The sequence below is a fragment of the Cyprinus carpio genome, chromosome B24 (assembly GCF_018340385.1).
Source record: "Cyprinus carpio isolate SPL01 chromosome B24, ASM1834038v1, whole genome shotgun sequence".
NCBI classification, from domain to species: Eukaryota; Metazoa; Chordata; class Actinopteri; order Cypriniformes; family Cyprinidae; genus Cyprinus; species Cyprinus carpio.
This window is the reverse complement of record NC_056620.1, coordinates 19,080,823-19,152,587: the sequence shown is the minus strand read 5'-3', so window position 1 is coordinate 19,152,587 and position 71,765 is coordinate 19,080,823. Positions and strand designations below refer to the sequence as shown.

At 35.6% G+C, this 71,765-nt stretch overlaps 8 protein-coding genes and 1 long non-coding RNA gene across 14 annotated transcripts in view; 5 read left to right on the top strand and 4 right to left on the bottom strand.

The window, feature by feature from the left end:
• Positions 1-2,995, top strand: part of LOC109050005 (RNA-binding Raly-like protein) — a 121,729-nt gene extending 118,734 nt beyond the window's left edge. For 4 of the 6 annotated variants that reach the window (XM_042752472.1, XM_042752469.1, XM_042752471.1 and 1 more), the window contains 3 exons: positions 899-1,068; positions 1,868-1,902; positions 2,054-2,995. In XM_042752472.1, coding sequence (XP_042608406.1) covers positions 899-1,068; positions 1,868-1,900 — 203 coding nt within the window. In that variant the 3' untranslated portion in view covers positions 1,901-1,902; positions 2,054-2,995. Of the gene's footprint in view, positions 1-898; positions 1,069-1,867; positions 1,903-2,020 lie in introns of all 6 variants that reach the window. The other 2 variants (XM_042752467.1, XM_042752468.1) reach the window with 2 other exon arrangements.
• Positions 2,996-13,541: 10,546 nt separating this feature from the next.
• On the bottom strand, positions 13,542-14,273 carry LOC122142243. Its single transcript, XR_006158469.1, has 2 exons — positions 14,185-14,273; positions 13,542-13,945 (listed from the first exon to the last, which is right to left on the bottom strand). It is a non-coding gene; the product is annotated as an uncharacterized LOC122142243 (long non-coding RNA).
• Positions 14,274-14,308: 35 nt separating this feature from the next.
• Positions 14,309-14,798, bottom strand: LOC122142242 (ribosomal biogenesis factor-like; the record flags this gene model as incomplete). The annotated part of the gene is made up of 1 exon (XM_042752168.1): positions 14,309-14,798. A coding segment is annotated over exon 1 (201 nt), but the record flags the coding sequence as incomplete, so codon positions are not given.
• An 871-nt stretch (positions 14,799-15,669) lies between these two features.
• ca2 (carbonic anhydrase II) lies at positions 15,670-21,228 on the top strand. Its single transcript, XM_042752128.1, has 7 exons — positions 15,670-16,058; positions 17,099-17,296; positions 18,028-18,146; positions 18,238-18,330; positions 19,173-19,235; positions 19,338-19,493; positions 20,525-21,228. Exons 1-7 carry the CDS (start codon positions 16,025-16,027, stop codon positions 20,642-20,644), a joined length of 783 nt encoding a protein of 260 aa, XP_042608062.1. The 5' UTR covers positions 15,670-16,024; the 3' UTR covers positions 20,645-21,228.
• Positions 21,229-38,717: 17,489 nt separating this feature from the next.
• Positions 38,718-41,786, top strand: rdh12l (retinol dehydrogenase 12, like). Its single transcript, XM_042752118.1, has 7 exons — positions 38,718-38,862; positions 39,186-39,298; positions 39,385-39,540; positions 39,618-39,722; positions 39,812-40,021; positions 40,777-40,969; positions 41,281-41,786. Exons 1-7 carry the CDS (start codon positions 38,849-38,851, stop codon positions 41,381-41,383), a joined length of 894 nt encoding a protein of 297 aa, XP_042608052.1. The 5' UTR covers positions 38,718-38,848; the 3' UTR covers positions 41,384-41,786.
• A 2,067-nt stretch (positions 41,787-43,853) lies between these two features.
• On the top strand, positions 43,854-49,481 carry ptchd3a (patched domain containing 3a). The gene is made up of 4 exons (XM_042752119.1): positions 43,854-44,848; positions 46,199-46,320; positions 46,888-47,033; positions 47,124-49,481. The coding sequence occupies exons 1-4, from the start codon at positions 44,117-44,119 to the stop codon at positions 49,070-49,072; spliced, it is 2,949 nt and encodes a 982-aa protein (XP_042608053.1). The 5' UTR covers positions 43,854-44,116; the 3' UTR covers positions 49,073-49,481.
• Positions 49,482-50,145: 664 nt separating this feature from the next.
• On the bottom strand, positions 50,146-57,600 carry LOC109103871 (hybrid PKS-NRPS synthetase pynA-like). The gene is given in 6 exon segments (XM_042751658.1): positions 50,146-55,902; positions 55,988-56,169; positions 56,253-56,456; positions 56,544-56,704; positions 56,794-56,947; positions 57,037-57,600. Coding segments are annotated over 6 exon segments (6,258 nt in total). The 5' UTR covers positions 57,086-57,600; the 3' UTR covers positions 50,146-50,394.
• Positions 57,601-57,732: 132 nt separating this feature from the next.
• yme1l1a (YME1-like 1a) lies at positions 57,733-66,020 on the bottom strand. The gene is given in 19 exon segments (XM_042751659.1): positions 57,733-58,754; positions 58,829-58,915; positions 59,446-59,519; positions 59,604-59,730; positions 60,142-60,293; positions 60,398-60,553; positions 60,633-60,745; positions 61,769-61,831; positions 61,918-62,050; positions 62,140-62,292; positions 62,379-62,552; positions 62,765-62,872; positions 62,978-63,111; positions 63,113-63,123; positions 63,252-63,361; positions 63,791-63,892; positions 64,287-64,470; positions 64,934-65,065; positions 65,710-66,020. Coding segments are annotated over 19 exon segments (2,190 nt in total). The 5' UTR covers positions 65,743-66,020; the 3' UTR covers positions 57,733-58,610.
• Positions 66,021-67,429: 1,409 nt separating this feature from the next.
• LOC109103870 (eukaryotic translation initiation factor 1b) lies at positions 67,430-68,900 on the top strand. The gene is made up of 4 exons (XM_019117215.2): positions 67,430-67,642; positions 68,109-68,272; positions 68,358-68,459; positions 68,582-68,900. The coding sequence occupies exons 1-4, from the start codon at positions 67,612-67,614 to the stop codon at positions 68,624-68,626; spliced, it is 342 nt and encodes a 113-aa protein (XP_018972760.1). The 5' UTR covers positions 67,430-67,611; the 3' UTR covers positions 68,627-68,900.
• The last annotated feature ends 2,865 nt before the right edge of the window (positions 68,901-71,765 follow it).

The following is a 71,765-nucleotide window of genomic DNA, read 5'->3' as shown; positions in this document are numbered from 1 at the left end:
TTTTAAAATGTATTAAATATGATGTAGAGCTTTGAGCATAAAACTAAGCATTTAAATATCATAATAGTAATAATAGTAAGACATAACTTGAACCTATTTATATATATTTTATGTAAGTTGTCTGCTATACTATTATAAAGATCACATTGGTTTACATTATAAAAATTATTTAATAAAAATTGTATAATCAATATTTACTCTGTAAATTAGAAAAATAGACTGAAATAATATTTATTGTAAAACATTCTCCAATAATCTGTTTAAATTACAAATCTGAAAAAAAAAATGTACAGTGTACTTTTTGACCATATAAATATTAGCATTTGCTCCACAGTGCATATTTTGAATAAGTTTGAATAAAACCGAGGTGTTTTTTTCCTCCTCAAGTATTCTTATTGTATGATACTACATACTGTATATGAGCCATAAAACCTGATATAAAAAACAATAAACCCAACAAAATTATAAAAAACAATGCATTTTTATAAAATTCATATAATATATAACATCATGTTATATATATATATATATTCTGACTATTATTTCATGTAAGGCTTTAAATGATTAATACATCATGTTTGCATATAATATTCTGCCTAACTTTTTACATATTTCTTTGAATGACAAATTTTAAACATTTTTGAGTGAAAACATTTTAATTTTTGCCTTTACATTTAGTCATTTAGCACATGCTTTTATCCAAGGTGAATTAAAAATGAGGACAATGGAAGTAATCAAAAACAACAAAAGAGCAATGATATGCAAGTGCAAATCTTTTTTTTTGCTATCTATCAAGCGCCATTCAAATTTTAGTTGAAAAAAATCCTTTTGCTCCGAGTATGACCGATATTTGTGATATAAGCCATAATCTTCTCATATCTCTGTGTCGTCCCTTCAGAGCCTCATAGGAAATATGAGGACAACTGTGACTCTTTGCACGAGGGGTCGATATCAGAGATGGCAGACAACTCTGGAGAGGAGGGAGGGGAAGGACAGCTGGACGCGGAGGCGGGAGAAATGACGGATGGTGGCGAGGATGACTATGATGAGGAAGGCAGCACTGATCTGGTACGTTGGCCCCCCGCGGGCCTCACTGGCAGCAGTGGTTCTGAAAAGCCCTGTCGAAGCTAATTCTGCAGATTTATTCATGGTTGCAGACATGAGAGACGCAGGGCTGGGAGAGCAGAAGCTGACAGGGTTCCGCTGGGCTGCTTCCTGCTCTTTTAACCCTCACCTGTCACGCTCTGTAATTAAAACCGAGTCAGAACCTCTGGAGACACTGGGGTCCAGCAGCACTGCAACCAACAGCAAAGTCAAATTAAGATTTAGGATGTGCTTCCCACTGAGGAGACAGGCTGACTGTATTTTAATGAGCTCCTGCGTTGGTTAAACTGGAGGGAAACGTCGAGGCGAAATCCCACCGGAAAGATTCCCAACAGTGTTACAGACATTTCAGGTCAGAGCGTGACCTCCAACACAGCTGGGTTTGGTAGATACCCAAACAATACAGATAAAAATTGGCTAGACTTTTTAAAAGAACCACTAGAGAAGTGATTTTGGACTCTGAATATGTTGGTACAAAAGGGAACTTGAGGTCACAGGATTGTTTATATATTATGATGAATGTAAGTATTGAGCGAGTAAATCTCAGGGTCATTTGCGATCATAAGCTGCTCTTTCTCAGTAGATGAATGGCTAGACTATCTTTGTATTTGGCTTTGTGTTCGAAAGAATTCAGTTAGTGAGACTATAACTGCTCATAACAGTTTATTAAAATTGGGTCTATAAAAGTGCATTTCTAATTTGAAAGATCAGATTTTGCTGAGCTGTTCTGTATTCCTAAACTGATTTCTTTTTTTTGTTTCAGATGGAGAATCATGTGTCTGATATTGACAACTGAAGGTGAGTTTATTGTGCCCTCTGTATTTTATTACATAGATGTATTTAAATGATTTAATACAGTGTATATTCTTACTTTAATAAATGCATTTATTTAACGAATGAATCATATTGATCACAGATACAAATAATTGCAATACAGTCTTGTTTGTAGAGTTCTACATCCAGTGAAGAAATCAACTCTGCATCGAACAGAAGACATGAAACTCTGTGAAGACGGACATCTCTTCTCAAAAAGGCCATGAAGGCTCTCGATTGGCTGATTAGATGCAGAGCAAATATTTTGACAAGTTTAGCATCTGCTAGTCACTTCCGCTGTTTTTTATTTAATAGCATCTGGCACATTCAATCATCTATGATTTGCATATCTCCAGTAAAAGGCAAAGAAGTTCACATCTAATTTTGAAGTTCCTCATGCATAGACTAAAGTTAGTTTTTTCCCTCAAGGATAATTTTCCTTAAGCAAAGATGAAAGGTTTTTACAGTCTGTGTGTGGAAAATGCGCCTTAAATGTCAGAAATGTAACATGGCATTTTTGAAACCTTCAGTATTAACAGAGAACTTATTTAAATAATTCTAGAATTTGAAAGATTTTAAAATATGAGGTCTGACAATGAACGCGTTTCATTAGAAGCCAAACCTTTTTTTGTGTCTGCTTGTTTTTGATTACTTGATAACATGTTTTTGTGTGTATGTGTGTGTATAAAATCTGATTGTGTAATTGTACTCATGGATCAAAATACATATAATTTTCCCAGACCAAATCAAGTCAAATAACTAGTCAAGTACTTGGTTTAATGAACACATTTTAGCTCCATACTGCAAAATAAGTTTCATCAGACTTCTTAAACTTGGACACTTCTGGATGACTGAAATATTGAAACTAAAAAATGAATTGTCTTAATGTGTCATAATTTGTAATGATACTGTAAAGATGATATTGTCACTGTATTTGGTTTTTATCATGCATATGTGTGTGAAACGGAGCGACATGTGATAGTCACTGTTTCTGTTCTTTATGATGTCATTCAGTATGGAGTGTGTTATAATGAACTATTTTTGTATGGCAGATTTACAGAAAAAGCTTCAGAATATTCATATTCGTTCTGCTGACATTTTCATTCTGCTACTGTACATAATTTGTTTGTTTAATTCAGAATGTGGAAAGATGTGTATAGCATAAAAAAAAAAAGAAAAAATGGATCCATTAGAAAAATTTGATTCTTCTTTTCTATATTTTGAAATTAGTGTCATGTTTGAGAGAAAAGTTATTATACACGGTTTAGGTCGCTGGTCTCATAACAGCTCAGCTCAGAGACCTAGTAATATTACTTCATATTGTATAGAAATGTAAACTATTTGTAAAGATATTTTTATGATTGGCATGTTATTATTTTAATGTATTTTCAGTTGTTGTCTGGCTATAGGCTTTGTGGTTTAGGAAAAGACCGCCATTACAATCACTATATAAAAATTGTGGGGAAAAAAAAAATCCCCTATATTTATTGTGAAGCAGAACCGAAAGCAATATTTCAAATTCAGCCTAAAAGGCATTGGCTTTAAATGAATGGTTAAACTTAAAAAAAAAAAGTACATTTCCATCCAAGAAATAGATAAGTTTGTTTCTTCATCAGAACAGATTTGGAGAAATTTAGCATCACATCACTTGCTCATCATTGGATCCTCTGCAGTGAATGGGTGCCATCAAAATAAAAACTGATAAAAACGTTACAATAATCCACACGACTCCAGTCCTTCAATTAATGTCTAATAACATAAAAAGCTGCATGTTTGTAAGAAACTAAAACATCAAGGGGTTTTAATTTTAAAATGCTGCTTACAGCCAAAATACAAGTCCATAATCTATAATAACCCTCCTCCAGTGAGGAAGTCCATTCTCTGTTGTCCTCTCACAAATCCACCATCATGTTTGTAAATGATGCTTGATCTGTGCATTTTTCTCTCCTGAATCAGACAAGACGACTTTTTCACTGCAAAAAGCAATATTATGGATAGAGGACTCTTATTTTAGCTGAAAACAATGGTTTGAATTTAAAAACGTCTTGATTGTTTCTTACAAACACTCATTCTGACGGCACCCATTCACTGCAGAGGATCCATTGATGAGTAATGCAAAATTCCTCCCCATCTGTTCCGATGAAGAAACAAACACATCTACATATTGGATGCCCTAAGGGTGAGTACGTTTTCAGCAAATTTTCTTTTTTGTGTGAACTGTTCCTTTAAGAATAAAATATTTACTAGTGGTCACAAGGTTATTCATGTGGCACATTCAAACACTACAATGCATATTAAAATATTTATCAGCCTCAAAATACCACTTCTGAGTAACATTAAGCCTATAAAATATTCTTAACAGCAGGCAGAGAAAGCTGGCCAGGTTTTGTGTGTATGTGAGGTTGTGGGGGAGGAATCGCAGCACCTGTCCTGGGTTTGGATGCACCTGAGTGCAGCTGTAGCAGATGGTGAATCAAACACACTCAATTTATCAACATCAAAACCAAATGTCTGGGTTAATTAGGGCCACTGGCCACTTCACATGGAATCAGTTCATTGTTTTAACTTCTTCCAGATCTCATTTCAGGAATATTCATGAGACAAAATGAAAGAAGCTGTTAAGAAAGCACTAATTTGATTGATTAATTATATTAATATAAATGGAGAAAATGACCGAATAACCATTATGTCGTCATACTGACTTATGACAGCCATATTTGCATTTATTTTCATTGAAATCTCAAGAAAAAATGGATAGCAACATTTTAATATGCAGTGACTTTATCTGTCATAACGACATTGCATGACATTTGTTGTTTACAAAATACTTTTCAGAATCCAATCATCAGGATTTTATACATGGATGCATTATGAATGAGGAAAAACATTTGCATTTGGATGGATTCCAGCTGAATTACCATTCCCCAAATAAGGCTAAAAAAATTATACAGGTTTCAAATTTCATATCGGCTTCTAGGAATACGCCAAATAGTCAAATTTTTTCATTACTCAGTATTGGCCTAATTTATTTTACAGTCAGCTGTTACTATAACCCTGCAAAAAAATATCTTAAAGTTAAAGTGGTTTTGCAGCATGATAAATACTCATCTCCCAGCTCACTGCACAAATCTTCATTAACATTTATATTATATTAGCTCAGTGCTGGATATGGACTTTTTTTCACTGGCCTCATTTGAAAAATATTCAAATGATGTTGGTTGTTATGACAATAATCTGTGCAACGTTTTCTAATGACTTGCACTGCTGTAAAAAAAATAAATAAAAAAATAAATATATATAAAATGGAAAGAGTTTTGATAGGTCATCTAGAGTTGACTGACATAATACTATTACATTTATTCTTAGTTATGAGTAATAACATTTCATAAATTATCTTTGCTCGCTTGATAGCAGGTTAGGTATGATTAATGGGATAGATAAACAAGTCAAGATCATCTCCTGATCCAAACCTTTTTCCATCGTGAAAAATAAAATACATATTCTTAGTACACTGAAAAAAAAAAAGAGTGTAGAAACAACTTTCACTCAAAAATTGCTAGTAAAATTTACAATAACAAAGACAAGTAACATGTAAATGTGAAATTTTCATGTTTAAGAAAAACTGAAAGGGTGTTTTCTTGTAAAATGTATTCCAATTATCTGTTTTATTTAAAAAGTCAAAAAAAATAAAAAATGAATTGCAACACCACATTAATACGTTACAGTATTTTAAATGTCTGTTACCATTACTTTAACTTTTGATTTTAATAAAGTATACTAAAGTAAACTGATTTTTCAAAGCTGGAAATACAATTATTATTAGATTAGAGTATGTTTTACAAGAAAATACTATTTAAGTCTTTCTACATAATTTCATGTTTAAGTCCAATGTTACTTGCCATTTTTTGTAATTTGTGAAAAATAGCCATTTCTATTTGAAAATTTACTACACCATTTTTCCAGTGTATTAATAAACTGTTCATTGTTGGTTCATCTAATGTTACTTTCGCCTGCTGTTACATTGTAAAGTGACCAGTTTGAGTTTACAGAAAGGTGCTATATAAAATAAACTTATTATTACTATTAGTAACAGACAGAACCTTTAAAGTTTCATTACAGCGAACTGAGATTAAAGTGAACTGAGACTGCATTTTAATGCCGAAGAATCTCTGATTTCTTGTTATTCCATGCATCTCTTTCATTTTTAAGTCTTGCCACTCACCAGCTAAATCTCCATTCATTTAGATTTATTAATGCAACTCTAAGTCATTAAGAGTCTTCAGGCTGAGTAGTTTAATTACTGTCATCTGAGGAACAAAAGCTGTTGACCCAGCTGTTCAGAAGCTCAGGTGGAAGGAATGGAAAATGGATTTTTTTTTTTTTTTTTTTTTGGATCCAGTGCAGATTCAGAGAGAAAATTGCATATTGATTTCCTTCAACTCTGTTGGAGTGGAAAGGCTTCCATGTCCTCATCAGCTCCTGATGTCAGGGATCTGAATGTCTCTCTGTAGACTGATGTTCCTTGAGTTTTGATCGAACGGACTGAACTGCCTCTGATGGGCAATGACTTGAAGAGGTCACGCGCCAGCAGCGCTCAATAATTACTATCTGCTATGATTTGAGATTTATGAGTTTCAGACATCGCAGATGTGTGCTGTCAGTCCTCTGCTGATAAGACATTACTCCATTTTAGGGCATATGACCCTTGTACACTCAATAATAATAATAGTTATTTTCATTTTAAAAAAAAATATTAACTATAAAACTTTTTATTTTTAAAAAACAAATTATCTTTGTATAAATTGTTTTAATTATTTTAAGAATAAAAATTATTTAATGCCAACATTAATTTAGTTACCAAATAGTATATTTTAAATTCTATGAATTTTGTTTTGTAAAAGCTCATATTTTTATTTGATTAACTAAATTTCTTATAAATATATACACCATTTTAAAAATATTTAGTCCAGACTGATGGAAGTTTGTCATACAAATTATGTCTTAATATTCTATATAATTTAGAATATGGCTTGAGCCCCTCAAAGAAGTCATAAAATGATGTATGGAATCATAATAATTACATGTACAAAGCCTTTAATTTATATATATATAAATAAATGAAGATTTTTTTAAATGTTTAAGTAACCACAAATGTGAGAAGTTTGGCAATTAGTTTGGAGAAATTTAGCATTATATCACTTGCTCACCAATGGATCCTCTGCAGTGAATGGGTGCCGTCAGAATGAGAGATCAAACAGCTGATAAAAACATCACAATAATCCACAAGTAATCCACACCACTCCAATCCATCAATTAACATCTTGTGCAGTGAAAAACTGTATGTTTGCAGGTAAATTAAAAAAGCAGCGCAAAAAATAAAAAGAGAGATTGTTTCCATAAAAAGCTACAGTTGAACACCAAATTTAGCTAGCTGCTACTGGAGCGAAAAAGACTATTCAGGTTGTGTGAGATGAAACTCAATAGACTGAAAATTAGCTGGAGTAATTCCTTCTCCAAAAGTTCACCACTCTGAAAGTCACTAGATAATAATGACTGAAGGCTACGGCAGTGAAAGGGCAGGAGGGGAATCTTAGAGTCAATCCCGTTCCAGAGCTGATACCAGGATCAGACTTTCCTCTGTCTGTCTTCAGGTCATGCACCCAGCAGAAAGACTTCTCAAGGGTCTTTATGCAATCAGAGAGACTTTATGTAATCAATACTGGTGAAGGGAAATGGACTGAGCATGAAGTAGCTGGTGTAGAGGAAGAAACGGCTGGAATAATGCGGCAGCAGCCAGTGGGCAGCACAACTCCCTGTGATTATTCTCAACAAGACTCATATGAAAGCATACAAGAATATACTTACAGCTGTCCTGATCTATGATTACTCACTCCTCTGATTCCTGGTCAAATCAGCATTGATGTGCCCCCGTCCGACACAAATCCACATCAGGCTTTGTCAGAAATGTCCATTTTCTGTCGAGCTGTGCAAGTAAAGCAAAAAATATCAGACAGTTGACAGTAGCCATTGACTTCCATAGTTTGGAACCAAATATGAAAGTCAATGCCTGTTTGGTTACTAGCATTCTTCAAAATATCTTCTTTGTGTTCAGCATAAGCAAAAAACTCATACAGGTTTGGAAGCAGCAGAGGATGAGTAAATGATGGCAGAATTTTCATTTTTCTTAGTTTAATGAATGCATGCTTAAGGTTTTCAATTCTTCAGACATATCTTTCGTCAAAATGCAATAACTTAGTCCTCGAGTGAAATGACTTTTGCTTTTGGTTTCCCATCCACTCTCAGCTAAAAACTCATTTAGGATTAATAAAAATCAGAATGAAAATAATTAATTGAGTTCAGAAGAGGTCTCTCCAGTTATTCAGGCTCTTATGAAAGCAGTATATACAATCTAATTAGTGGTATGATCAAGTCTAAGATAATTTGCATTAAACATTACAGATTTTTCTTTAGAAGTCCAAGAAGACGCTTCCATACAGTACAGGTTATAATTCATCTTTAAAAACCGCAGGAGAACATGTAGTTCTCACTTACTGAAGGTCAGCCAAGGTTTAGATTAATGCCGCTTTTCTTTACGAGCTCTGGAGCAGCTAAATCAATTTGAGTCTTAATGTGAAAAAAAGCAGCACCTTTTTTCATCTTGGTGGCATTCAGGGCATAACGAGATGTGATGTGAGGACGTAGGGTTAATCACCAGATTGTCTATAATTATGAATGTCTGCGGTGAGCAGTGAGTCATTGGTGTGTGAAACGAGCTCCGCTCAGACCTTTAAGAGCCTGAAATGCACACACACTGAGCAGCTCAACCTCGGGCTTCTCAAACAATCTCTAATTGGCCGGTTAAACGACTCGCACTGTGTACTTTTGGAAATTTTTGTATCGTAAATACGGGGAAAGCCCATGTGCATGTTTTTACAGTAGCCTAAATTGTGCCATATTGGAGAACAACAGAGACACTGAAATTGAGAAAATCTATGTTATTATAGTTTCAGTCTCAGACCCCAGATTTTCACACCGCTAAATGCCACGTAAAACAAAACAAATGGTGGTTGGTTGCTGTACATAGCCTACTGGTCAGAGAGTATATTCCTGTATAAGGGATTCTTGTCAAAATAAACTGCAAAATGGAGCACACTCATAATGAGAATATCTGTCGGTATGTGCAAGCCTTCAGTGTCCACTGCAGCAGAACTGAGCGAATGCTTTCAAATGCTTTGCTACAGACTTTTGTCAGATGCCATCTTGAATTCAATGGGATAGTTCACCCAAAAAAAAAAAATTCTGTCATTCTCTCATGTCGTTTCAAACCCGTCAGACCTTCATTCACCTTTGGAACACAAATTAAGCTATTTTTGATGAAATCGGAAAGCTCTCTGACCCTGCATAGACAGCAAATGTAGGACCATGATCAAGGCACAGAAAACATATCGTTAAAATAGCCTAAAAATTACAGCTGAACAATTGATGTCACATGGACTGTTTTACCGATGTTCTTAATGCATTTCTGTGCCTTGATCATGGTAGTACCCTTGCTGTCTATGAAGGGTCAGAAAGCTCTCGGATTTCATCAAAAATATCTTAATTTGTGTTCTGAAGATAAATAAAGGTCTTACGGGTTTGGAATGACATGAGAGTGGGTAATTAATGAAAGAATTGTATTTTTTGGGTGGCCTATCCCTTTAACACAGCTGAAAACAATGCTGTGAGGGATAACTTACAATGTTTATAAAGTCCTAGATCATGTAATTTTCATAACTCAACTTTTTTGTGGAAAGTTTTGTCAGCTGAACTTTCGGCATGTTGTTAAACAACAAACTCCACTGAACCCACTGTACTTCTATTCCTCAAAGCCTCATTTTCATTTCTGTCAAAAATTAAATATGGTGCTACCCTGACTATGGGAAGCGAGTAGCAGGGGATTGTAGGACTGACAGCAGAACGGAGCAACCCTAAGAGTGTCAAAAGGTTGAGAAAGTTTGCTCTGAGGGGAAGGCACTGTCATACTGTAAGCATTTCCAAAGCAGCCAAAAAGCCAAAAGTGCTAGAGTTTCCAGTGAATTCATTGCTTAAATCATATTATTGACACTTGGTGCTTCTTCAACAACTTAAGTTGTTGACTTTTATTTCTCAACTTCTTTCCATCATATGTAACATTAAGGGGCTGTTCATATAGAAAATGCTGTGTTGCCTCCATTTATTCCCAGTGTAAACGTGTTAAAGTGAAGTGTTTGACCATTATGTTCACAACTCACATTTTTTTGCAGCGTCTCCTGCAAAACCATGAAGACTTTCTAAAAACATGGTGCTTGAGTTAAAAGTACTTCATATCCCATACCATGCAGTTTCGTATTCCACTGCCTTTGGTAAAAAAAAAAATATTTTGTGACTGGTCACAAATTTTGCACGCCTCTTAAAAATGCAATACTCACGCATAAGACACTGAAAAACACATATAACTGTCTAGTGTATGTTTACATTTGTTTATGTTTTTACATTTTTTTACAGTGTTTACATTTACATTTACATTTAAAACAGTGCAGCAGAACACATTCTGAATTATCCAAAATTATGATCATCTAAACAGAGCCAAATATTAATAATATTTGACTACGATTTATACAAATTACTATTATGTCTCATAGTGATTTCCACCACAATTACACAATTTTTCCCCAAAAGTTACAACTTGTCTACCAAAGAGACGAAATACTGAAAATTTACCCCCTCGAGCTGCTATCTTACAAGTAGCTGGATAACAACTGATCCGAGATAAATACAAGCATTTATATCAGGTATCCTACTTTCAATCTGCTACACCAGAACCAGACATGTATCTCATTGCCAATGCAGGGCACTGCAAAGAGCTACTGAGGAATTAACATTGATTGACTCTTTATCCAGCTCAGGTTTCTAGGGGACTGCATCAATACCAGCTCGAACTCACGGTTTGTGGCTGATCTGACCTGTTTTGAAGAACTCTAGGAGGTTTTGCAGACAGCAACAACAGCGGTGCATGGAATTCTAAGTGCTTTCCATCAGACAGTATCAGTAATGCTGAAATTACCAGAGAGACCTAGATGATGCTGAGCTTCACCACACTAATGCAGAGCCAAATTGCTGACAGCTGCCTTCAGTTAGGAAAGTCTACTTGTAAAGATCCATTTATTTTCCCATATAGAACCCTTTCCCACATAAACAGGCGTCTGGAAATGACATCATCTGTGGGTATGTGACAAATAAACACAAGACTGAGCCAAAGAACAGTCTAAGGTGGCACATTAGTTCTGTGAAGAGTGTGTGCGTGTTTGAGTGTGTTAGACTAGAGTTCTATGCTGTGCAAGATTGTGCAGAGCTCCAAATCTCAAAGCATCATGAAGATCAGAAGTAGAATGCTTGACAGCTGTGGAGAAGCCATTTGTGTGTGGATTTTCCCCTCACCTCACACACTCCTCCTCTCCTGACCCTCGGAGCAAACCCCCATTTCCTGTTTGAGGAAGATATTCTCTACAAAACCTCTTTTTTTTGCGCATAAAAAAAAAACATTTTTTTCTGCAGAACAGACTTTGAAAAAGATGAACAACATGTATTGAAGAGATGCTGCTGATTTAGCAGTCGAATTATATATTTATGCTTTTGACTGCCTTATGAAAGACCCCCAACTGTTCCAAGAGACAACATAAACAGCTGCTGAAAAAGCCGAGCACAAAATATAGATCCTAGCACATAAAAAATGCTATTTCACAACATTCTCAATTTTGAGTGATGCGAGACATATATTGACAGCCAAATTTGCACAAATCTCTTAGTGCCTGCAGACTTTTATTATTCATGAAAATGTCAAAAATAGCCTTTTTGGAAGGAAAAATATTTTACTTTAAAAAAAAGAGAGAGACAACAGTGTGCTTTGCATGTTATTGAGCTTACTTTATGGCTTAAAGAGATAGTTCACCCAAAAATGAAAATTCGGTCATTAATTACTCACTCTCATGTTGTTCCAAACCTATAAGACCTTCGTTCGCTTTCTGACCCTCCATAGACAGCAAGGGTACTACCACGATCAAGAAACGTAGCATGGACATCAGTAAAGTAATCCATGTGACATCAGGGGTTCAACCGTAATTTTAAAAAGTATTCTCGTAGCTTAGTAAAATTATGGTTGAACCCCTTATGTCACATGGACTACTTTAACGAAGTCCTTGCTACATTTCTGAACCTTGATTGTGGTAGTACCCTTGCTGTCTATGGGAGGGTCAGAGAGCTCTCGGGATGCATCAAAAATATCTTAATTTGTCTTACGGGTTTGGAACAACACGAGGGTGAGTAATTAATGACAAAATTTGCATTTTTGGGTGAACTAACCCTTTAAGGTATTTCACTACTGGGGATAATTATGTTACACAATGAGAGAGCAACTTATTATTTTCATCCTTCTTTAAGGTTTGATATATTCATGCATTCAAGTCTTCGGTTAAAAGCTCGATGGCAGATTGAATGAATCTCAACACCCACAAATGTTCTGCTTAGTCCCTGATACTGTCAGGATGGTATATACGCGCCAGTGAACTCTCATACCACTCTCAGACTAGACTCCAAAGGGGGGTTTTGCAGTGAAGAACCATTTTGTGTTCCCAAAGAACAGTTCATAAAAGAACCATTTTTTTTTCTTCTTGTAAAAATATTACATCATCTAAATAACCTTTTTCCACTATAGAGAACCTTGTTGTTCCATGGATGTTAATGGTTCTTCATAGAGAACCATAAAAAACTTTTTTTTAAGAGTGTATTATAGGAAGGTTTTATTTTTATTTTTTATTTAAATAAAAAACACTGGGCTTGCTGTTAATGTAGTGCTATTATTATAAATGTCTGGCCTCTAGTGGTCTTGAGCTGTTATCACAACACATAGGAAATAAAGAAGGAACGTTCACATTAAAAGAACATAAAAACTTAAAATATGCACTGATTGGTGTATTGGTCTAATTGGTGAGCATACTCTTTTATGCTCACCAATTTATCTGATTACAATACAATACAAACAGTAATATTGTGTAATATTATTACACTACAAAATAACTTATCTATTTTCCATAAGCTGAATTCTAAGAAGCTATTACTCCAGTTTTTTTGATGAATAGAAAGTTTACAACAGCATTTATTTAAAACAGAAATCAGTATAGATTACACACATATATAGTCACTTTTGATCAATTTGATCCATCTTTTCTAAAAGTATTCATTTCTTTTTTTTATGTACTAATTCATATAATCTACTCGCATACACAAATGTCTCATTCATCATTCATGTTCACTTTTCTGTGATCATAAACCAGCACAAAGGACTCAAAATAAATTTTGCATACAGGAATTGAAGTAGAACTTTGCTCTAAAATAAAAATGAATTCACTTCTATTTGAATCATATGGGTTTGGAACAACACATGAATGAGTAAACTACACATTTTTTATTTGTGCCTGAACTACCAACTTGTGTTTCCAAAAACCTACCTCTTTCCACTGGGTCACAAGTTCAAACATTGATCCGAACAATATATAAAGCCTGCTACAGCTGACTCAATACAACAGAAGCACAACTCATTACAAAACAGCTCTGATCGAATTCAGTCTTTAATGACTTTGTTCTTTATGCTTCAGCAAGCATAGACAATATTCCAATCCAAAAAAAATCAGTGCTATAGGAAAACTTACTAATGTATTTTTGGACATTAAGCTTGTGTGATCAGCATGCACTGCTGCAAAGTGCATTTACAAAACCAGTCCTACGAGGGCACTAGAAATAATGCAAAAAAAAAAATTACCTACACAGGGATATTCATGTAATAAATAATATAGCTGATCAGCAGTTATTATGAACTGTTTTTGTTTGAGAATTTTGGTATGACGTGTCTGTGATTAGTCCATGTTCAGCATGTTAAAATGGGCTTCTACAGTTGAGAGAAAAGCTGGGCAGCATTATCCACATTGACAGCTTCCCGTGGAGCTTCTCTGACCACCTGAAACACACAGTTTACATGTGACGTGACGGTCAACATTACAGCACAAAAAAATATTTGGACACACGAGGCATGAAATGTCATTGCATTTGATAACAAAACATGACAGTGGCATTCAGAGACAAAGCACAAAAACACTTCATGCAAAACATTTTATAAGAAGTCAAGTTGCAGAATGTATTTGGACATTGCTTACCATTTAAAGCTGCAAATAAGAGAATAAAACAGGAAAAACTGACCTTCTGTGCTTTTTTGGGTTCACTGGATGTTGATTTTGATATACTTTTGACATCTCTCTACATCTCTGAAAACATCATATAAAATCTCCACACTTTCACATCTCAAAAAGTTTATCATCTGTAAGAATAACAACGACTTGTTTATATTCCAAATCTCTAACACTGTGTGCAGTCCTAATGGCGCGTTACTGATGTAAACAAAACTTGAACTCACGTGTTTCAAAGAGGTCTTGACGGGTTTCGCTTTGGTCTTGGGTTTTGACTGTTTGTTCGCAACCTGAAATACATTCTGTTGCTTTTTACCTCTCTGTTTGTTTTTGGCCATTTCCCCAGTAGACTTTCTAATGAGAACTCAACTCAAGCCGCAATGTGGACGTCTAAAGTAACGTTAAACGACTGATCTAAAGGCAGACAGAGAACAGTATGTGGCTATATCACGCTTAGATGACACTCGATTCCAAACTAAACGTGTCAAACAACACAAATACAACTACATGTAAAAACGTCGCATCAAAGCGTAGTTTTAACTAACAACATGCTGTGACTGTGCTTTTTCTTCACTGTGCAGTTGAATCCGCGCCATCTAGTGGTGTGGAGAGTACGCGAAACGTTAAATAAGGTCACGACAACTGATCCAGGCACGACTGACTGTATTAAAAAAAAGGGAAGAAAAAAAAAATGTTGGAACAACGTATTTTGCACTTTATTTGTCAATTCAACTCTATAATTAGTAAAACTATACACACACACATATATGTATTGCCTATACAAAATGTATACATTTATATTAGGTTTACACATATACTTACAAAATAAATCTGAAAGCTACATTGGCCCTTCTTTATTTGTGAATTTAAACATGCATTTACTCATTTTTTTTTTGTTCATTTTGCGGTCAATATTAGTTTCAACACTCGACCACCAGATGGCAATCAATCACTTTATATTGCAAGTTCAGATTCAAGTACATTGAGCTTCACAAATTCAGAACACATATAAAAATAAAGAATCAAAAAAAATATCAAAAGAAATTACAAGAAATATCTAAAAAAAAAAAAAAAAAAAAAAAAACACTAAAATTTGGTTTCAGTATCGGCAGAAATTATAAGCTATATGTATCCTGCAATGTTTATATTAAAATCTACAAAGTTTTTTTATTTTTATTTTATACCCTATTATTTATTTTTGAGCCAATAATAATTAGTAAACATAATAATTATAATAGGCTAGTAATAATAATAATAACATGACACAGATTGCTCTGGCTAGTGTATCTATTGGTGATATACACATGGGCATATTAAAAGATTATGTTCATAGTACTACATTCATTATGAGTAAGGTAGCCCGTTTAAAAAAAAAAAAACATATTTCCATATATATATGCTCATATATATATATGTCTTCAGTTATGGGCTCGTTCTTTGTAAAGCGTCAAATGCCAGCTAAGCAGAGTGTTGCGCAAATCCGCCATTCATTCGCTGTGCTAGTGATGAATCATTACAGCACTCATTGTCATTATTACTAGCCTTTGTCACTCTACGTCAACAGAACCAGCGCGCCACAAGTATCTGATTACGCAATCACAGAATGGAAAAAATGCAAGAATGTAGCAGCAGATCATAGAAGAGGAATCCCGCATTCCGAGAGAGACACGGATTGAGAGCGCGCGGTATCGATCGATCTCTCTGTAGCTCCTCCTGCTGCTGATCACACCTAATGTACGGTCATGTGGGCGAACAGCGTCCAGAAAGCCGCTATATAAACCTCCAGCTCATCTGTCCGAGGACACTGACACTGCTTCAGGACGCTTGGAGACTCTTGCGGCGCAGCTGTCATAATGTCCAACGAATGGGGATACGCAGACCATAACGGTAAGACCCCCCATGTAATAATGCTTTGAATAATTCATACGTGTTTTCATAGCATATGTCAATATGAAATCTATCACAGATTCTCTTTTTTCCCCATCATTATCTGCATTTGCCCTCTTTGCAACTAAGACATGTTCACCTTGGCTACTGCAAAGTCAGCACCATCAGTGACAAGTGCAAAATGTACAGATTTTACAAATGTTATGTGCATAACTATGCATTTGAATTTGTATTTTTGTGTCAACTGTATGTACTTTTTTCTTCACACGAATGTGGATTTTTATTTCATACCAAACGCAGAAAATACCTTAATTTAATTAATTAAAATGCATTTTTCATTCCATTAAAATGCACATATAATAATAATAATTACTATTATTCCAAAGATATAATTAAATATAATTCCTTTTTTGTACATTTTGTTTGAACATAAATACATTATTATTATTATTATTAAAGGCAATGATGTAAGGACATTTTTTGTTCTTCGCACAATTGTGGATTTTTATTTGATTCTAAATACAGATAATACCATGGACACTGCAGTTCAAATGCATGTTTTAAATGCACATAAATATATTTTATATTATTGTTATTATTATAGTTATTAAAGGCAGAGATGTAAGGATAATTTTTCTTCTTTAAATAACTGTGGATTTTTATTTAATCCCAAATGCAGAAAATACCTTAGACGCTGCAAATCAAATGTTTTTTTTTTAAATTTATTAATGTAATTAATTAACTATTTAAAATATAGGCTACCATTAGTTTGTGTGTGTGTGTGTGTGTGTGTGTGTGTGTGTGTGTGTGTGTGTGTGTGTGTGTGTGTGTGTGTGTGTGTACATTTAGTCTCAGATGCATTTTTTTTTAACATAAAGGCATATATAATATTTGTATTTTATTTTATTTTGCTTTAAAGGCAAGGATGTAGCTACTGTCAAATGTGCAGAAAGTGGTCTTTAAAATACAATTTTATGTGCTGTAAATGCTTTTTGTCCCAGATGCATATTGTTTAACCTTTGCATCACCTTCCACTGCAGGACCTGAGAAATGGTGTGAAAACTTCCCCATTGCTAATGGACCTCGCCAGTCTCCAATAGACATTCAACACAGTGGAGCATCTTATGATGAATCACTGAAACCGCTTAATCTGCAGTACGACCCCTCCACTTCACTGGACATCCTGAATAATGGACACTCCTTCCAAGTGACCTTCGCCGATGATGACGACAGCTCAAGTTTGTGACCTCCATTTTCATTTTTTATAATCAACTAAGCTAGGTCTATTCCTGTATTAATCATTAGCTTTACTTAGGCAGAGGGTTCTAGAAACGACTGCAGTGTTAACCTAGATAATATGTAGAAGGTAAAGTTATATAATAATGAGGCTGCGTCTGACGCTAATGCAATCCCGCAGTATTACTGCTGAATATAGCTGCATACTACAGAACATGCTCTTTCAGGAAGCACTGGAAAGCATTTCAAAAGTTGGCTTTTGCTCTAACTACATAGTTAAACATTAATTTACAGTAGTATGCTGTACTAGAGTGTTTAAAAGCCTTTAAATAGATTGTTTGCACACTATTTTTATAGGTTGTTTATTTATAGGTTATAGTTTATTTTATTGCATGTCTAAGCAGGTGTAAAGCCTAAAATTAAATGAATGTGTGAAAATACAAGTGTAACACCTCTTTGACCCTTTAGCAATATCGTCCTCCAGTGACACAGCTACTTTTGCTTAGAATTATGGGAAATCACACACGTGTTCACACAAATAATTGCACTGAAGCTGCTAAGCAGTTAATGGTTTAAGTGCCATTCATGTGAACTTTAGCAGAATCAGTAGATGGAACCTGTGTAGCAAGTTTTACCATGTTTAGCCTGTTTAACAATTGTTAACTACTATATAGAGTATGTAACAGACTTTGACATCACATTTATCATTTTTTTCTGTGTTTGCCCACATTAGCTCTGACGGAAGGCCCGATCTCAGGCAAATACAGACTCAAGCAGTTCCACTTCCACTGGGGAGCCAGCGACGACAAGGGCTCCGAGCACACAGTCGATGGGAAATGCTACCCAGCTGAGGTATCAATCTCTGAGCATACTGGGGAAATGAAGATGTGAGATGATATATTTTATAATTAAGTATTAATGTTCCTAATAATCTCATCTTTAGCTCCATCTGGTCCACTGGAACACAGAATATCCCAGTTTTGGGGAAGCAGCCAGTAAGCCTGATGGTCTTGCTGTGGTTGGAGTTTTTCTAGAGGTCTGTGTGCGGTTGTACAGTTTTAGAGTCTATTTACTAACCACATCGTCAGCAAACACTGGGACGAATTCACTAAAATTATAATTAGAATTAAAATTTACTTTTTTAGGGCCTACAGTTTTAGAGCCTATTTTCTAACCACTTTGTCAGCAAACATATTTACAAATTTGCTAAATAGATGCATCACGTTTGCTTATGACGTTTATGCGCAAAAAAAAAAAAAATATATATATATTTATATATATATATATATATATATCACAATCTTTTAAAATCAGCATTAATATATATATATATATATATATATTGCCTTAGTCACAATCTTTTAAGATCAGCATTAGGCTTTCATTTTTAGGGCCTATTCACTAACCACTTTATCAGCAACACAGAGATTAATTCATCACTTTTGCTTATTATATTTTTGCAAAATAATAAAATAAAATAAAATCAAAATTGGGTTGAAGAAAAATGTAAATTTAGTCTTACATTTTTATATTTATAAATAATATAAAATAAAATGCAAAGTAAAATTAAATAAAATGTTGTGCCTTAGTCATATTTATCCCGCAATTTTTTAGTTTAGGATAAAAATAAAAAATTGTTGAGATTAATTCACTAAATAGTATAGTTTTGCAAAATATTAAAATTTAATTAAATGAAATATTGTGCCTTAGTCACATTCTTCCCACTAATTTTCAAAATTGTGTTGAAGAAAAATGTAAATTTAATTTAAGTCTTATATTTAGTCTTATATTTCTAAATAAAATATTGTGCTTTAGTTATATTTATCCCACATTTTTTTAGTTTAGGATAAAAATTTAAAATTGTTGTTTTCTCATCAGATTGGTGAAGACAATCCTAATCTTCAGAAGCTTCTGGATGCTATGGATGCAATCAAGTGCAAGGCATGTCTACCAATTCGGTTATGTTTTGTTGTCAGTTTTACTTCATGCTAAATATTGAAATCATTTCTGCTTCATGGTCCATTTGTGCATGTTATCTTGCAGGGAACGCAGACCTCCTTCACAAACTTTGACCCAACCGTCCTGCTCCCAGAGTCTCTGGATTACTGGACGTACCTGGGGTCTCTGACCACCCCTCCTCTCCACGAGAGTGTCACATGGATCGTCTGCAAGCAGTCAATCAGCATCAGCTCAGAGCAGGTCCTGCTTATGACACAATTTATACCAGTAATACAAGCATAGATGTGGAATTTACAAGTCACATGCTTAATAGTGAAGTGTGGCATCTCGCATAATATAGATTTGGATGTGCATCTTATTAAGAACACCTTGCTGACTCAACTAAAAAACACAGGCTTGTTCATTTGAACAGGATTAAGATCACAAATTATGTCTATAAAATACAAATTTGTATAACCTCCTTAGGTTGTGTAATTAATGTGAATGAATGAAAATATATCTATATAAAAACTGTATTAATATACTGCAATCACTACTTAAAACACTATGTGAGCAACCCCAAAGCATACAGTCTAGCAAAAAAACATTGAATTATGATTGACATTATTATTTGTTTATTTAGTCTTTAGGCCTTCCGCTTTCAATCTTGCCCTCATGTGAAAATTAACACGACCCCGTCGAATGTTTACATCACGACTTTGGTTCAAGGCTGGTAATGTGTACATAACCTCAGGTGGCATGCCTCATTTCCTAGCTGCTTGTTCAATTGTTGACTTCATGAATACAAAATAACTTAACATGATATTCTGTTCAAAATGTAAGAATGAATGAAAATGAGTTTGCTTAGAACAGTTAATGTTTAACCAGTTTGCAGAACTATAAGCTTTTCCACAATACAAGTCAAATGACCATCATTTATACAGCTTTATACAGTACAGATCGATACAAAGCAGCAAAGCTGTAAATACAGTAATTAACAGGAAAATGTTAATGATTCAAATTCTGCTGTAAAGAAAATCTTAATCTTATTCAGCTCAAGTCAGTTCAGTGTTGATTCAGATCAGTTCATTCATTCACTGTGTAGTTCTTCATTTGTGAAACAAGTGAAATTCAGTGATAAGCAGCTCTACAGAATGTTATTATTCAGCTTGAGTCAGTTCAACGTTGATTCAGTTCAGTTCTGCTCAAATCAGTTTAGTGTCAGTTCTTTTAAATAAACAGTAACAGATGCTGAAAACTCAGTATTTGTCTTTCATTCTCTTTCTCTACAGATGACGAAATTCCGGTCTCTGCTTTTTACAGCAGAGGATGAGGAGGCCTGCTGCATGGTGAACAACTATCGCCCCCCTCAGCCTCTGAAAGATCGCGAGGTCCGTGCATCTTTCAAATGAAGGACCCCCCCACCCCCCCGGACCTCTCTCTCTTCCTCCCCTTCCTTCCCTTCTTTAGCATGATATGCAAACGCGGAGCCCCTGGGTCAAGGGCCCCAAAGCACCTTCACCCTCCATGCAGTGATGCTGTGCAACCTGCCAGCTGTCCAGCAGACCAGATGTGCTGTTTGGAGAGTAAAGAGGCTATGCAGGGAATCATGTGTTTGTACTGTACTCTTTCTATCTTTCTCCTTCTTCATTCATTAGTGCAAATGCTTGAATTATTTGGATTTAGAATATGGTGCCAATTTTGTATGATGCTCTGATTTACATGTGATGCATAGACAGACAAGAGGAGTAATTTAACATAGGGTATTTAATATGTAAATGGAGTATTTAAGCATATTCGTATTGCTGTAGAGCAGAGATGCCCAAATCTGGACAAACTTGGCCCGTGATGACCTTTGATTTGGCCTGTCATATTATATTTACATTTATGCATTTGGCAGATGCTTTTATCCAAAACGACTTATATTGCATTGATGGTATACATTTTTTTTAGTTCATGCATTCCCTTTTGCACTGAAAAAAAAAAGTAAAATGTAAAAAAAAAAAAACCTAAACAAAACAACTGAATTTGATTAAAAATAAATCAAACATTTAAAAATGTAATTTTTTTTGTAAATTAAATGAACTGTAATATAATATACACTACAAAAAGTAGATTTTTATCAAACAAATGATTGCTTATATTAATGAAATTAATCATTAAAATATTTTAAACAAAACAAGATGAAATAAAAAATATATATATTATCAGAGTACAGAAAATACTATTCATTTTGTTTCTACTACAACATTTGAAATCTAATTCAGTGTGTTACTTGCCATTTATTCCAATTATTTGTGAAATTTACTAGCAATATCTGAGCATTTCTATACGTTTCTACACCAATTTTATTAGATTTTTTTTTCTTTCAGAGTAGATGGATACAATGCAACATTTAGTTTAGGATAACAGCCCTCAATCAAGTTTGATTTCTGGTCCTATGTATTAAAGTTTGAGCACCTCTGCTCTATAGATTAGACCAGCATCTCAGATTAAAATGCAAAGATATGGCAGATTGGCAGATTCCCGAACAGATGCCATCTGTGCTGCTGTCCTTCCCTGCCAGGCTGTAATCTCTGGCTGTCTCAGCAGTGCTGCAGCTTAATGAAACCCAATGCACACTGCTATCAGGCTGCAAGATCTAGAAAATCCCCTATGGTAAATGAACACACATAGCAAAACATCCATGTCGGCACGCAGGTAAATAACGCACAAAATCTAGCACGTACTGTACAATCAGAGCAGTTTTGATTTGAAGTATTTGTACCTCAGATATAATCGCATTTTCCTGTGTGTGTTTCTGAAAGATGTCATTTATAGCAATTGATATGCACAAGATTTCAGTTTAAAAGCAGTAGCAATAATTGCATGAAATGCCTATAATTCCTTAATGTGCGGTTTCTTGTTCTATGCTTTAATCTTGGACTTTGAGTAATTAGTCTCTTCAGCTGTATTGCAAAGCGATGCACAAGCAACACATTGAGTCTTAATAGAAGCCAAAATGCCAGTAGACAAATCTTGCAGGTTAAGCAAGGAGGTCAACATCAGCTCTTCTAAAGCCCTGGGACCAGGGTTTATGTCTTAAGTTATGTGTTTGTAAAGTCAGCAGGTTTGAAATATATTGTGTAATGTGATATTGAATGTACTTTACTTGAATATGAGGGCTTTGTTAAGCAATATTGTTCAGCCATACTCTGTTATTTTCAAAAAGGATATTTTAAGTAAAGATATTTTATGCTTATTCTGTGTTGTGTTTTTGTGTTGATTTACTAATGCCCTATTTGAATGGTATCTGATTTAATGTGGGAACACGATGTAATTACAGCAATTAAAGGTGCTAGGCAGTGATTTTATTGCCATCTATTTAATATGTATGTATGTTTTCTCCATCCATCCTAGCTGAATTACTTTTTCAAGAATGAGTATAACTTAATTCCAAACAAGTCATATATATTTACCTGCGAAGGGTCAAGCTTGTGTGTTCTCATCCAATAGTGTCAGCACAGTTAGATTGCTAATGTTTTCTGAATATTAACTGGCCCAAAAGTTGAGAATCTGTGAATATATTGCTATTTTTGACTGTAAAACATAAAGCACCAGCTTACAGATAGTTTAATACTCACTTGCTTTGATAGAGGCTACAACTTGAATAAAACCATCACTCCTGTTCATAATTTCTCTGTAAAACAACTGCATCAAACTTTTATTGCGCTTCTGAGACATTGACCTTTTTTATCTGATAAGCTAATGATTAGCAGCTGTCCTGAGTTACCGCTATAGTTTATAGGTGTTGTAAGTGATTTATTTTGGGAATATCACAATAAAAGTCAGATATCTGTAATAAGTCTCCGCATGGCAGCCCCAGGCTATGTAAACAGTAGAAAAGGAACCTGAAGAACAGTCTACACATTTTTAACCAATCACAAATCATTTTACATGATCGGCAACATCAGATTTCCTGCATGGTTATTATCTTTAAAACTAAAACTATTAAAAACATTTTTATTAATTGAAATATATAAATTGTCACGCCCCTGGACTGTTTTTGTTGTGGTTTCTTCCCCATGTGTTCCGTGTCCTGTTATACTGATGATCATTTCATGCACCTGTATTCCCCTGAGTATTAAAATTGATTGTGTGTCTCCTTTTTTTTAATTATTATCTCGTTTGTTCCTCACACCACACTCCTCACAGTAGTGACGTGACATAAATATATGAAAAATTAAACTAAATGAAAATTAGGAATGCAAACATGGCACTACATGAAAGAAATAAAAATAATATGCATTACTAATATGAAAAAAGAATAAAAACAATAATTTATAAATGATACTAAAATAAGGAAATACTAAAATAATACAAAAATAACTAGTTTCTCACATATTTGTTTTGAAGGCCCAAGATCTGAAGAATCTTGGAGAGATCTGGATCATTACAGCGCCTTTAATGATTTAATGACATTGTTTCACTTCAAGTGGATCATGAAGCCATTAATAAAACCTAATATGCCATTCCGTCCTCTAGGCTTATCCACCATTACAGACATGTATATTAGCACAGTCAGGGCTGTTTTGTGGTTAAAATCAGTGGGAGTCAGAGGACTCTTCGCCTCACAAGCTGTATGGCATCATAATTCAATCTCATTTACATAATCATTGATTTACCTGACGTCAAAGTTCACAGCGAGAGCCGAGGAACAGGATTATGCTAATGACGTCACTATGACACACACCGCCTTCATGCAAGGCGACATACCCGAGCTCCCAGAAATCGATGAGTTACATAAAAACACTGTCTGGTGATATAAATCAGAGCGAATAAGAGTATAAATCTCTCACTCATACACATGCCAACAAGCAGCTAATCTCTACTGCAGTAAATCCCAAAGAGCATCCTGGCATGTACACAGCAGTGCGGCATGAAACATGACCTACAGTCAAGGACACACACACACACACAGTTTCCGCAGGCTTTCATGCTAATGCGATTCGGGGAGAGCAGGCGTATCGTCGCACATTAAGAATGATATAAATAAAGACGTAGTTGCAAATATACACATGCCTTTCATGAGTTATTGTTGCACTTAATAGAATCTCGCTGTGTGTAGTTAATGTGTACTGTGATGCTTAAATGTAAATCCTCTTAATTGAGCAAGAGTCCTGCTGTGTGAACACATACACTGCTTTTATAGCTCTCTATACTGTAAATTGCTCAATAAAGCTGTCATGGAGAGCTTGGGAATATTTGCTCTCTGGGGTTCACATGGCACTTGGCCACAAGGTCCGAGGACACAGTGAAGGCCAAACTAGCAGGTCTACTGAAATTTTAATGTGCACTGCGAAACCACTATTCTGAATCAGTATCTAAGCTTTGTTTTCATGTAACAATATCTATTTATATCTATTGTGTTTTTACATCCATAAAAGAAATATGTTTACATGATTTTCAAAGAGTATGTTTTTTGCTCTTATTATATTATATTATATTATATTATATTATATTATATTATATTATATTATATTATATTATATTATATTATATTATATTATATTATATTATATTATATTATATTATATTATATTATATTATATTTAATTTATCAGGGTATAGACAGATGTAATATAATGTATGTAAATATCTTGTTTTGGTCTCATTTACTATGGATAAGAATTTACACATTGGCATGAAAATGTCTGTTCAGCATATCAACAATACTGCTTCTGAATGCATTGGACCTCAAAAATAGCAGCCTGCAAGCAGGGGATTTTTCACTGAAGGTGTTATCCGAGGGAAATGTTTTTCTCAATAACTTGTGGTATAGGATATCTTAACAGATTTGATTACCAGATAACTATTAATGATGTACATCTTCTAAAAATGCCATATAACTTTCCATTATCTATAGAAAGATCTACTTCGATCAGCCTATACTTGGCATCTTTAAGGTCAAATAAACCTACATACAAAGGATAGGAACTTCACACCTCACACTTCTCTCACACCTTGTGTGCTTTCAGTTGTGTAGGCATTATTAAAAAAAGCAAACAGTTTCCATAAACCCAAAAACTATTTTCCTAGTTCATAATGAAAGAATTACAGAATCTTTTAAACTGTTCTTTTAAATAGCAGATGAGCATAAGCAGACTTACATGGAACTCTGAAATTCTGAACATTCCCTGGTGGTTCATTTAAATATTCAGATAATTTGAAACTGCTTTCAGAGTATAAATATAAACCAACTCAGACAGCCAGTGTAACTAGACCAGCCAAGCTTTCTCTTTCCTAGTTTTTGTTGATTATGTGAGCTTGGGCTTCAGCAGACACTCTCTCCATCCATCCTGGCAAGAGCACAGAGGCGTTAGTGTGACAGGAGGAGAGTGTGTCACCTGAGACACTACAGTTCACTTTGCAAATGGGTCACCTAGTAACTGCTCACCTTCCCTAAATAGATGAACGCATAGCTCCTGACTGCAGGTTACTGCAAACACAGGAACCAAATAGCCTACTAAATAAAGTAGAAAGTTAGTATAAGAATAGTTCACCTTAAAATATCAATTCTGTGAGGGACAGATTGAAAGCAAGACACTACAGGCAAAAACATATTTTTTCCATACATTGCTGTTTCAGACAGTGGTAGGAAACATTCTAAATACTCTTATAAACGTTTACTTTATTGCACTTTATTTATTTGCATATTTATACAATCGCAATACACAATCTTTACTTTTCTCAAAATGATTATTTTTCTCATGCACTATTTATATATATACACTTCTTCTTCTTTTTTTTTTTTACTGTTGACAGTGTTTTCTGATTTATGGTGGGGTGTGGGGGGGGGGTACATATTAAAACTACCTTTTGGAAAAACTTTTGACTAGTACCTCAACAAAATTAAACAAGAATTTTTAAACTGGCTTTATACAATGTTTAATAAATGTATGCAGTCAAATATTGAAATATTGTGATATTTATACGTTTCACTATTTATGTATGTGCATTGTTTTCTGAAATACATTATTCATTGAAAATCACACAAAGCTGTCACATGGCTTCTGAAGACTTGACATACACTGCAAGTCGATATGGACAACTATTATGAAATTAAAATTTTATTAAATTTCATTGAATTTTAAAAATGAAGCCATATTTTTAAAGAAAATCTGTAACACTTTAGATGTTTAGGTATTAGGTAGGGTTGAGGGATGTAGAATATGGTTATGCAGAATAAAGCATTAATATGTGTTAATAAACATCAAATATGCTAGTAATATGCATTCTAATAAGCAAATAAGTCAATAGTGAATAGTTTCTCTAATCTAAAGTGTTACCAGAAAATCGACAGAAGAAAGTGTGTCACACATGTTGGGAATGAAACGAGAGTAAATGATGACAGAATGTTTATTTTTGGGTGAACTATCCTTTTAATGAAGATAATTATGCATTCAGTGTTCACTTTCTCATTCTTTCACGGTCTTTCATCTACCTTCTCATCTCCTCTTCAGCGTGTTGCAGTGCAGAGCAAGCGTCTGTACTCAGATATGCACAAGATATGCGCTGCTAAAGTTTCTTTATTAGCCATCGGGGGTTCAAGTTCCTCACATTACCACCTGTTAGGTATCATTTCAGATCTTGTCTAAGTTGCTAGAATCACCACCACATTTTAGTGTCCCTCCGCCTCTGATGTAACCACATCTGTTCATACCAGAAAAAGCAAGCATGGCACATGCAAGACAAATGCTGTGCATTCATCACACATACGGAGACACTGAAATGAAGAGATTCTGAAATGATTTGAATCAATCTTCATATAAGGATTATTTCCAAAATAGCTCAAATCCTCATTCCTGGAATGGATTAAAATAGGCCAGATTAAGTCAGAACAGGATACAAGATAAGATAAAATACAAACCTGTAGAGACACACTCTAGAAAAAAAGGAAATTTTGTTGAAATGGGGATAGATGTTGCCTGTTAGTGGTGTTTATTTACGGGCAACAATATAACATGATGTAGCACTTATATTAAAGGTATAGCTCCCTCAAAAAAAGTTTTTTCATTTACTTAACCTTACATGTTTAACGGTCATCGCTTTTTTCCTTCAATAAAATAAATTGCCTTTTCAATACAAAGTAGTATATAGAAAAGCTTCAAAAAAGGCAAATAAGTGCATTAAGTATAAAAATATTTAATATATGCTATAGTACATGTCTTATGAAGCCATATGAGAGCTTTATTTCATGAGCACACAGAAATGTATAATTCATTTTGCTGAAAATCCATAATTCATTGAACATTCTGCTATAGCTCAAATCTCATTTGCATATGCGCATATTCAGATTTGACACATAAAGATGTTGCAATAGTGATGCCAAACAGCACTGGTTCTTGGAGGTTTCATATGTGATCACAATGCGCCAAGTTATAATATGCTGAAATGTAAATACAATTTTAGATTGAAGGCTTTTCATTTCATTTTAGTTATGACACATGACATATTATAAAGGTGGCAGGAAATTTTAGGGATCAGCTGAAACTTTTACAAATTTCAGAAACTGCCATTATCAACCTGGTGAATTTAGAGAAAACAGATCCTTTGATTTCTTGACTTGATCTGCACTTGAACTGATGTCAAAATAATAAACTGTTACACTAGTAGAACCAAATTTCAGTAATACATAACATAAACCAAGGGCAGTGAGTATACACACAAAACATTGTGAATAAGCTCAACAACATTAGAAAAAAAGAGCTGCTTAGTTACAACCTATTATACTGACATTTTTTTACTTTGTTCACAACCACTCAAATAAAACAATTAAATTATTAACTGAATATGAGTTTACTATGGGAATTTTCATTTGTCAATCAAGTCATAAATAACCTGACCTCAGAGTTGCTGAAGTTCCAGGAAACTAAGATACAATTCAAAACTCAGTAACATCGACAATGCAACATATCACTTATGAGGGCTTTCATGTGGGCGAGTTAAATAACATAAAGTGCATATAGAGAGTACAGTAGCTGTACATTTATGTTATTAAATAACACTGATCAGCCAGTCCTGCTGTATTTAAACAGAAATGATAGAGGCCCTAACGCACACACCTGCAGAACCTCAGCTGATACGTGGGATCTGAAGAATGCATTTACTGTACATTGAATCACCATAAATGGGCCATCCGGTATAGAGACAAACACAATGAATCCTTAAATAGAAAAACATAACAAACTGAGGAAACAACAGCTCACTGTTGTCATTTTCCCAAGAGAGTCTGGCGGTCTGAGAGCCGTCTGATGCGGAACTGTATGAAAGGAAGCACTACACTGAAGTTTCATATTCTCCTATGTGCCAAAAAAGAGGGTAACAAAATGTCACATGTAGCTGATACATCACTAAATGGTTGCAACACAGTATAGAACAGTATTTCTGTGCAAAAACACGCTTCTTAATAAGAACCTATAAAAGAAAAACATATATATATATATATATATATATATATTTTTTTTTTTTTTTTTTTTTTTTTTTTTTTTTAAAGCATTTTTAAAACAGTCATTTGCTCAGGAATCACATTTGTCATGCAAGTGTGTTTTAATTCATTAAAAACAACTGGATTATAAGTGTCATTTCTTCAGGAATCATGGAAACTAAGATTCTGGGCAAAACTCAGTAACACTGACAAAGCTAATGAATCAGTCATGAGGGATAGTTGTGTGGACAAATTAAAGTATGTACACAGAGTACACTAGCTGTTTTTTTTTTCTTTTAAACTGGGCGATTCACTAAAAAGAAATTAATCATTAGAATCATTCATTTGGAATCAAACTACAGTGGTTGCATTGTATGTTTCTGATTCACTAAAATAATCATTAGAATCATTAAAATGGGAATCAAATTTCAATGGTTTTAGTCTATGTACTTGGTTTACTAAAAAGAAATAACTCAGAATCATTCATTTGGGAAACAAACAACAATACACTGTGTGTATTTGGTTAACTAAAAATAAATGAATCATTAGAATCATTTGGTTTGGAATCAAACTACAATGGTCGCCCTGTTTTTTGATTCACTAAGGAGAACTGGCTCATAAGAGTCATTCTTTTGGGAATTGGACATCATTGGTCACACAATATGTTTTACAATGTATTTTGATTCAGTAGCAATATTGTGGCACTGTTGAAAAGGAAACACTCTAAAAAAAAGTGTTTCAATACTACATTCTTTCTGCATCTGTGTTCAAGTGCATGCAGCGCAGAACAGTTGCTCTTGCTATAGTTTCAATAAGGTCTCAATATGAATGCACTCTGGAGCACAGTGCAACAATTACCGCAATAACCCTTCTCATTTCTAATTTCCTCTTTCTTGACATTACCAAGTCATTCAGTTTAACAAGTACTCACTGTCAGGTGACTTTTACTATATCGTCCATCATGAAAACATTTAGTGACTGGAAAGTGACCTGTGTTGCTGAAGATGAGAACTAATCTGTTTAAAGCCTATTACCATTACATAAGACAGTGATATTTTTTTACAGAAAAAAAACAACAAACATAAACAAAAACCTTGCACTCTCTGAATACAAAACAAGACCGACTACACTTAGAGAAAAAGGTCACAGACCAGCACTATGGAAACCTATGTTGCCAGTGCAAACACAAATACCTCGTCCTCTCTGAATTCAAAGCAGGTCCTATTAGACATGCTGATTGTCATCAGACTTCCTCCTTGGTGATCAGGCAGGCCTAAGAACATGAAAGTTCAAACAATCGTTCTGCAGTCAGCTAGTACGTATCAGGCTGCTTGGAGCCTGTTCACAAACATTCATGAGACAGTAAACATGCGGTTTGTGATAGGAGCAATGAATAAACGTCCTCTAAACACATTGTGGTGTGATGTTTCATAAGTCAAAGTCACTGTCTGTATTTACAGACACATAAGTAAGCGGCCCTCATGGGATTCCTATCTTTTCTTTGACCTGTCACCTCCACTGTACAAGCAGCAAAAAATATTTACACTAAATATAAACGATTACATAAAGTTTAGCTGAAGGCCAGAATCATAAGCAAATATTCCAAGTAACTGCATGTGGGAGAATGACATGCACAAAAACAGAAAAAAAAAAAAATATAGGGAAGAATGACAGACTGATGATGAAAGACTTTACTAAATCAAACCACGTTATAGTCTCAAAAGAAGCTTATTGAGTAACAAAGCCTTGCATTATTATTAATTTGGCTATTGGTTTAATGGCTCTAATTCACTTTGCACATTGAGCTCAGCTGTTTTCCAGGTAAATGAAAATGGCCAGAAATCCACAAGAGCAAGTCTTTTGGACCCTAATTAAAAAACAATAAGGCTCATTGTGAAAAATGCTGATGAAAGTACTTCACAAGGCCAAATAGTTTATCTGTGCAATTTCATCGCAGATCTCACGGTAGATCTCATTATCTTTATATAGAACACGGAGCAATAAGCATCTTACCTAAATCCACATCATTACGGCATATGGAGGCTGTTCCAACCCTTCACAACAGTATCTGCGGTATTAACTGAACATCTCGACACAGTTAACAAGATTGCATTACCTGGTTAATAAGCACAGCTGATACGGCAGAATTAGAATCACATTAGACAAGCACATTCATTTTTTATTCTTAATACACTATACATTTAAACTACATATATATATTTTATATTTGCTTCATGATTTATAATTATGTTATTTTCCATGTTATTTAAAAGTATAATACCATAATATATTAAAGTCATTTATTTGTAAATGTTATGTTAAATAAAAAAAATCAATCAATCAAGAAAGTAATATTTACTGAATAAATTACACATATTTAATATATCTCAGTGCCATTTTATTAATTTATATATTTATTTATTTATTTGTTTGCAAGGGAAGTTTTGCGCGTTTCTGTAAAATCATGTAAATCCTAAAAAAAAATGCCATGCTCTGGAAGTCTAAAAACCAAAATGTACATGAACTCCTACTCAAGCCACAGGAGGTGAGAGAAAAGGCATTTGCTCCTCTCTCGGTTAGACCTTCCTGGGTAATAAAGAGAGATCTGGGGAGCCATTTGTACTGTATATATACAGCCACCCATAATCCACAGCATGTGCCAGACGCAGCATGATTCGTTACTAAAAGAAATACTGTGGTGCATGTGGGCTTAGAAACAGCAGCTGTTTTTTCCTCTTAGTAAATCTACCTTTTACTTTTTTGTCTCATGTGCTGTTTTCTGACAGAATGGGACTGATAAACATTAGGAAGAACTGTTTAGTTTGGCCTGCTTCCTTTGATGGCTAATTTAGTCACAGGAGAACAGAGAATGAAAATATCAGTTGTAACAGAACACAGAAGGATATTGAAGGAGCATTTCAATATCAGAACACAGCAGTTTTCATCTCTGACAGAAAAACGGCAATGAAATTACAATTAATTATGCAGTAACAGTATTGTAGTGTATTGTATTGTTATAGTGTTGTTCTGAAAGTATCCATGACAACATGGTAATGTGCTTATTATGGGATGATAAAAAGCTAGATATTTGGCAGGAACACAATAGTGCAGCACTGGGTATTTTAACCTAATGTGCACAGTGAGGCAAGCTTGAAAACACTCACAAAAGAGTACAGAGTCAGTACTGCAGACATATATCATGCTACTGAGTGAATACTATATTTATGTACCATGGTGTTTACATCTTCTCCAATGTACTTCAAATAATATCATGGTATTTTCATAGCCATGAAATGGATAATACAAAATGAACAAGGCATGGACAATACCATGGTCTCTGTACTATGGAAGTCCTTGAAGTACCATATATATAATATGGTAATCATTTATTACCACTATATCATATTACCAATGAATTGTATCTTGGACATATACCAAACTAAAATTTCCACACAGAAATAAATCCATTTATAGACCCTGAAGGGATTTTGAAGAGTACAGGGCCAACATATTGTTTTTAACATACTAAATACTAAATTTAGCCTGCTTTGAGTCTCCAAACTCCAAACTAAAACAAACTGAAATTTGCATCGGTATGAACTTTTGAATACAGTTATGAGCACTAGTTGCAAAACTCATGTTCTAAAATGGACAATTGATCAGGTCTGTTTCTGGTTACCATCTGAACCAGTTATTCAGTACATACAGTAATAGAGGCTTAGACAGTAACTGTACGGTGACCAGTTCTAGCAGAACAAATGTGACCTAAATTGCACACAGAATAACCTCCAGAGAGATCAATAGTGTGGGGTCAGAGTTTCCTCCCTAACGACAAAATATTAGTAATCCAGGATTAAAATGGGGAATCCCTTTACCAAACCACTATTTTTTTTTGAGTAGCTAATGTCATTTATTGCTTAAAGTACACTGAAATGTTAAATATTCTGAATAGCATCCCCCGATATGGCTTCAAAAATGAAAACTAAATAAATGCAATGCTTTGCCAGTGATGCTCTCTGAAGGTCTGTGCTTTTTTTTTTTTTTTTTTTTTTTTTTTTTTTTACAGGCTTTGATTTAAAATCAACTAATAAGCTATTCTGTACAAAAACATAAGCAATCTAAAAATAACTCCAGAAAAAGCCAAGGACACAATACATGGACTGTCTTGTCATTTTCCCCTGTGAGTAACAGAATGACTTCTGAACTTTTGGAGGGCTTCATCTCTCTATAAGGGTTGGTTTATTTGTTCAGAGACAGGAAGAACAGTGCATTTCCTTTCTATTAGCCCAGAGTCTTCACACATGACTAACATCCCCCTCTGACGCCAGTGTCCTGCGTGTCCTACACCCAGAGGGAAATAATCTCACCTCTCTGACCTCAACCCTGACTCCGAACCTATAACCTTCTGGCCAAAATATCCATAATCCATGATAATCCTTCCTCTAGTGAAAAAAAAATCCCATCCCTTGTTGTCCTCTCACATAAAAAACCACCAACATAGTTGTTTTGGACTAATTTCGCTTGTAAACGTTGCTTGATCTATGCATATTTCTCTCCTCATTCAGACGACTTTTTCACTGGAGAAAGCAATATTATATATAAACGACTCATATTTTAGTCTGGAAAAAAAATTGAAGTTAGAAACGTCTTCATAATGGATTTTTTTTTTTTTTTTTTTTTTACAAATATTCAGATTTTTTATTCACAAGATAGACTGGAGCCATGTGGATTACTTGTGGATTACTGTGCTTTTTTATCAGCAGTTTGGCCCTAAAGAAGATCTAGCATGCATATGAACACACTGTGCAGTTCTTCTGCAATTTTATGTGTATTTTTCCAGGGAAAGATGATAAAAATAACAATTTCAGCAGCCAGTGAGTACATAATTCTTACCTCCCACTGGAATGCAAACATTGAGGGTTTTTGCCCACTGGTTACTAAAAGTGCACAAATTAAACACCACAATGACACGTTGTTTAGAAACTTGTCAAAAGCTCTTCCCAGCGTTGACTGCTTGCTTATTACTAGTTTATCTAGTCACCCAAAAATAAGGCAAAATAGGGATGCAGTAAGATATTAATAATAAGATGTTAACCCATTTAAGCATGCAGCAACATGAACAAGCAACTTAAAATGGGTCATCAACACCTTATGAGATTCATGAGGCAAAGAACTCAAACTTGAGGCGCTGACTAAATGTATGAGCTGTGTGATGGGATATAGTGAGACATTTCTTACTCACCGTCACACTGTACACTCGATTTGTCTGAGCACGGCAGTTGCTATGATACCCAACATGTTTCTTAAGGGTGTAAGGCATGACAGTACATCAAAAAAGTAGAAAAGGTCATAGAAGCTTAACCCATAATACAAATTTATTATTCACATAAACCATCCAATTGTCTAAATTACATCTCACTTCAGTTCAGCAAAGCCAAACTTGTCCAGAAATTCCCGTCTCTGGGTGTGACCCTGCTGAGATGAGTTATACTCTCAGACCTGCTGACCAATGAAATCACTGTAAATCCAGCACATAAGCATTACTAGATCCTATAGATTACATTCAGAATGCTTCACGAAGAGAGACATAAATCTCTCAGAGATGCAGAAAGCCAAAGTCACATAGGAAGAACAGAACCTCTTATAGCACAAACAAAGTCATTAAGTTATGAAGGTGACCTGTTCTACCTGAAGAGTCAAGATCAACAGGAATTACAGCTGGTAATTTAATCTCAGGAGAACAGAGACAGGGTTGGGAGTTGCGTCTGGGAAATTTCTATGACACGAGACAACATAGAAAGTCGTTTGAAGTGACTGTAGCTAAAATTTAATTGTGTTTTCTTGTGTTTAATGAGTTTACAGACTCATGGAGACTTATAGGAAAGAATAATTTTATTATCTCAACTGATATCACTGAGATTAAGTGGAAGTTACCCACTGGGACAAGGAGCCCAGTGATATTACGAGTTTCAGATTCATTGTTTCAAACTTTACTCAGATTTACCAACATTTAAAAATGTCAAAATACACCACCATTTCAATTTTTTTAATAATAATTAAATTAATACTATTATTCACGCATTAAATCCATCAAGACAATAAAGACAAGAATGTTACTAATATTTTTCGAAAACAAACGCTGTTGTTTTGAACTTTCCAGTATCACATTTGTACAAAAATGTTTAGCAGCAAAAGTGTTTTCAACATTGATAATAATAAAAAATGTTTCTTAAGCACCAAATCAGCATATTAGAATGATTTCTGAAGGATCATGTGGCACTGAAGACTGGAGTAATAACACAGAAAATTCAGCTTCGATCACAGGAATAAATTTTATTTCAAAATATATTCAAATAGAAAACAGTTGCTTATAAATTGTAATAATATTTCACAATATTACAACATTTTAACTTTATACTCATTTTTGTCTATTTTCCAAAGGTATGACAGTTGTTACCAATGAAAACATAATTCAGAATTCAATTAAGCCTCCTGACAAAGCCAGTAAATCATTCCCATCAAAAACAACATGATCCAGTGTTCTAAAATGTTTACAGAACTGTGAATCAGGTGCCTAGAAATCACTGAAGAATAAATGATTATGTAATTTAGACACTTTTAACGTAATTGAAAATTAAAATACCCACACTGTGTGTTCCCGTGGATCATGGGGGGTGATTAATTTCTGTGAAATTCAAAACAGGGACGATTCAAAAGACAGTAGACACAGTGATCAAACCACCAGTTTCTGTTTTACACACAAGAAAATGTCAACACAAAACGGTGAGACAGTGTAATAAAAATAGCAATGAATGTCAATTATCAAGGAGGATAGAGAAACACAAGCGACATTATGCAGAAACACAATAAAGTCTGAGACAGGTTTATTACGTTTCTTTTGACACCAGACATTCGTGAAAGAAAAGAAGATAAAGACAAAGGAAATTCTAAGGCAATGTACAGAGAAGCCAATCCCAGAAACAACTGCTACAACATTACAAATAAGAGAGAGAAGAATATTGATTATAAAATACTGTATACTTACATTTAAATCAATACCTAAAAGTATTAATGAAAATGTTCAGTGTAATTGATAAATAACCCCATTCTTGTGTGTGCTGTCTTTTTTGTGTTAATGGGGTATCGTGTTGACAACGTCACAACATGCTAATGTCAAACTCTTTTGATGCTTATGTCATGCATGAAGAGGTACTGACTGGCTAGAGAGTTCCAAATCTGTCACTTATGAGGTCCCTTGGTAGGCAGCTGCCTATGTAAGCAGTAGGCAATTAGCCTTTCTTTATATCAACAGATTTATATCAATCCATTTTTGCCTCCTCTTTAGGGGTCTATGGCTGTGTCTGAAATATCGGCAGAATTAGAAGCCTAAGGCATGGGTACTTTTTGCCTAATCTTAGTATTGATAAAATAATCTTATGAGTACAGTGACTTCAGACATATTAAATTTTTCACAAAGGCTACTATATTATAGCTACTAGTAGTGAAATATGTGATTTTGGATAAATCCTATGGCTTTGTGAGGAATAGCATACTAGCATATTAACCTACTCTTTTTCTCTAGTAAGTATAGCATACTGTGCACACTACGAACATTTTCGAATATGTGAATGACCTTTTACTTTAGCCAAAATACGCAGACATTCAATGCACCTAAACTATTTAATCTTAGTGTGACAGATAAACCAGATATAATTTTTAATACAATTATAATTCATGAAAAATATTGCAATACTGCAATGTTTATCGCTGCACATACTAATTTTCAAAGAAAATAGTCAGTAAATACTGTGCAGTATTCAGTAAACAAGCTTGTATTATTTTTCAAAGATTGTCTGTTTAGACTTTCATTTCCTTGAAATCTCCTTGTTTTCACTCAGGTCCTGTAACTCTACAGCAGCCACGTTCTTTCTTATTATGAACTGACACACATCGTGTTGACAGAGCAAGCAAAAGAAAGATGTCCCATATTTAGTAGAGCACAGTAACTAATTATATAACCGAGTTAATTAGCAGGTCCAGAGTGGTCAAAATAAAGCAACGCTATTTTTATATTCCCCCATTTTTTATATTCCTCGAGTCATTCTCCAGTTAAACCACAGTGAGGTAACAATGCATTGTTGTTTTAAGGCACACTGGTTAGTCCTGAATTATTACCTTTATAATGATTCTCTGGAGGCACCCGCCGTTTCTGCTTTCGTAGAATAGTGTCCAAGAGAATCTTTCATCTATGTAAACATGTCTAAGCTTCCACATATATGTTTAATGAGACCCATAATCACTCAAGATCAACTACATTCAAATAAATCTAGTGAGTCATATTTGTAAAGCATTCTCCAAAGTGAAGGTGAGTGAAAGGCCTATCATGACAGCATAATTATTATTTATGGCAACTTTGGATGCTTCCTAAGAAAACTTAGCCTGTCACTTGTAAATCAAAAACTGAGAAGTGCTGCAAAAGGTATTGCAAGGTGTTTTTTTTTTTTTTTTTTTTTGCTTGTTCTAAAACTCAAAGTTTGACCATTAATGTGTCATCTTTGAGGTGACTGTTAATCAGAGGGGATTTAATTATAGCCCTCTCTCTGTGGCTGTCCAGTTTCAAATGGTGGAAGGAAATGTTTGCTTACACATTATCATATGATGGCTGACAACGCAGTTCCTGTTTGAGATAGCAAAGTGTGCTTTGACCGGTGTTGAGGTGTCTTGACATTTACATTACATTGTCATGAGCATTAATATTACACAAGTACACATTTGGGTGTACGTGAATAATTAAGTAGTTAACTAATAAATCTCTACACGAATAAGATTGATGTAAACGCAAAATTTGTAAACGGTAATACTGTCCCCTGGTGGCATGCGACCATCATGCATTATACACTATGCATTATTAAGTCAGTCTTTATTTGTCGTTTAAGCTACATGCAATGCATAGACAGTGAAATATAATTTTACACTTGTCGCTATACGCACAATTAAGCGTATGTTAAATATATAAATGCAGTTGGAAATGTATATGGAAGATGTCATTATACAGTGCAGCATTTCACTGCATTTACTCAGACGCTGAATTACAAATAAGGGCATATCACTGCAATGCGAGGAACTTTGCAGCAGTGCTGTCTATTAATAGCCTACATGTTAGACACAGGCTAATATACTTTTCATCAAATGTGGCTTACCGCAGCATCGTGTGTTTGGAGAGATGTGCTGCAGTGTCTGAGAAACATTATCAGTTCAAATCTCACCATCACAGAGAAAGGGTGACAAAGTGTAGGTGGGTTGGAAAGAGAGAGAGCGAGATGGAAGTGTGTAGAAGCCAAAATTATTTGATGCAGAGGATGGCAACATTTTGACAATTTTAGCGAAGTTGTGAATTAGTGAAACAAATTAGGGCATGACAAGGCAGTCTTTCTAGAGCATTTCACTGTGTGATCTTTTATAATTTTGTATACTTAAAATTCATTTGTCACAGGACGTGGTGAAAATTAAATGGAGGTCAAGTTGTAAAACACTGGCATCAAAATGTACACAAAGTGACGATGTTTATGCCATCAATGAGTGCAGCTGTCATTAAAGCAAAAGTTTTTTTTTTTTTTTTTAGTTATTGTTTTTTAGATGGCCTAGTGCAATATATCGACTTTTTAATTTATTTTTTATTAGAAAAATGCAAAGTAGAAGCATTATTATCATTTCAGGCCCTTGTATAAAAATGCTAACCGCAAACAAATATTTAGACGCCTGCTTATTTCTTTATTATGCATCTACTGACATCTCCTGGTAAAAGTAAATATCACGTCAACTAGTCATTTTTAAATCTAAATAAATATACCGGTTCTTTCCGTTTTCCAGATACTAATGATATTTCTGTTGGCATATAATAAATAAAAGCCTAAAATACTTTTAACATAAAATAAAAATAAATACAGTTGGAAAAAGAAATAGAAATACGTAATAAAGGGCGGAGCTTCGTGGTCTCTGACCAATAACAAACTGCAACTCCACTAGTCTTCCTTATACACCATTTGACTCCTCCCACTAGTGACAGTGCGAGACTTTTGATCAGGCTGTTTTTGTCTTATTGATAGTTTATGAACTCCTATTTTTGTGTCCGGATACAAATCATCGTAAAATGCAATCTCTAAGGTATGAACAGATATGTATATGTTATATTTCAGATGTTTAATAGATGTTGACAGTAGAATGTTGCTCAATTACCTGTTACAATTGTACCGAGGAAGTAAAGCAAAGGGATCTTCATTCATATGAATGAAAATATACTTCAGATGGTTTGAATCGAAGACAGAACAGACACGACTGGGCAAAAACGAAGGATTATATTTTAACACCTTTCAAATGAGCACCTGAAACTAGGTTTCATACCAACCCACGCCCATAGGAACCAAGTTGAGTAATAAAGCAACATAATTGCATGAACGTTACATTTATTCTTTGCCTTTCCTCCTCAGAAATATGTTTCGTTCGTGGTCATCTGATGCCAGACTTGACGGTAAAACTGTTATAATTACTGGAGCCAACACTGGAATTGGTAAAGAGACAGCCATAAACCTGGCAAAGAGAGGTGGGCATTTTTTATACAGTTTAATTTTACTATAATGTCTGATGGAAAAATGTCATCTTCCTGCCTTTCTGTTGTCTTTTCTTTAGGAGCACGTATTATCATGGCATGCAGAGATACTGAGAAAGCTGAAGCAGCCCTGAAGGAAGTAAAGGATGCTTCAGGAAACCAGGATGTTGTTACCAGCAGGCTTGACCTGGCAGATTCCAAATCCATCCGAGAATTTGCAGAGAAGATCAATAAAGGTGAGATCACCAGGATATGCTAAAAATTCCTTCACAGATGCCTTCCTTATAAATGATGTATCAGGGATGTCTTTCAGAGGAAAAACAAGTCAACATCTTAATCAATAACGCTGGTGTGATGGTCTGTCCTTATGGAAAGACAGCAGATGGTTTTGAAATGCAAATAGGAGTGAACCACATGGGTAAGCATGCGTAATTTGTCCAAATCGAACACCATTTTTAACACTAAAAGAAATTACGGGAGACATCAGCACTGTTCTTCTTCCTGTAGGTCACTTCCTGTTGACATATCTGTTATTGGATTTGATTAAAAGATCAACGCCTGCGAGGATCGTTAATGTCTCATCCATGGCACACCAGTGGGGGACCATCAACCTTGAGGACATCAACAGTGAGAAGAATTATGATAAACAGAAAGCCTACAGTCAGAGCAAGCTGGCAAACATTCTGTTCACTCACTCGCTGGCCAAAAGACTAGAAGGTGCGTCTTTTTAAATTTGATATTTACGTTACTAAATATAAATATGATCTGCTCGGGCAGTTTTATTGTTTATATATTTCACAATATAAATTATAAATAAATTAAAATAAAAAAAAAATCAAACTAATAATCTGAAAGAAAGTAATCTGTTCAAGCACAATTTTTATTTTATATTTAATATTTAATTTAATTTCTGTGTTAGTGTCAGAATTTTTACTCTTCTTTTAGCATATATTATAATACATGTTTACAACTTTTGATTTCTGTCAAAAGCTTCAGTTGAATCAATTTTTGATGGTCAATAAAATTTAGCAGAGGTTCCTAAAATTTTTTACCATGACAGACCAAAAATCTTAACTGAGGGCCGTGGGCTGAAAGTAAATATTGTGTTATAATAACTATATTATATTAAAATTTACATTAATAATGAAATTGATTTTTAAACAAATAGATAAAATATATGCTTCAATTGCAATTTTTTTAAATTATAATTATTATTTGTCCCCTCTTTTGTCATATGATTTAGGCATCTCTGGTCTAAACCATTTTGATAGAACTAAAAATTGTATATTATAAAACACAATGTTCATTTTTGTGGCATTTTTGCCTCTAGCGCATGTTCATTTTTGTGGCATTTTTGCCTCTAGCGCTGGATAATTTCTGACCTTGTCCTTTGGTATCCTATTCTAATAAAATAACTGATGCGAAAATAATCCTAATAATCCTTCTCATCTGGTCTTTGTGTGGCGTCTCAGGTACTGGAGTCACAGCGTATGCTCTTCATCCTGGAGTGGTCCAGACAGAACTGTGGAGACACTTGAATAAACCTCAACAAGCTGCTATGTGGTTAGCAAAACCATTCACCAAAACATCTGCGCAGGGAGCTCAGACCAGCATCTTCTGTGCCGTGGCCCCTGAACTGGAGACAGAGAGCGGCAAATATTACAGGTCAGCTGATTTTCATCTCAGTCCCAGCAAAACTGTAGGTTGTACCTGATTTACAGTAGGGCTTACAATATCACAACTACCCAGACTCTATCTACTCAAAGTACACCATAAATACACACAGTTTCAATAGGTCATGTTCTGTTGTCTTTCTATTCGATATTATCATCCCACAGCATTCAATTATTGCTGATAAACATTTGTGCATGACGTCATGGTGTGTTATAAAACAATCTGCAACAGTTCAGGCATGTTTTAATTTGTCCGTTAGACCATCTTATCTCATACTCACCTGTCTCCTGCTCTCCACGCAGTGACTGCGCACCTGCAAAATGCTCCCAGGCTGCTATGGATGATGAGATGGCCCAGCGCCTCTGGGAACTCAGCTGTAAGATGCTCAGCATCACATGGGAGTGAAAACACATCTCTCTTCCTGATGGGTCCAAGTTTTACTGCAGTCTGCCTGAGACTGGCCCATCTACTGTCAAAATCAGAAATACTAATAGTTAGTATTAAACACACTAGCATTAAAGATCACTAAATATAACCAAATGTGATATATTTTATACATGATGTGAAATTTAAATATTACATTTAGTAGATTTCGGTCTTAAGTGAGTTCATTTTCTATTTAATACAGGTACATATTTATGCACTAAATGATATAAGGAGTAAATGCCAGATTCAGGGGGTTGAAAAAAATGCACTGGGTATATGTGAATATTTTTGGATACATTTACAATTTTGTATCCTGGTTTTAATTTTGAGTTTTGTATGAACAAAGGAGAAGAGAATTAAAAATTAAATACAAATTAAATAATATTTTGTTTATATTTGTCTTTTGTATATCATTGTACTTTCTTATTCTTCAGTTTATTCCAAAATATAAGGAAAAATAGCATAGACTTCATTGAAAAAATGAGGGTACATGTAGAATAAATAGTCAAGTACAAGTCAAAAATACAATTAAGACACACACACACACACACACACACACACACACACACACACATACGAAACAGTTGAAGTCAAAGATGCCAGCACTGCAACCCAGCTCTGCTCTCTCGCAGACTCAGTTGCCATGACAATCTCTCATCTCTGATCTCACCCTGACCCGATCACCATGACAACAACTCATTGCCCAATATAGTGTGCTGCAGGAGTACATACCAAAAAAACAGGTCACTAGCCCCATCTAGTGGACAACAAAAACTGACTAGGCCTGTCAATTCTTATGTCTAAAAAGAAAAAGAAAAACTAAAGCAGTTGTTAAATTTAGAAATACTGAAGAAATGACTTCAACCAAACAGATGTTTTTGCATATGTTCCAAGCAGGTTACTATTAGACACTGTAAAATACAAGAACAGTATCAGTTGTGCAGAAATAATTTGAGCCCCTCAATTATCTCCTAATGGCAAATCACAAGCGCTATGAGAGTCAAAGCCATTTTTGTTAGCTTAATTAAGCACTGAGGTAACTGAAAGGCATGAATGGAGCCTTGTGTTCAGTAATGAACTTGCATGTCATTCTCTCCTCACATCTTCTGTCCTGATGGAGCAAAATGAGCAGAAACCGCGACGTAAGTCCTAACTCAGTTGTTCTATATTTCTAAAATATAGTTTATTATATTCAGAAATGTTAATCTGTTATTAATTCCAATTAGAACCACAAGTTTTTACAGCCATTTACTTTTCTAGATGTTTAGAAAGCTATATATGATGATTTTGAGACTCCAGAAAGCACACTTATCTGAAGAATATATAATGTGACTTCAAAAAAGTTTTTAATATCCAAAGAACCATAAAGCCATCTCAGCCCTGTACACCAAACTTTTTTTATTAAGAGCATTGTTTGCTGAATCTGATGAACTGCAACAAATCAATAAAGAATCTTTATTTATAATTGCTGGCAACTCTTTTCAAATACATACTATTTGTGTGGGTTGTAAACAAATCTGCATTAATTCAATAAACCAGCAAGTTAAAAATTAAGCTTTTTATGAAAAACAGTAACAATAACTTGAACAAATATCATTTCATTAATGCTAAATTATTACATATTTAAAATATATAAATATTAATATATTTATAAATTAAATATAAAATGGTTATAAATGGTATTTTGTACACACACACACACACACACACACACACACACACACACACACACACACACACACACACACACACACACACATAAGTGTACATATTTATATATAATATATAAAATAATATAACTGCTAAATAATTATTTTATTATGCATAATTTAATCATTCATACATCAGGTTTAATTGAAGCATACTTCAAACATTTTAGGCAATATACACAAATATATATTTGTACATATTTATATATAATAATATTTTAATAAAATAATATAACTGCTAAATAATGTATTTTATTATGCATAATTTAATCATTCATGCATCAGGTTTAATTGAAGCATACTTCAAACATTTTAGGCAATATACATAAATATATAATAACATATACATATATAAAAATAATAAAATAAAAAAAAAATAATACAAAATAAAAAAAATTAATATTCATGAATAAATCAATCATTCATCAATCATAATTGACATAAGCATACTTGAAACATTTCGGGTAATATAGATAAATAATATGTAATATATAAGTGTATTTATTTATATATAATAATATTTTTATAAAATAATATAACTGGTAAATAATGTATTTTTTAATGCATAATTTAATCATGCATCAGGTTTAATTGAAGCATACTTCAGACATTTTGGGTAATATACATAAATGAGTAATATATGTGTATATATTTATATATAATAATATTTTCATAAAATAATATAACTGTTAAATAATGTATTTTTATGCATAATTTAATCAATCATTCAGTCTGTCTAAATATAATTTTCTGTATGTGCCCGTGAGTGGTCGCTCTCGGCTTGATCCCTGTAGATTTTCACGCAAAAATGCGTCAGGATATTCACATACCACGCATGCATTATGAAGCTCTTTCTAAATCAACTTTTATCTAGTTTATATAGCTAATTTAAACTTTAAATGCTTCAGACACAATCCAGATACAGAGAGAGTTAGGTTTACGTTAATCTAATTTATTTAGCACAGCCTTTGCCCCACTAAACTTTTCTTTTAATCTTTCCAAAATGCCGCTGAACATGGCTGGATGCACCACAGACTGCGTGGAGAAGCCGATCTCCATCTGCTTCCAGAAGTTCGGTCGCTTTGTGGGAACTTACCCGTGGTGGTTCTTCATCTCTCCTCTGCTGATCTCTGCGGTGTTGGGGAGTGGGTTTTATTTCTTAGAAGATCGTGAGGCCAATGACATTGAGGATCAGTTCACACCTGTGAACGGTCCTGCAAAACTGGAGAGGCAGTTCGTGCAGCAGAACTTCCCACAGAACGACTCGGTGTTCTCCAACCAGAGACTGTACACGGATGGAGTTTACGCGTCCTTCATAGCGGTGTCAAGATCCTCCAACATCCTCACAGACGCTGCCTTTCAGGAGATAGTAACTTTACACAGGAAGGTCAAGGAGCTGAATGTGTCCATGGGTCACGAGGTGCTCACTTTTGAGGGACTTTGCGCAAGGCGATACAAGAAATGCATACCCAATAAGATATTGGACATTTACAAATATTATGGTAATAATCTAGAAACGACCGAGCTCACCTTTCCCTTCTTTCGTTTTGGATTCTCGTACATTTTCTTGGGCTATTCGGTTGGTGGAGTGAATATAAACTCTTCTGTTATTAAAAGTGCAAAAGCAGTGCGCCTGTTTTATTTCCTAAAGGAGGATAATCGCTCCAGAACAGATTTATGGCTGAATGAATTCCTGAAGGTTTTTCCCTCGAATTTATCACTAAACTTCATTAAGGTAGGTTATATTTTATTTATGTACTCCTGCTTGAGGTCTTTATTGATGGCAATCGATGCTAGTTGTCACAAGGGCTGTAGGCCTACTGCATAAGTATGTACAGTACAGGTCAAAAGTTTGGAAACATTACTATTTTTAATGTTTTTGAAAGAAGTCTCTTCTGCTCATCAAGCCTGCATTTATTTGATCAAAAATACAGAAAAAAAAAAGTAATATTGTGAAATATTATTACAACTTAAAATAAGTTTTCTATTTGAATATACTTTAAAAACAATAATTTATTCCTGTGATGCAAAGCTGAATTTTCAGCATCATTACTCCAGCCTTCAGTGTCACATGTAACATCCAGTCTATCACATGATCATTTAGAAATCATTCTAATATTCTGATTTATTATGAGTGTTGGAAACAGTTCTGCTGTCTAATATATTTGATGAATAAAAGGTTAAAAAGAACTGCATTTATTAAAAAAAAAAAAAATAATTCTAATTATATAAATTTTCTTTACTATCACTTTTTATCAATTTAACACATCCTTGCTGAATAAAAGTATTGATTTTATTTAAAAAAAAAGAAATAAAAAAAAATACTGACCCCAAATTACTGACCAGTAGTGTATATTGTTATTACAAAATATCTATATTTTAAAAACATAGCCTCTTTTTTTTTTTTTTTTTTTTTACTTTTTATTCATCAAAGTATCCTAAAAAAGTATCACATGTTTTCTGAAAAAAATATTAAGCAGCAGAACTGTTTCCAACTTTGATAATGAATCATCATATTAGAATGATTTTCTAAAGGATCATGTGATAATGATCCTAAAAATTCAGCTTTGCATCACAGAAATAAATGATAATTTAAAGTATAATCAATTTAAAAAACAATTATTTTAAATTGTAATAATATATCACAATATTATTTTTTTTCTCTGTATTTTTGATCAAATAAATGCAGGCTTGATGAGCAGAAGAAACTTCTTTCAAAAACATTAAAAATAGTAATGTTTCCAAACTTTTGACCTGTACTGTACATATATGAATACATATGTGTATGTGTGTGTGTGTGTGTGTGTGTGTGTATCTATATATATCTATATCTATATATAAATATATATATATATATATATATATATATATATATATATATATATGTATATATATATATATATAGTTTATTTGCAAAAACAGTAATTTCTTTTTTTTCTGGGAAATATTGGTGTAAATGTTTGTTTAATGTGTTATCCTTTTTATATTCATTCATTAGTTTATTTAAAATAATAAATGTTTTTGTAACTATTCTTTTGAGCTAAATCTAAAATGATGTAGTCAACAATATAATTTGCATCCTCAGGTCACCCATTCCACATCTTTGTCAAGGCAGGTGGAATTTGAGGCAAACACAAAGGATGTGATTCCTCTCTTCTCCATCACATATGTCATTGCCATTGCATTCTCCATTCTGTCTTGTTTGAGGTATGTTAACTTGAATATTTAGGCTATTTTCTGTTTCCCAGAGTATTGTGCAAATTTCTAGCACATGATTTTACCAGCGCTTCTGTGTAGATGTTTTTACATGTTCTCAGAACCCACATTTGACTTTTTGTTTCTAGATAATGTACATGTTAATTGTTTTAAAATTTAAAAAAGTTCTGAGTAGTGATGGGGAAATTGGATCATTTGATTGGATCTCTGAATCTCGTTCAGCAAAATTAACAAATCTTAAATCAAATTTGTCAAACCTGTACACATACGCAATCTTTAATCATATTACAAGTTCGGAAATAATTCACCTTTTCAAGTCCGTACTGCATCTCCTCGTCCTAGTCTTTCATCATTCATTTGTCATGTTAAAGCCTCTGTATAGGAAACAGAAATGATTCGTTCAACCCACATATCCCAACTACATTCAAAACAAATGAACGAATCTTTTTTAAAAATTATTCCAAACATGATTTGTTCAAAATGACAATTGTTAACTGAGGGATAGTTGAATTTAATTGAGAGGAATCCTTAAAAATTCTATTTTGTCTGTTTTTCCAGGTTTGACTGTGTCAGAAACAAAGCATGGGTTGCTACATTTGGGGTGTTCTCTGCTGGACTCGCTGTTCTGTCCTCTTTTGGGATGATGTTACACATTGGTGTCCCATTTGTCATGACAGTTGCTAATTCTCCATTCCTGATATTAGGTAAAACATAACTATAAAGCCAGTTGTCTACAGTGTTTAATGTATATTAGCAGATTAAACAGTGATTTTTTTTAAATGTGTTTTAAATAGGGATCGGAGTGGACGACATGTTCATTCTCATTTCCTGTTGGCAGCAGACCAGTGTTCACGATCGAGTGGAGACTCGTCTGTCTAATACATACAAAGAGGCGGCCATTTCAATCACCATTACCACGCTCACAGACGTGCTCGCTTTCTACATCGGCCTCATGACGCCCTTCCGGTCAGTACGCTCTTTCTGCTTGTACACCAGCACCTCCATCCTTTTCTGCTACATCTACAGCATCACATTTTTCGGCGCGTTCCTCGTTCTTAATGGACGGCGAGAAAACAGCAACAAGCATTGGTTGACATGCAAGGAAGTACCAGAGGAGTGTCCAGTGGGTCAGTCCAAGTGGTATGAATTATGTTGCGTTGGAGGTGCTTACGATCCCCATACTGGCAGAGAGGAGGTACAACCAATGAATCGCTTCTTTAAAAAATACTACGGCCCATTTCTGACGAAGTCGTGGACGAAGGTCTTTGTGATTGTGTTGTATTGCATCTATTTGATTATCAGCATTTATGGCTGCTTTCAAATTCAAGAAGGAATTGATCTCCGTAATTTAGCAGCTGACGATTCTTACGTGGTGAAATACTATGACAACGAGAAGGCGTATTTCTCCGAATATGGTCCAAACATCATGGTTGTCATCCGACGGGAATTTCCGTACTGGGATGAAAAGTACATGTCAGATCTCGAAACTTGCATTGAAGATTTCAAAAACTTATCTTTCATTGAAAAGGATATATTCACCTCCTGGATCAAATCATACAAGCACTACGGATATTACACCAAACTCAATCTGAGCACTGAAGACGTCTTCAAAGATAACTTGGGAACCTTTCTGCGATTTTATTCTGATTTTAAACAGGACGTCAATTTCACCAACAACTCCATCTACGCATCTCGCTTCTTCATACAGACAGTAAATATCTCTACCGCACTGGATGAGATGAATATGTTGAATAACTTAAGAGAGACAGCACAAAAGTGCCCTGTTCCTTTACTGGTATACCACCCCGCCTTCATCTACCATGACCAGTATGCGGTGATAGTCAGCAACACCATCCAGAACATTGGGGTTACAACGGCTGTAATGTTGCTTATCTCCCTTCTCCTCATCCCAAACCCTCTGTGCTCCCTTTGGGTCACGTTTTCCATTGCATCTGTCATTGTGGGGGTCACTGGGTTCATGGCATTGTGGGATGTTAATTTAGACACCATCTCCATGATCATTCTTGTCGTCTGCATTGGTTTTTCTGTAGACTTCTCTGCTCATATATCTTACGCCTTTGTCTCTAATAAGAAACCCAGTGCGAATGAAAAGGCAGTGGAAGCCCTGTTTAGTTTAGGATACCCTATTTTGCAGGGGGCTGTGTCTACTATTCTTGGGGTGGTGGTGTTGTCTGCTTCAAAGAACTATATCTTTAGAACTTTCTTTAAAATTATGTTCTTGGTGATCTTCTTTGGTCTCTTCCATGGCTTAACTTTTATCCCAGTTTTTCTGACCTTCTTTGACATGTGCAGTGGCACACCAGCTAAGAACAAGTCAGGCCCAGAAGAGCAGGACATGAAGAACAGACACACCAACAACATTCAATCAAAGGCAAAGGATGGTGAGCTGAAAGTGTGGGAAATTTATGACAATCACACTTTTCAACCAGACAACCACCGAACATGTCAGTCTCAGCCCTGCTCTGCCATCTGGATGATAACCGGCAATAACCATCATGTTCAAGATAACCAGATGTGTATGGCAAGCACTATCCCAATGTTCAGAGTGGACAGTCAGACTTATGAGGTTCACATGTATACACCATCTGATGATGGCATGTTAAGAGTCACATGTCCATCAAAACAGTGCTCGGAAGGCCAAAATTGTGTTTTAGGAAATAGCAACCACATTCAAGAGTCAAATGTGCCCACTCCTAATGGTTCTGATTTATCCATTTTGTAAAATCCTTTTATTTCTATTTCTTCCTAATATATTCTGTTTCTATGTGTAACACCTTTTATATGTTTCAATTAAAATGACAGATGTCAATCTAAATCAACAGGAATGCAACATGACACTTTTTTACAAAAGATACATCTGGGCCAATGATTTTAGGACTTTTTTATGGGTTTCGGGACGTAGCCGCCCAACAGCTGTAGCATTAACTCACCATAGACTGTATTAATCTGTAAAGAAATCTGTTAAAAATGTTACATTTATGTGTTCATTTATGAAACACAAGAATAACAAATTTGTCTAAGTTGTTCATAAAACCATTCTTTAGTAAATTACCAGATTTAATTCAATGCAATGATTTATCTAAGAATGGATTCAAGAGCAATTTACACAGAAATTCTTTAATGTTTCTTGAATGAGCCCCCAAAAATATTTAAATGTCTTATTTTTTTTCTTGATATGTGAATATTTCTGTTTAGTTATATATAAAAAGTACAAATACTGTATGTAGCTTTCTTAGTTTTTGTGAAATAACAAACTGAATGCACATATGTAACCATACTTTGCTCTGTATTTATGAGAAGTTTGCAATGTTTCCTTATAGACTGTTGAATGTGTAAAACCTATTAAAGACATAACTACATATATAAATTGTAACTATTTTTTATTGGCAGATATAAACTGCTACAAAATTATTCTTGCCTTTTATATTTTCACTGTCTTTTCCCTTTGCTAATGTAGTGCACGTGCTGTTGTGTTTTCCTTGAGAAAAGAGGATTGCCTGAGTAAGGATTAGCAGAACTGTGAATATTTTCACTCTTAACACCTGTTTTGTTTATTATTTTTCATTTTTATTAATGGTAGAGTATTACAATTTTTGGAAGAATATAATTTTCTATTCAAAATTACACTTTGTTTAGTTAACACAGTTGACCATGTTTCATGAGTCTGTTATTGCACGTTTGCTTAAAAGCCTCAGTGGATTTATACATTTTGCAGAAAAAAGATGGGACATACCTGGCATTTGATCTCTGACTTCTTGGTATTATTAGGGCTGGAAAAGTATAGGTTCAATCAAATATATTCAGAATGGATGTTTATTGTTTGACATAAAATTTGCAATTCAATTTGTCATACATTATGCAATATTGTGGTTTTCTACAATTAAGCAATATAACATTTTTCATAACAGGTTTAGAACACAAAATAAGCATTCTCAAAAAAAATAATAATAATTTACATTATAAGCATTATTAGTTATTTGACTAGCCGTCTTCTTCACTTTGTACAATACACAAGGTGGCAGAAAAGGAAACCAACTGTATACATTACAGGTTCACAGAAATCTCAGAGTCCTCCTCAGTGCTCTGTTTTACAAATTCAGTCAATGAGGATAGTGTACTGTTTGGATCAAGCAAAGCAACAAGAGGAATATTCACACCTATCTCTTGAAACAAGCGATTTTGCAGTGTCATGGCCAACATCGAGTCAATTCCAAGTGCAGTGAGTGCAGTTTCATCACTTAGATCATCAGTATCCACACAACAAATTTCATTAAGGATCTGTCTAACACACTCAACAACCTTGTTTTTTAGCCCCTCCTCCACTAAAGCAGACAGGCGAAACTTGAGAGACACATTTTGAGAGAGGACATGGTTCTTTAGGTTCTTGAAATTTAATTTGCAGACCACCTGCTGGGGATAATTATCTAACAGGCAGTTCTCCAGTGCTTCGTGAATCTCTGACACATCCATGATCATTAGCCCTTTTGTTTCCAAAAACTTTTGGAAATTGTCTTTGTCCATTAGTAGGCCTAGTTTAAGGGGTCCCCAATTGATTGACTGTCCTGCAAGTCCAATATTGCGTCGGAAGTGACAAAAAGCATCCAGAAAGGAATTAGCTGCTGCATAGTTGGCTTGTGCAGCATTTCCAATGAAAGAGGAGATTGAGGAATAGCACACAAAGTAATCGAGTGTTTGGCGGTGGAGAGTGGCAAAGTGAAGATTAAGAGCACCACAGACTTAAGGTTGTAGGACTTTTTGGAAAAGAGATCTATCGAGAGTTTCCAGTAATCCATCATGTAGAACAGCAGCACTGTGGAATACCCCTCTAACTGGATAAGAGGAAAAATGTTTTCCAATCACAGTAATGGCTTCCATCACCTGCTCTGACACTGAGACATCACACTGAAGTGTGAGAATTCTTATCCCGTATCTCCTTTGGAGACTGCTTATGTCCTCTTGTACCTTTTCAGAAGATGCACTCCTTGAGAGAATGGCAATGCATCCTCCACCCCTGTGAGCAATAAACTTAACGGTTTCAAATCCCAAACCGGAAAGACCACCTGTAAACATGTAAACACCTACACACCATAACATCTACAACATCCTCTTAATCAAAGAAAACAAAGGAATAGCAGACTCGTTGCTCGTTGAATCGTCACTGGCCAGAGCTATCAAGTCTAGAGTTCTTGCACTGAAATAAGATCCAGAATGCTCTGCAGACTGAGAAGGCATTCCTTCAGGGAGCACCATCTGAAAAGTATTGCTTTGTATTAATGGGCATGCTTTGTGCAAGTGCATTCCCTTCAGCCACTTCTGTAGCCGAGCTCCATATGCCTTAAGGCGCGATTTCTGGAAGATTTTGGACATCTCAAGAGTCTGGAAGTAGGTTCTCTCACTGTCCTTCTGCATTACATCTATTGTTGAGTACCATTGCTCACGGATGCCACGTACTGCAATGATGTGATTTGCATTGACAGCGCTGACAATCTCGGTCAAAATCGAGCAATCGTATGGTGGAAGAATCACAAAAAGAAGACACTGCTTTGTATTTTGGACTAATCCACTTATCTCACTCTCTGTAAAAACACTCCAGCCTGATTTGCTTGCTATAAGTGTCAATTAATTGACCAAAGCTGAATTATGAACAGTAGAGAAGATGCCTAACCTTTGCTGTTGTTTGGTCTTGGGTAATGCACACTGCAGTATCTTCCAGATCAGGAAAATGTATGAAACACAGGGAGCATTCTTTAGGAATGGAAGCCTTTTTATTTTGAAGCACACATCTTCTGGGAGGACAACTTTGGATGTTGCTTTAACAGGGTAACAACAGATAACATGGTCACCAACTTTAAGTTTGTTGACATCCTTTCCCACAGCTGTAATTATCCCACTGAAGTCACGTGCCATGAGACTGTGGTTCTGATTTGTGTGCTTGTTCCAGTACATCGTCTGACCAAACTTTAGTTCTGAAGTACTAACTGGAAAATAATCTGATGAGTGCACACATACCTTACTCAGCTGAACCTCAATGCTTTTCCTCTCAATAGTGTAGACTGAACTTGCTGAAGGCAAAGCTGATAAGCTGGTCATCCTGTAGGGATTGGTTGTCTGCAATGTGAAGTCCCGGGGCTGTAGGGCTTTTGATTCAGCTCACTCCCTAATTGTGGTGACAGGAGTATGGGTTATCACAGCAGAGTAAACCTTCCCCTTGCTGATGAAGACTTCTGGGCACTCTTGGGTCTTATGTGAGTTAAGCACATGGGACAGTGCTTCTATATCCTCTCTTGACACTGTGGAAAGGTCAATGAGCTGGAAAGAGATGCCTGAAAACGCAGCACATGCCCTTGTCATGCCAGATAACACGAATCCAGGGCTTATACTTTCAACTGTTCCTTCTGCTGACCTGTATGTAATGACACAGATGGAACATTCATGACTGCGGTTTTTTAAAGACAAAACAACCTGACGGTAAAGATCACAGCTGTCTAGCAAGCACTCTAGAATGACATCAGACTGGAGGTGACTTATATTCTGAATGCCCCAGATAAACAGGATCGCATCCAGTTCAATGTCTGCTTCACTGCAAGGAGACTTCAACAGTAATTCTGGGACCTGCAAGGCTAAGCCCTTTGTTAAATCAGGTGGAGGAACAAGTACAGATTTTGGATGCAAATATGGCTTTAAACCTTTTGCGATACCCAAGGTGTCTTCAAAGACCAAAGCCTTGATTCTACTGGGGAAATTGCTGTCAGCAAGAATGCCAACCTTCTGGTTATGAAAAAAACATGATTCCCTGATCTGTGCATGTCTTCCCAGAAAATTAATTCTGACATCCCTCAGCTCAATCAACACATGACCATCTTTGTTAGTGAAACAACCACAAACCTCAAAGTAGTCAGCCATTTCTTTGGTCAATCTCATATACATGAACATCTCTTTACAGGGAGGTGCAGCTATAACCATACTCCCAATGGCAGAGGGAAATCCAGGCCTGACGGTGCTGGAGACTAATGCTAAAACTGAGGACATTTGCAAGAAGTAATCAAGGACCACAGGATGCAAGCAATACTCATACATATGGTTGAGTACTTCCTCTGGAATCCTGAGACTGGTCACTGCTTCCTTGAATTCTTGTCCATAATGAATGTCACCAAGTTGTTTGAAGTTGGGCCCATACTCAAATCCTATGTCTTTAAGAGTGTTGTACACATCCTTTGTTTCAATGACTGATGGGCATCTCTTTAAAACAGTGTTGAGGTGAATGGTTTGCTGTTCGATCATAGCTTGACTGCCTTCATGGCTGATGGTGCCTGATGCATGCACAGTAATAGAGGACTGAACCTGAAATGTGGTTGCATCCTTGGATGTCTCAGTTGTGATTTTGAGAGGAGGGCAGTTCTTAGTTAGAATAAGCAAACTCTGAAAGTTGATAGTGAGCTGAAATGAGTTCAGAGGTCTTTTTGGAATAGCAGTTTCCATTATGGATGCAATAGCCAACTCAACATACAATGCCCCTGGGGCAATGGAGATGCCATTGTTCTTGTGTTCCCAAAGGTAGGAGATGGTAGCTGCTGACAGATTGCACTTGATTACTTTGCCATCACGTATACTTGGACTTATCAGTGGATGTGGACTGCGAGAGACTGTGTCATTTCCCTGTCTTACGTCCTCAAAGTATACCTCATTCTTTTGACATTCAAACTGATACCTTGGGAAAGCAACAAGCTCCATTTCAAACCCCTTGTAGAACTCGTCCCACTTCACATTGACCCCCAGTTTAAACAGTTTTGATACAGCTGTGAACATTGTCTCGTGGTCTTTATCTGGATGCACTGAAGGAAGCACTGTGGTGTCATTTCTCAGGATCTCCATGATGTTCCTCTGCAGAGCCCGTCTTGGACCAATTTCCACAAAGACTATGTTCCTTGTGTGGTTGGAAACTGATTTAATTGCTTGTTCAAATGCAACAGGCTTTCGAATGTTTCTTGCCCAGTATTCACCTGTGACAAAGTCCCCTTGATGACACATCTCTCCTGTTACTGTAGAAAAAAGTTCACACTCTTTTTCATTCAGAGTTAAATGTCCAATGCTGTCTTTGATTTGGGCCAGTATAGGATCCATCATATGACTATGGTAGGCAGCGGGAACAACCAAGACATGAAGGAACAGGTTTTTACCCTTGAACATAGACTGAAGCTTCTGGTGCACATTATCAACTGCTTCTTTATCACCTGACAACACACATGATATAGGACTGTTCACAGCAGCTAGGCAAATCTTTCCTGTGTATGTAGGGAGAATTTCCAGAACATCTGGAACAGGAACGTTACCAACGACCAGCATCCTCCCACCCATCACTTTGGTCTGCAGCACACTGCGATGGTAGACAACCTTTACTGCATCCTCAAGAGACAGCAGGCCAGAGCAATGAGCTGCTGCAACCTCCCCAGAGTGTCCAAGAACAATATCCGGTCTTATGCCCCAGTTCTTAAAAAGGTGAACAATTGCAACCTGGATTGCAAAGAGAAGTGGCTGGACAATGTTTGGTTTAGTGATATCTTCATCATCATAGCAATTTGCAATCTTTGGCAAAATACTGGTGCATCTAAACTTCTGGAGGTAGTTTTCAACCTCTTTGACCTTGTCCCTAAATGCAGGTTCTTCTCTCAGTAATTGCTTACACATTCCCCTATAAGTAATGCCATTCCCACAAAATACAAAAACTAACTTTAAGTCCTGCTTTGTTGGAGCTAATTTCTTGTTCATGCTAGCTTTGAGTAGTGATTTTAATTCTGACACAGACGATGCAGCGAAGACTTTCCGAAATTTGTGTGATATGTGGCTTCTTCTGCAGGCGGCTGTATAAGCAAGAGCTTGTAGATCAACTGTCTCATCTGCTGAAATCCTCTGATACGTGTCAGCTATGCACAACTGAAGAGATTGATCCGTGGCTGCAGACATTGGAAGCAGTTTTAGAGGTTCAAGAGTGTGGCTGTCAGAGACTGTTGCTTGAACATACTCGCTGATGATGGCATGGGCATTGGTGCCACCAAACCCAAAGCTGTTTAATCCAGCCATCCTTACCATGGATCCAGAGTAAAGCCATTTTTCAGCTCTGGTGGGGATTTTAAGATTGAGAGATTTAGCATCTATGCTTGAATTTTCTGCTGAGTAGAACACAGAGGGAACAATAGTTTCATGTTTCATCATTAACAGAACCTTTATGAGTCCTGCCACCCCTGCTGCAGATTCTGTATGTCCGATGTTACTCTTAACAGAGCCAATAAACAGAGGCCCTGAGCTTGAAGGTCTTGCTTTGGCAATGATTTTTGAGATACTTCTTGCTTCAACCGGATCTCCTGCTGGTGTTCCAGTCCCATGAGCTTCTACATACTGGACATTTGCTAAATAATTCTCAGAGGAGTAGATCATGCTCAGTAAAGCCTCCTGCTGGGTCATGGAGGGTTTGGTGATCGGTGTGACGGTGTGGCCATCTTGGTTTACTACAGTCTTCTTCACAATACCCCAAATATGATCAAAGTCCTCAAGAGCCTGAAAAGAGACATTTGCCTTATTATAAACCATAAATTATTTTAATATTAACATTGTGAATAATTTTAAAAAGTAAAATATCTACCTTTTTCAAAGGCTTCAGCAGGACTATACCACATCCCTCCCCTCTACCATAGCCATCTGCTGTATGGCAGAATGGCTTGCTTGTACCCTCAGGTGAGATCATCTTTGCCTTGCTGAGGGCCACAAAGACTCGAGGTTCCAGGATGCAGCTGACCCCTCCACACAGAGCCATTTCACAGTCCCCTAAGGATGATGTAAAACAAGGATAATTAACAATGTGAATATTAAGCAATGAACAGACTTCAGAGTTAAAATAGTTTCATTACCTTGTTTGATGGCCTGACATGCAGAATGAAGGGCAACAAGGGATGAAGAACATGCACTGTCAATGGAAAATGAAGGTCCAGTCAGGTTGAAGACAAAGGAAATTCTGTTGGCAGCTACACTCATAGCTGTTCCGGTGCCATTATAGTGGGTTATTGTGCTGGGACAGTTGTTCAAAGTTGTCTCATAGTCCCTGTTCATAAGACCAAATAAAACACAACACTGTATGAGTATCCTAAAGTTAAAAACAAACAAAAAAGTGAACTTGCATTAGATTTATCTAACATATGTACCTATGTAAACCCCTGTTCTGGTCCCGCTCACTTTTTCCAAGGGTATCCCAGCATCCTCTAGAGCTCGGTATGCACACTGCAGCAACAGTTTCTGCTGAGGGTCCATGTGATCAGCTTCAGCTTCGTTGATGCCAAAGAACTTGTAATCAAACTCATTGAACCTGAGGAAAAGAAACTCTTTTACTTCATCACTTCACCTTTTTTGTAATTAAAAACCTCAAATGCATCATCATGAACTGATTATTCCTACCCTTCAATGAGAGCAGCTTTGGTCGTCTGGGTTTTTCCTGGTTTGCTCTCATCAGGATGAAACCACTCTTACGTGTCAAATCTTTCATCTGGAATCTGTTCCACACAGTTCCTTCCCTCTACAAGAACTTTCCAGAAACTATCAACACCCTCACCTGTGAAGGTAGTAGATAGTCATGCAAATGCACACAGCATTGTCACAAAATAAGTAAGAGTACACAACACACAAATACAGTACATTTACCTCCTGGGAAGTTGCATCCGATTCCAATGATAGCAATATCCTCGTCCATTTTAGCAATAATTTTTTTCAAAGATCATTATGTTTCTTTGCAAAAATTAAAAAAAAACAAAGCACAAGCATCTCTCAGCTCTGATGGTCTCCTCATGGTTGTGACCCGTATTCATCAGCTCCCGGTAACATCTTGGCATTTTTATAAAGCCTTTCATGACTGAAAACCAATGGGAAAGCACATTTCTTTCAACAAAGGGTCTTTAAATGTGCAGTCCTTCCTCTTGTAACCAGTAATTGTGGTGGTTTGAAACAAAACTCTGTAATTACAGACTTGGGTAAAGATGCAAACACTGATTGCGGTTTCCCTCACTGGACACAACAAAGCTATTGTCTTAAAGCTATTGGGGTGATTCTCTAATTCATGATTGGCTTTAATTGGCTTCAATTTAGAAACATGTAACAAATGATGAGAAAAAATGACTTGAATGTGTGTAGACCACCAATTTGAAATAAGATAACCAATGACTATCTCAGCACACCTAACCTGATACCTGCAATTTTCAGACTGAATGGTTTACTGCTAGTCTTTTATTCTGGACCTCTTAAAAAGATCCATGAAATTAAACCAAATTCATTTCAGTGTTCATTTCAATCTCAAACAAAATCCCAGCTTAAAATTCTTACTTTCAGGAAACGACAAGGAAATAAGCTTTTTTTATTTTATTTTATTTTTTTACTTTATTTATAGTCTTGCCATGTTCATTTCTGAGATAAATAGAACTAATAATTTTTCAAACACATATAAACAGTGCAGTCACCTGAGCCATAAACACACATGCAGACAACCAAAATATGGCGGAGGATGGAGCAAGAGGCTTTTAGCTACACCTGGAAGAGTATATTCAAATAAATAACTTAAAGAATAAAATCAGGGGATAGTAAGGTCCATTGGAAACATTAGGCAAAAATCTACAGTACTCTTAGTCAATTGTTCAGATACGCATTTACAGGTATATTTATTCTGTATCTGTAGATGTTAAAATAATACTGACATTTGGAAGTCACATTCGTTATTGGTTTGTGGTTTAGGGCTGCATGGAAAAAGTGAACAGACTATACTACTTTGGTTACTGATAACGGGACAACCTGGTTTGCCATTTGCTTTCAAGTAAAATGCACCATTTATGAGCTTCCATTCCATAAAATGACTAATAAACACGTGCTTCAATCTGGTGACAGGGTGACAAATAATAGGATGAATAAAACATATAATGAACATCATCCTCTTCCTGCTATAGCTTCTTAAAACAAAGCAAAGAATTTATATTATTTCATACGTAGCCATTACCTATTGGTTCAATGCTCAGGCATATGTACTTTTGGCATCAATTTACCTTCTCAAATTAATAGAAAATATTTCTGGATTTCTGTTAGCTTAGTGTTTGAAAGCCAACCTGAAAAATGAGAAATATCAAGAGAGAAGGCTAGAAAGTCATTCAAAAGCCTTTCTTGTTACAAACATTTACATTTACAAGTAAAGTAAGATTGTGCCTCAAAAATGTCACTGTTGATCCAAGACTTCATCATCTGGGATCCAGTGACTTTCCCTCCAAGATCATCTGGATTTCCTTTGCATCTAGAGTCTCGTAAGTTAGCAGGGCATCGGCCAGCAGCTTGTGTTCTTTGCTGTAGGTCTTAAGTAGCTTCTTTGCCCTTTCATACGAGTTCTGAAAAAGACAATTAGAAGATGAATTTACACAATCATCAGTCAATCACTTACAAACAAAAACTAAACACCTACCTGCAACAGCGCCCTGACTTCCTGTTCTACAGCAGCCTGGGTCTCCGGGCTGTGGTTCGTCAGGTCACTGTAGGTCATGACCCCCAGCTGCTCAAAGCACAGAGAGGTGAGTGAACTGCAGTTACAGGCACAATAGTAATGCACAAAGGCTTCACTCAAGTTTCTGATTACGACAGGATCCTGATGTTAAAGATGGGTGGATGTGAGTGTAGTTTAGACCCTGCATGTGCGCTGCTCATTTTTGGATGTGGAGTATGAACTGAGTGCCGGGGAAGGGATTAGGATGAAACACAGATTTAAGTCTGGAATGTGAGCGCTTACACATCCCTAATGGCTTTGAACACGTGGAAGGACTCAAATGGCTTCTCCAAACAGCTATTTGCTACATTTCTTTTTGAATATATAAAATATTTTTACTTAAAATATGATCTAAGTCGAATCCCTTTGACCTACAAAATTAGCCTGAAGTACCACCTGAGATTTTTAGTTAATATTTCAGTAATTTACCAACACATTTGCATTTTCATAGTTCTTCGATGTCCGATAAATGACATGCAGGTTAAAAAATTAATTATTTAATTAGTGACTGGTTTTAAGATCACATAATGAACTTTTACCTTGTCACTCATTCCAAACCGTGTCACCATCATCTGTGCTATTTTAGTGGCTCCATCAAAATCACTGGATGCGCCTGTAGGAGGAACAAATAAAACGTCATGATGTTGATATTTACCAGATTTCAAAGTAGCAGTGATCAGTTAGGGACACCTCTCACCGGTAGTGATGTGATCATTTCCAAACACCAGTTCCTCAGCAACCCTGCCGCCCATGCTGACGTCCATCTGGGCCAGAAGCTGGGCCCGTGTCTCACTCCAGCGATCATTCTCTGGCAGCAAGGATACCTGAGAGAGACCAGAGGAACAGAGGAGGTGGCACAATGGTTTTATAATGTATAACCCTAGAGAGCAAAAGCTTTAGATTTTTTTTGCACCCTCAGATTCCAGATATTCAAATAAATCACGGCCAAATATTGTCCTATCCTTACAAACCATACATCAAAGGAAAGTTTATTTAATTAAGCTTTCAGATGATGTATAAATCTCAATTTCGAGAAATTGACCCTTATGACTGGTTTTGTGGTCCAAGGTCATAAATGAGCATGCCAACTAAATATCCAACATTAAAACCTCTAGTATCGGCTAATGAACTACATTGTAACAATATTTCACGCATCCAGATGTAGACATTTTTATTAGTCAATCTGTGAAAAGTGCTTGATGGAACATAATGGAACATTAAGACCAGCTACTCACGTGACCAAGTGAAGGGCCACGTGGCATGATGGTAGCTTTGTTGATGGGCATTGCGTCTTTGGTGTAATAAGCCACAATAGCGTGTCCAGACTCATGATAGGCTGTGATCATCTTATTTCTCTTGTCAATCTCCACACTCCGGCGCTCTGGGCCTGGACAGACAGAGAAGAGAATGTCAGGAAAGAATCTCTTAATCAAAGCATTAATCCCCATCACATGTTGTAGAGACTAAGCTGAACGTCCCTGCTGGCCTCACCCATCAGGATCTTATCCTTCGCAAACTCCAGCTCCTTCATGGTAACCAGGTCTTTCCCATCAGCTGCTGCTTTCAGCGCTGCCTGGTTCACCAGGTTCTCCAGTTCGGCTCCAGAGAAACCCACTGTTCCCCTAGCAATGATCTCTGCATCAACACCTACAAGACACACTATGTTATTGGACTGTCCTAACAAGCATCTTTTAAAACGTATTTGTTTTTTCTTAATAATTCTTACCAGAATCCACTTTAATTTTTTTCAAATACCACTCCAGGATTTCTGTGCGTCCCTTTACATCTGGTCTTGGGACTGTGACCTGCATGTCAAACCGGCCTGGTCTCACCAGAGCACTGAAATACACATTATCAAAAGAATTTTATAGATTTAGTTTATCACAAATATTGGATAATCTTGATAGTAAAGTGTTAATGAGACAGTTGCAGATACATAGTGTCATATATCAGAAAAAAACATGTCTAGATGGAAACAGTTCAAAAGCATAAGAAACTACCTGCTTCTTAGTTAAAGATGAATAACAATGGGATTTGTGGCTGTTGCTTTAATGCATTAAGTATTTCTGCATATGTTAGCTGCTATATGCAAGTTATAGAGGAACCCACTTGTGAGTCTATAAGCCTAAGCCTACTATTTGCAATAAATTATAAATATGCCTGCATGTAAAAACATGGAATTACAGGGATAGTTAACCAAAAATAAAAATTCTGTCATGTAAATAAAATGTTAACTATATAAAGTGATAGTATCTCTTCACAAGACTCGGATTAAACTTGTTGGTTTATATGGATTCATTTTACTATGAATTTATAACACGTTTGGATCTTCTACGTTTTGGTTACCCGACTTCCAATTGAGGAAGAGAAATTTCTCGGGTTTCATAAATATCTCAATTTGAGTTTCAAAGGAGTCTTAAGAGTTTGGACACTACAAAAAGTGACAAAAGTGACAAAAAAAAAAAAGTGACGTGACATTCAGCCAAGTATGGTGACCCATACTCAGAATTTGTGCTCTGCATTTAACCCATCCGAAGTGCACACACACAGAGCAGTGAACACCCACACACTGTGAAAGACACACCCGGAGCAGTGGGCAGCCATTTATGCTGCGGCGCCCGGGGAGCAGTTTGGGGTTCAGTGCTTTGCTCAAGGGCACCTAAGTCTGGTATTGAGGGTGGAAAGAGAGCTGTACATTCACTCCCCCCACCCACAATTCCTGCCGGCCCGAGACTCGAACTCACAACCCTTGGGAGTCCGACTCTCTAACCATTAGGCCACGACTTCCCAAGGTGAGTAAATGATGACCGAATTTAAATTTTTGAGCGAACTATCCCTTAACGGATGGCTATAGAAACCTACTTGTCTAAAGCTTCAGCAAAGTTCGTAGCTCCAATCACGATGACTCCTTCATTGGGTTTGAACCTGAAATCATCAAAATACTAAAATCAGACCTGTGCAATTTCTTTCAAAAAGAAGAAATGATATGTAATAAAAAGCGACTGACTTACCCATCCATCTCAGCGAGCAGCTGATTGATGGTTTGTCGCGAGTATGGGTGCATGGGAGACTCAATTCTCTTCCCTCCTACACTGTCCAGTTCGTCAATAAATATTACACATGGTGCACTAGCTTTGGCTTCCTCTGTTAGAAAAAATAGTAGTGAAGCAATTTCATTAACAGTAGAAGCATTATGGGCAATCCAAGGCTATGTTTTCCTTTAAAAGACTTACTGAAAAGGTTTCTAATACGACTTGCGCCGACTCCCACAAACATTTCGTCAAACTCTGACCCGGAGGCGTAGTAAAAGGGCACGTCTGCTTCACCTGCTACAGCTCTGGCCAACAGGGTTTTTCCTGTTCCTGGAGGCCCCACAAGCAAGATACCTAAAATACACATCTAGTTTAGATATTTTATACAAACGAAAAACAAAACACCTATTTCCATAATTAAATAAAGTAAAGGGTTTCACCTTTGGGAAGTTTACCACCGAGCACAGTGAATTTCTGGGGGTTTCGCAAAAATTCAACAACATCCTGAAGTTCGTTTTTGGCCTCCTCCACACCTTTCACATGTTCAAAGGTGACATTCTTCATCTCAATGGGGTCCACGGCTGAATCCAGACCAGAGGTGGTGCGGAAACGAACTACATAGGTAAATAGATATTGCATTCATATTGCATCTGCTCAGATCTCAAAGAGTCAAAAAAACAGCCAATAATTTCACACTACAGCAACACATCCTTTCATACATTATGTTTTTACATTATTATTAAAAGCTGCAAAAGAAAAACAGCTACAGCCAAATGCATGCTATCAGTCAAGCAAATATAAGGAAAGAATAAAATGGGAAACAAACCAGTGTCGGAAAACGACCCTTTACCCGAGAAGAGAGGGCTTCTGGACACACCATACAGACCCACCAGTAGGAGAACAAAAATAATCAGACGTGTCCTTCTTACAGAATCTGTTAGGAACAGCAGTAGTAAGAATGAAATTCCTGCAGCAAACACATATTTTACTATATAACTAATGTTAGATAAGATGCTTTAAGAAGGCCTGAAAGCATTACCTTGAGTCCTCTGTGTCAAAGCCTGAGCTTTCATGAAGCCCTCTGTGAAGCCTGTCTTGAAAGCATCCTGGAGAGATTCTGGCAAGTTATTCTGTTTCAGTAACTGTTCAAGATTCCCCATGTCTCGCTTTTCTCATAAGGAGGCCCTGATGAGAACAGAGAAAAGGATACAGAAAATACAAAAAAAAAAAAGGCAAAGGAAAAATACAAGAAAGCAGAACATTCAGATATTTCTGTTGTATTTCTGAGATCAGTGTCATTCAAGCTTACTAACCTTCATAAAGGCTGGCGTATAATTCTCTGCATCTACTGGACCTTCAAAACCAGACGGCAGATGTCTAGTCTTGGACTTCATTGTCTTGAAACCTCTGTTTTGGACCCATACTGAGCATAAACACAAAAAGACACAAATAAAAATAAACCCACAACTTCATTTATAGCTATAATGTACCAGCATGTAACTGAGTAAAAGCCCCATTCACAACAAGAATGATAACCATAACAATAACGGAGAATAATGTATCGTTTCACACAAGTGAGCACTGCAGTTTTGTCATCTGTTTCTTGAAATGCTTTCTTTAAAGCAGGATGGATTGTTTTCGTAGTTCAACAGCAAGAAAAAAATAATAGCCTATTCTAAAATGACTTCAACAATGTTTTATTTATGTTGTTTTCATTATAGCTGTGGTGTGAACTTCATTAGTCCCATAGAATTAGAACAATTATTAAAACTTCATAGTTAGAGTTATCATTAAAGTTAACATCCTTTATGTGAATGCCTCTAACTTTTGGTCACTTGTAGGTAAAGATTACATTGCAGATGATGCAGATCTACGCAGGCTGCCTGGAGGGGGCTGGAGCTTTGCCTGCGAAACACCGACGAGCCAAAGAGTCCCATGTGTTTGTGAGAGAACCCTATGTTAACAATAAAACATACAATTTATTTCATAGCAATCCCTTTGATTAAAAATAAATGGGCCGTTAGTGTCCGAATAACAAGAAAAAACTTTTTAAGACTGAAAAGCTGTTAGGAATCTTGTTTGTGCATAAAACAGAATATTTCAACATCCTAATAAATATATTTATCTACTTGTGATCTAGCTTGTACAATGTATTTAAGTACAGCAGTGTCATTTCCTGTGAAGCTGGACCAGCCTATAATTAATTTCTCAACAGCACAATGTTGATAAAGAAAGATTGCATGTGATTGCATAAACAAGTTCTGTAAGGGGAATAAACCTAGTTATTAAGTCATCAACATTCATACTTCTAAACACGATATCATCACCTCATGTTGTGGTAACCTCACCATATTTGTTTTGGAAGAAGGAGGGGGCAGAAATGTGAGATGTTCTCCATGCTGTTGAGTTTAGGGCAGCGGAGGAGATGGATTTCTCCTCTGGATCTACAGAAGGCAGCAGGCGCTCCACAACATCCCGTACATGACTGAACCTCAGCTCTGACAGACCCAGGTCCTTTAAGTTTACTTTGGGCTGTGAAAACAGGCCAGTTAGCATTTTTAGTATCGTATTTTAATTTTTTTTATCATTTTATAAATGTTTTTATTTTTATATTTTCCATTTTCATTTTAGTTTTCATGATTGTGTTTTTTTGTATATATTTTTATACGTCTGTATAGTTTTTATTTATTTAGTTTTAGTTATTTTAGGATATCAGTTTAAACAAAACAAAACAAAAAAAAAAGAAATGTTGCACTGGCAACTAGCTCCAATAGTGTAATTTTATTTATTTATTTTTTTTCAGTTCATATATATATATAAATAAAAATATATATATATAAATAAATTATAATAACCCTAGTGTAAACAAGATATATATAATTTCATGAAATTAAATTGGTTTGCTTTTAGTTAATTATAATAACCCTAGTGTAAACAAGGACTCTAACATGCACATGATATATAGCAGTGCGTGCTGTTGTCGTGACTGTCATACCTCACTGAGAAGTGGGTCACGTTCAGGTGAAAGGTTTGTCTGTAGACTCTGCACTGATGTGGTTACGGCCGAGTTGGCTGAACTCTTCAGGTACTGGACCACATTGAGCAGATGGGTCAAAGGCACTGTTCCCTAAAAAAAGAGAACATTTTGGTCGCATTGCATAACCTAGTGTGGAAAATACTGGCTTTCAAATAAAATAATAAATTGCAATATTATAGCTTGCCAGTCCTTAAATGATCATACGGGCAAAGTGACTGATAAGCTCTCTATATATGATTGCTAGAGAATGTGGATCTGTAGGTCAGTTATGTCACTCCTGACTGAAACTTCCCTCCAGACACGTACACACTCAGTCTCTCTATTTAACAGCTGAGAAAACACGAAAATTAACTAAAAATACTTTAATGTAATATATGCATGTAGAACATCTGTATAGTATATGTTCAGTCGACAGTGAAGACAAGCTAAGAAGAATCTCAACAGATGGAAATGAATGACGTAATCTGTTTGAAGAGTGACTACAGGTCTATATAACGTCAAAATGAGCCATCAACAGGATGTTCTTAAAATAAACTTTTAATAGTAAGCGATGTTACTGTTTCAAATATCTGTTTTAATCAGATTACATTTACAAAATCAATGTCATTAAGAGTCTCATTGACACTATTTTGTTTGTTTCTCTTTCTCGTTCATTTTTACTCGCTAAAGCCACTCATTTATTAACAAAAAGGCCTTTGGCAATTGCTATGTAAAATAATTAAATGGTCTCATACCTGCGACTGAAAGGTTGTAGGAAGAGAAAACATATTTTGCTCAGATTTTCGTTGAGAGGTTATCTTGCGCTCCTGTCAGGCTCTTCTGTTCTTAGGTTATGAGCACCGGTGTTGTTAATCTCACCGGTGACTCCACCCTTCCCGTTGTAAACCGAAAGACACGTATTTTACGTTGTTAAATTCAGCGAATCCATCGCTATTGCACACGTCTCCACTTCTTCGGCGGTGGTCTAAATCAACAATCGTTGCCTTTAGTGCCACCTGCTGCACAATAACGGCAAGGCGCGAAAAGGTATACTGCTAAATGTTTAGTTCAACACCTTATTAACAATTTTTAAATTAATTATAACATAGAATCATAAAATAATCACATAACAAGCCAATAAAATTACAAACGTTAGAAAATGATACTCAGTTAAAAAGATGCTCATTCAGTTTTGTCCCATTTCTGATTCAGATCAAAATAAACATTTAAAATTAAGTAAAAACTACCACAAAGGAGGATATTATAATAGAAATGTCGTGCCTGTATTATTATTATTTCTATAATAATTTTGGAAGATTGTGCTGAGAAGTGTATGATTTAACTCAGCTGTTATTTTAATTTTAATTGTATATATGTATGCATGTCTGTATATATATATATATATATATATATATATATATATATATATATATATATATATATATATATATATATATATATATATATTTTTTTTATTATTATTATTTTTTTTTTTACATGTTCAAATAAAAAATAATAATAATAATAATAATTATCATGACAGTAAATCAAGCCCGATGTTCTCTCTTTAGCGTCCTCTAGTGTCTGAGCATGTGGCAATGCAGCGCGTTTAGTGGCTAGGTCTTTGCCTGTAAAAGCACAGAATTACGATCTTATTTTTGTTTATATAATAATACACCACTGTGGGAGGCATAAATATTGTGATGATAACATACAATTACAAAATGGGGCGTTGGAATCGTCTGAAAACGTCAATTTATGAGCTAAGCGATTGGTTAGCTTTACTTCCGGGTTGTTTAAAGACCCCACAAGAAAATAAACCACCTGGTTAAATAACCGTGGGAGGCGTATTTTAAAATAAAATAAAATAAATGCTCCCAACTGTCAGTAAATCAGTCAAAATAAATATAATAAAATGATTAGATAACAAGAACAAATAATTCACATTATCACATTATCAATTTAAAATTGTATAACTAAATGGTTTACATAAAAGGCTTTGAATATTTTTTTACAGTCTTTTTTATTTACATTTATTTTTTGTCTAACACGTTTTATGTTTTTATTTCTTATTTATTTAACTAGTAGGATGGTGTGAATTTATAATCTATTAAAAACCGCCTTGGATTATTCATTCAATTATTCAATTATTTGGATTATTAATTCAAAACAGCGATTTTCAGAACAGCAATTCAGTGTTTAAATGGAACGCGCATTTATTTATTTCACTAACAACCGTAAAAAAAAAAATCAATAAAACATTAGGGAGAAAATGGAAATTGTGAATAGTGAATATTCTCAAGATACTATATATATATATATATATATATATATATATAATATATATATATATATATATATATATATATATATATATATATATATTCTTAAAATAATCTTGCTTTCTTATCTACATGTATATGATTCTAAATTAAATGCAGCTGGAAAGGCACCTAAAGCTTTTGTCATCGTGCATTAAAGCACTTCCGCTGTGCTCCACGTTAGAGGCTCGTTGGAAGTTGCATCAGGCAGATTAAAAGCCGCCGCGCTGTGGTTACGACGCCGTTTTGTTATAAAATAACGACAAATCTAAGCATCCGCAAGCGGCACTGATCGCCGGCGTCTTTCATCTGTTAAAGTAATCGCAGTAATATCGCATGTCCAATATACAGAACCTCCAGTCCTTCGGTAAGTTGCGCGCGTCGTGCACGAGTTCGCAAGCGGAAATCATCTCGATCATTGTCTGTCTAATTTATTCTGCGTGCTCATAAATGTATTATTAGTATGAAAATATTGCTTGAGTATAGTGATTTCAATGAGTAACTAACATTTTTCTTTTACAAAAAGGAAAAGTATGAGTGGAAACGCATGTTTATAGTCCCTTTGACTAAATAGTGTTGCCTTTTAGTTAAACGTTTAAGATTGCTTTTAAAAGCTCTTATCCAGAAATCAAATAAAGTGTATGTTTGTGACCAGGTTTTGTTTAAGAAGTCACTTGTGAATGTGTATATTAGTGCCATAAACCACAATCAGATGTTCATTATTTGAGCTCCTTTCCATTGTGAGACTTCCAATTCATCTTTACTCTTGAGGTCTTGTTGTGTATGTGAGACTGGCTTCTTGTAACCAAAACTGTTTCATTGTTTCTCTGTAGATCCCTTTGCTGATGCAACTAAGGGTGACGACTTGCTCCCGGCTGGGACTGAGGATAAGATCCACATAAGGATTCAACAACGGAACGGCCGCAAAACGCTGACCACAGTGCAAGGCATCTCGGATGATTATGATAAAAAGAAACTTGTGAAGGCTTTTAAAAAGGTATTTTCTGACTTTGGTTATTTGAAAACATTCCTTCCGAAGTGCTATTTAATGTTTAGTAATATTGCGCTGTTTTATTTAATAGAAATTTGCCTGCAATGGTACTGTGATCGAGCACCCGGAGTATGGAGAGGTGATTCAGTTACAGGGCGACCAAAGGAAGAATATCTGTCAGTTTCTGCTGGAGGTAAAGTATGCTTATGTTTGGAATATCATCATATTACTAGTTGCAAGCGGTTTCTCTTAAAGCATGTTTGAGATGGTTAATTTGATTACAAAGCAGTTACTCATTTTCGTTCTCTTTCGCAGATCAGCATCGTAAAGGAAGAGCAGTTGAAGGTTCACGGGTTTTAAAATGCTTTCTAAAGGACTGCGGCAGCATGTAGCAATCCTAGTATATTCATGGCAGGGTTTTGGTGACCATATGCTAACAACGCTGACAGCAGGGTAAAACTGTTTGTTTTTGCAGTCACTTCAAGCTCTAATCTTCATAATGACCTCAAGCGGACCGCTAATTCCAGGCTGGTCTGAATTGCATACTGAATCTTTGTTGCTGATGCTTGTGAACGTTTTATGATGGATGCACGATATCTTTTTATCAAGGACAATAAAGTTATGTGACTTTGCACATCTGTGACTACTTGTCTTCTCTTCCCTAATAAAATTTCGTACATGTTTATTGTAGCAAAGTATTTTAAGACTTTACTTTCAGGACTGTCGGAACACAAGCATTGCTTATTGAAATCTAGATTGCACGAATTAAATTGGTGCATGTATATTCGTTCCATGTAGTTGGTAAGAAGTCAAAGTATTATGACTATTTTTTTTTCAGTATTGCAATAAAAATGAGCAATTCGATTTCTAATTAACAATACTTTTAAAACTGCTTGTTTTTTTTTAGCATGAGCTAGAGGTTTATGAAGGAAATTCTCTTGAATGGATGTACTAATTTCCCTTGTGGTGCATCATTCGGCGGAAGTTTATAATATTGACAATGCTTCTGGTTTGTATACTGCTTTTGTTCACTCTCTTGTAGTTTGGCTTAGTGTTAGGGTTGGAAATCCTTTCAGCTGTGGCGTAAGTCTGCAGTGTCCTGGCTGTCCCGCCAGGCTCAACACATGAGTGTAATCCTATTTAAAGGGCATGGAATGGCATTCATGACTGAGGGAGGCCAATCTCACTGAGGCTGTGTGGGCATTTTGAATGCTTTTTACCACAGCATTACAGTCTGAAGTTGAATGTCTGGAAAACAATTACTTGGGAATATTTGCAATGATTAAACCGTTTAACTGTTTGCATTTTGGGACAATGCAAGGTCCTTTTAATAACTCAAAAATACAAGTGTGAAAAGTAGTATTGGGCATCTTGTTTCAACCCAATGACTCAAATATTTTGAATGCTTCCACCAAAAAGATTTGTTCACTGACCGGTGTGTTGTGAGTCATTTTAATCATCAACTGAATCATTCATCAAACATTTTCCCTCCGTTTTAACTGCAAGGAGTTACTTTTACCAAGCTGTAAAAACAGCGAGAATAATCCTAAATAAATAAAATTATAAAACTTAAAGTTATTTAAAATGTTTCTGCTGAAAAAAAAAAACAGACACCATCACAACCCTGTGGTGCTCTACTGGTAATCGGTCACCTTCTATTGGTGGCTTGTTAAAAAAATTAATCCTAATGGAATATGTCCCAAAACACACTACAGAAAAAATTTTTAATGATTAAAAGTTGATGGTTTGTGATGGTATTTGTAGTTGAAACCATTAGAATTTTGTGATGGTCCTATTGTTTTGTTTTTTCAGCAGGCTCAATATTGTAGCAGCACAATTTTGTATATGATAATCATATAGTCATTAGTTATCAATAGTCATTTTTACATATAATTTCTAAACCCCATATCTCTTTGTTTGTGCATGAGATGTTTATTCCCCGGGAACGTGCCTTTTATCAAGCTATAAAACAGCAATAGCCCAAACAAACACAAATTATATATATATAATAAAATGCGTTATTTTAATTGTAAATTACCATCGGTCATAAAACCCCACATAGTCATAAAACTTGTGAACGGGATGTTTATTCACAAAGAGACTTGAATCTTTCATGTAGTTTACTATCAGTTCCTTCTAGTTCGTTAACAAACGAGATGTCTCGTTCTCATTACAGTAAGTAACGAGGGACAAACGGAAAGGTTTTTGAGCCATTTTGCGGATGAAAGAGACTGAGAGCATTCAAAAACAGATTAACACACCACATAAACACTACTAGTAAATTGTTGAAGCGAGAGAATCGTTTGGACCGATTTGTGAGCTAATCTGCTTTTGTGAACCGATTCGAACGATTCATTCGACTCGAATAACGATTCGCTCGCTACTTAGGGTAAGCTGTTAATTTTTTCCAGGAGTCCAGCTTGTAAAAACCTTTTAGACAGTTTGTCTATTAAGATGTGTAGGAGTGAAGTGCTGGGTTTAGTGGCTGGTGTCTGAATAAGACGGAAGCAGACGGAGCACGTGCGGATGCCTGGGGCTGTCCAGCGTCCTCTCCGCTCCACTCCATTACCTCCACCAGACAAACACACTGAGTTAATGATGGATGTCTCCGATTCATCAGCACGCGCTTCCTGCTCTTAATGCTTTATTGTGTTCTTTTCCCCCACTCATTTTAACAATCAGTCCATTCATATCTGAACAATTGATCTCTATCACTTTTTAAGAGGCTTAAAAGCCATTTTACAGCTCACTGAGTTTTATGCGCTTATTGTGTGTTTAAATATGAAAAAGGAAAGGAATGGCTACGCATGCATATGTATAAATTCCACATGAGAGCTTGATATTGGACAAAACTGTTAAATGCCCGTCTGGCAGTCAGCATATTCCATTATTTTTGTTTGTGTTTAGCCAGAGGCCAGCCAGCTGTTATTGTTTTTGTGTGGTATTGCATTCACCCCTCTCCGCTCACGTCTCTATAAGCAGTGATTCAGCTTCAGATGCTGTTACACTGCGGGTTGATATTGGTAATAAATAATACTAGTGACACTGACCCTTACCTCCAGCTTTTTTCAGCAGCCTACAGCTGTCATATCTGACCAACAAGCCGAGAAGTAAATGCATTGCAGCAACAGCTCTGTGCAGTTTGGACATAATGAAAAAGGGAAAATTCATCAATGCAAATAAATAAATAATAAAATAAATAAAAATAGTATAGTAACCCACAGACAGAACAAAAATACTATACAAATCAGTACTTCAAACACATTATATGCAATTTCATGGATTTTCATGGAATTTTAATACAAACACTGAAACAAGTAGCCTATGAAATAAAGAATGAATGTGCAAATCACAGAAATTATTAACAAATTGTTTAAAAGCATGTTAAAATAAATGTATAATTTAAATGTATCAATGTGACAACCTGCACCAATCTGTCAATCTGTCATTTGTCTCGAGTATGGTTTTTAATCAATAAATCTGTTAGAAACATTATTGT

Bases quoted from the DNA above. Each gene is read 5' to 3' on its own strand.
- ca2 (XM_042752128.1), top strand. From the start codon at position 16,025: ATGTCCAACGAATGGGGATACGCAGACCATAACG. The intron at 16,059-17,098 runs GTAAGACCCCCC...CTTCCACTGCAG, and splicing joins GGGATACGCAGACCATAACG to GACCTGAGAAATGGTGTGAA. The intron at 18,331-19,172 runs GTCTGTGTGCGG...TTTTCTCATCAG, and splicing joins TGGTTGGAGTTTTTCTAGAG to ATTGGTGAAGACAATCCTAA.
- ptchd3a (XM_042752119.1), top strand. From the start codon at position 44,117: ATGCCGCTGAACATGGCTGGATGCACCACAGACTGCGTGGAGAAGCCG. The intron at 44,849-46,198 runs GTAGGTTATATT...TTGCATCCTCAG, and splicing joins TATCACTAAACTTCATTAAG to GTCACCCATTCCACATCTTT. The intron at 47,034-47,123 runs GTAAAACATAAC...TGTTTTAAATAG, and splicing joins TTCTCCATTCCTGATATTAG to GGATCGGAGTGGACGACATG.
- rdh12l (XM_042752118.1), top strand. The intron at 39,299-39,384 runs GTGGGCATTTTT...TCTTTTCTTTAG, and splicing joins CATAAACCTGGCAAAGAGAG to GAGCACGTATTATCATGGCA. The intron at 40,970-41,280 runs GTCAGCTGATTT...CTCTCCACGCAG, and splicing joins GAGAGCGGCAAATATTACAG to TGACTGCGCACCTGCAAAAT.
- LOC109103870 (XM_019117215.2), top strand. From the start codon at position 67,612: ATGTCCAATATACAGAACCTCCAGTCCTTCG. The intron at 68,273-68,357 runs GTATTTTCTGAC...TTTATTTAATAG, and splicing joins TTGTGAAGGCTTTTAAAAAG to AAATTTGCCTGCAATGGTAC. The intron at 68,460-68,581 runs GTAAAGTATGCT...TCTCTTTCGCAG, and splicing joins TCTGTCAGTTTCTGCTGGAG to ATCAGCATCGTAAAGGAAGA.